Source organism: Palaemon carinicauda, chromosome 3, assembly GCF_036898095.1.
Source record: "Palaemon carinicauda isolate YSFRI2023 chromosome 3, ASM3689809v2, whole genome shotgun sequence".
In the NCBI taxonomy this organism is placed as follows: Eukaryota; Metazoa; Arthropoda; class Malacostraca; order Decapoda; family Palaemonidae; genus Palaemon; species Palaemon carinicauda.
This window is the reverse complement of record NC_090727.1, coordinates 114031063-114103151: the sequence shown is the minus strand read 5'-3', so window position 1 is coordinate 114103151 and position 72089 is coordinate 114031063. Positions and strand designations below refer to the sequence as shown.

General features: G+C 42.3%; 1 long non-coding RNA gene across 1 annotated transcript; it reads left to right on the top strand.

The window, feature by feature from the left end:
* The first annotated feature begins 31339 nt into the window (after positions 1-31339).
* LOC137637800 (uncharacterized) lies at positions 31340-58083 on the top strand. Its single transcript, XR_011043811.1, has 5 exons — positions 31340-31571; positions 37421-37645; positions 38504-38670; positions 50573-50651; positions 57767-58083. It is a non-coding gene; the product is annotated as an uncharacterized lncRNA (long non-coding RNA).
* Positions 58084-72089: the final 14006 nt, after the last annotated feature.

The following is a 72089-nucleotide window of genomic DNA, read 5'->3' as shown; positions in this document are numbered from 1 at the left end:
AGGAACCGTTGCAGCCTGAGTAAGACAACCCAGCGCACACATTACTCTTAAAGAAACAGCCGCCTTCAATCTTGAGAGAATCAGTTAGATATTAAAAAGATTCTCATAGTTAAGATTAGCAAATATCAGCCACAATGTTTATGTTTAAAAGAAAAGTTTTGTAGCCTCACTGCAGGTGTTTTAGGGAACTTAAATGTCTACTAAAATTCAAGTTCCGTCAATGTTAGTCCTGTAAGCAATAGCGAAGAATGTGCGGTACACTAGCACAAAGGTATCTTTATAACAAGAAAAGATGACAAAAAATTCAGTTATGGTAAGTATAGGTATCATAAGTACTGTAAAGAAACCACATACTTTATAAAATGAGATGAGAAGTAAAACAAGAAAACTGTACATTGATTTCTAGAATAACATTACAGTACTTTAACTTTTTTTTAAACGAAAATTACCAAACCATTACAATTATGGGAGGAAGTAGAGTTACTTGAGTATGCATGCTATAGTCACCACAGATTCCCAGCGAAATACGCCCCACCACCTGATGAAATCATAGCCAATCTTGTCGTCTCGCATTGACAGCAGTCACAACACATCCCCTTAGAGAGATTATAAGTTAATTTAGTTTGAAGTTTTTAAGGATATGTACTGTGACCGCTGCTAACTTTTTGGCTACGATGTCATCAGGGGGTGGAGCTTATTTCGTGAATCAGCGCGGTGACTTACCATCACCTATGCCTATTGACACAAAGGGCCTCGGTTAGGTTTCGCCAGTCTTCTCTATCTTGGGTTTTTAAAATGAAACTTCTCCATTCATCATCGACTTCATGCTTCATAATCCTCGGCCATGTAGGCCTGGGTCTCCCAACTATTCTAGCGCCTTGTGGAACTCCGTTGAAAGTTTGGTGAACTAGTCTCTCTTGAGGAGTGCGAAGAGATTGCCCATACCATCTACCCCTCACCATGATCTCATCCACAAATAGCACTCTAGTAATCTCTCTAATAGTTTCATTTCTAATCCTGTCCTGCCATCTAACTCCCAATATCCTGAGGGATTTGTTCTCAAATCTTCGAAATCTGTTGGGTATTGTTTCATTGTCATACCACAACTCTTGTCCCAATAACACCAATATCACTTAACATATATAGATTTTTATATGTAATTTCAGGCAGTTTGATTTCCAAATTTTACTCAACCTAGCCATTGATTTGCCTTTTGCAATCTTTCATTTAACTCCAATTCTAAAGAAAAACCTAATTCCCAAATATAACAGGAAAACGTAATGTACGTAGGAACCAAAAACTAAGCTGCCTCAATAAACTAATCGGTCAACTATATGCAATTTAACTAAGACTTTCTGATAAGAAAAATAACCAGTTCAACAACATTGCATGGAGAAAAAAAAGTTTAATCCTAACATCATCCTTCATTCATTATAACATATTCTTTTTCTAAAACTTTTTAGGTCTGAAAATTAAAAATAGCTTTAATTTGTACCTTTCCTAGCTGTGGCCTGATTGGTAACGTCTCTGCCTGATGTTTACCAGTCGTGGGTTCGAGTCCCGCTCAGACTCGTTAGTGCCATTAGTGTCTGCAACCTTACCATCCATGTGAGCTAAGGTTGCAGTGGTTGGGGGGAGCCTATAGGTCTATCTGCTGAGTCATCAGCAGCCACTGCTTGGCCATCCCTGGTCCTAGCTTGGGTGGAGAGGAGGCTTGGGCGCTGATCATATAATATATGGTCAGTCTCTAGGGCATTGTCCTGATTGCTAGGGCAATGTCACTGTCCCTTGCCTCTACCATTCATGAGCGACCTTTAAACCTTCAACACCCCCAAGTCATTCATATGGGTTTGTATGTATGGATCTGGAGAGACCTTATGATAGAGTTGATAGGGAAGGGATGTTGTATGTGACGATGTTATATGGAATAGGTGGAAGGTTATTGCAAGCAGTTCAAGTTTCTACATATGCAGTAAAGTGTGTTAGGATAGGAAATGAAGTAAGTGGTTTGCAGTGAGAGTGGGACTGAGGCAGGGATGTGTGATGTCACCATCGTTGTTCAATTCGTTTGTTGACGTCAAGGTGCTTGGTTGAGGATTGAAGTTGATAGATGAATCAGTTTGTCAATCTATCGTCTTCTCCTCCCCTGTTTAACAATCTCTAGGAACCCATTCTGTTATTCTTAACGTCCATCTATTATCTGTCATTCTCATTATATGCCCTGTCAATTTCCATTTCTTTTTCTTAAATGTTGCAAGAATATCCAGCACTCTAGTTTGCTTTCGTATCCATGTTATTCTTTTTCTGTCTCTTAGTGTTATTCCCAACATTATTCTTTCCATAGCTCTTTGAATTGTAGCTAGCTTATCAAAGTAATTGTTCAATTGAACTGCAACTACGAAGAAGGTTCGTATAAAATGCTATAAGGAATAACAATTATCTATACATTAATATTATTATTATTATTATTACTAGCTAAGCTACAACCCTAGTTGGAAAAGCAAGATGCTATAAGCCCAAGGACCCCAACAGGGAAAATAGCCCAGTGAGGAAAGGAAACAAGGGAAAATATATTTTATGAACAATGACATTTAAATAAATATTTCCTTCACAAACTATGAAAACTTTAACAAAACAAGAGGAAGAGAAATTAGAATAGCGTGCCCGAGTGTACCCTGAAGCAAGAGATCTCTAACCCAAGACAGTGGAAGACCATGGTACAGAGGTTATGGCACTACCCAAGACTAGAGAACAATGGTTTGATTTTGGATTGTCCTTCTAGAAGAGCTGCTTACCATAGCTAAAGAGTCTCTTCTACCCTTACCCATAGAAAAGTAGCCACTGGATAATTACAGTGCAGTATTTAACCCCTTGAGTGAGGAAGAATTGTTTGCTAATCTCAGTGTTGTCAGGTGAATGAGGACAGAGGAGAATCTGTAAATAGGTCAGACTATTCAGTGTATGTGTAGGCAAAGGGAAAGTGAACTGTAACTAGAGAGAAGGATCTAATGCAGTACTGTATGGTCAGTCAAAGGACCATAAAACTCTCTAGCAGTAATATCTCAACGGGTGTCTGGTGCCCTGGCCAACCTACTACCTTTGGCTAGTGTGAAATTCATCCAACATATAACTATAAATATAACATTGGCATGCATTCAAACTCCCTAATTTTAATTAATATATCAAAAGCTTGATTTTTTTCTTCGTTTTTTTATAGTATTAATAAACAGATGATATAAATTATATATTATTCCATGATTATTTTTTTGAATATTGCGCCAGCTATAGTGAAGCAGTAATGCCACAAGTTAGCGTAAATGTAATATGTTTTACATATTGGTTTTCTTTAATTAGTGGTTCATAATGATCAAATTATGTTTTTAAAATAATTAAATAATAATATTTTGATATAAAATAGAAAAAAAAACTTCTGACACAGATTATTTTTCAAAAATTGCGCCAGTTATAGTGAAGCAGGCATACCACAAGTTACCGTAAATATAACATGCTTTACATATTGGTTTTCTTTAATTAATGGTTCATAATGATCAAACTATGTTTGGAAATTAATTAAATAATAATATTTTGATATAAAATAATAAAACTCTTTCGACATATATCTTAAAAAAAAAATAATTTAGCAGAAATTTTAATGCTGCTCAATAAAATTGGTTGGTAACACTGATTAAGTAAAGCAGGGTTGCCAAGCGTACGATAATTATCGTACATGTACGATTATTTTGGGTCTGGTACGATGTACGATACATACCTTAGGTATAAACAATGTATATGTATGTGTTTAATTAAACAATTATACTAAAATATTTTGAAATAAGTCAATCATGTAACACCCTAATAATTATATTGAAACTGTGTACGATAATTTTGGTTGATAAAACGACAATTTTAAGGCTCATGTACGATAATTCAGTCGAAATCTGGTAACCCTGATGTAAACAAAGCAATATGGCCGAACATTGAACTGACGTCAAGCCTTATTTTGTGCTTCTGGATTCTTATTAATATATTAAATTGTGTCCAAACCTTTTAAATATGAAAACTGACGACAGTGATCCGTTTAGTGGCTGTGGTAAGTCTCAAATGTGTGCTGAAACTTTAAAAGAAACTTCGTGTCCAGGTTCAGACTTAGCGTGACCGCTTACGGGCTTAGACTTGGCCTGATTTACCGTATGTCAGTCTTATATTTAGCCTGTTAGCGTGGGTTAAGTCCAGACTTAGCCTAAATCAGTTTAATTTCAATGCAGGTTAGGGCCATACGTAATATAACTCCTCCCTGGGCCTGGTTAAGGCCAAATAAGAATAGCCAATATGGGGTCTTTGTAGAATGACGGACTGGACCTCTAAGGTGTTTAAAACCCCATTTAGTTCAATTTATAAGGTATTGGGATCTATGTATTTAAATGGTGCAGGCAATATCTTTCTTATTACTTGTCAAATTGATATTTTTTTTGGTTTAAAACATTATATGAGTCTCATTTAATTCAATTTATAAGGTATTGCGATCTATGTAGTTAAATGATGCAGGCAATATCTTTTTTAATACTTGTCAAATTGATATTATTTTGGTTTAAAACATTGTATGGGTCCAATATATCATATGAATTATATTTTAAATTTTTATGTGAATTATTTGTCGATGTCTCACAGGATTGTAGATACAGGAGGAATGTAGAGAGTAGAGGTCCCCTTTTTGTTTCATTTGTTGATGTTGGCTACCCCCCATAATTGGGGGAAGGCTGTATGTATGATGATGGCAGACAAAGAATAGGCCAGCATTAGGGGCGTCGCAGGGGACCGTTAGGCAAGTAGGTAAGGTCACGGCTTGTAGGGTAGGTTTCTGCGGAGAGTTTAGGTTAGTTGGTGTCCATTTTTATGCGCTCTGAAGGAGGAACTGGCCGTCGATATACAAAGGCTCCGGATTATATTTACAATTTACATATTGTAAGGACAGTGAGACGAGCCATCACCAACGACAACTGACAGTTTATTCAAACATTCGCGGGAATATAATACAGGGTGCGGACGGAAAAGTAGCATGCGCGCAGGCGCCAATTCGGCTTGAACTAACCGCCAAAATATGTGTTTTTTTCACACGTACAAATACTTGAATTACAAGTCAATAGAAATAGGTAATGACATAATAATTACATGAAATTGTAGCTCTGAGGGAGCGGAATAAATATATACAGTTAGCCACAGGCTGGCGAAAGGAGAATTTACAGTAAATAAAATAGAAATTCGGTGACATTGCTGGACGACGGAGGGAGTGATGTCCTTACAATATCATTAACCTTTACCACGCACCAGTCATGGGTAGCTCCTTAGTTTACAATATTCACGATAGTTAAAGCCTCTGTCGTCTTAGATTATGAAGCATTCGTTTTTACCATTTATGCTGTCCCATCCACATACATTCTTACCTGTCAGTTAAGTTTGTAGTTGGTGGGGACACATCCTGTAAATTTGCAATCAAGCCTAGAAAATGGTTCCAGCATTATACAAAGGCTCCAATCCAGCTATTTTTCTGTCTTTGCTTTGTTTTATTGTTGTGGTTTCAATAGCTATGTTTGAAAACGCACATTTTAACCCTTTTACCCCCAGGCTATTTGGAAATTTCCAACCCTCAACCCCCAGGGGGTTATTTTTTTCTCAGCACATTTAGCAGTATATTTTTTTAAAATTGCTCTAACAGCCTTAATTTTCGTCATAGAGAGGTCAGGTTGGTCTCATTCTCTTGGAAAATGCCTGAATTTTCTCAAATTATCAAAAAATAAAAAAAATATTGTAAATAGCAGTTTTTTCCAGGGACGTACCGGTACATCCATGGGGGTAAAGGGATGTGTTTTGTGAAACGTACCAGTACGTCCTTTGGGGGTAAAACAGTTAAAAGGGGAATAAACACAAGAACCCCAACTATCATAAGGCTCACCTAATTTAATCTAAGAGCTGTTTAAGAGCTGTTTACTCCACTTAGACTGCCATATTCCTAGCTTATCTAAGGCAAAGTCTCAACCCTGTATTTGCTTCCCAACTGGCTTAACTTCTTGTAAGGTAACGTTAATAAATGATTAAAACTATTTTCAAATTATTTTTGAGACCAAAGTTAACGATAACTTCCCCATAAATAAAATTGATTTGACAGGTCATAAGGAAGTTTACACCCGTCCCAACAAACGACATTCACCCTGACCTAGGAGGCTATATTGTCTTACCTTATTAGTCAGTCTGATGTTCTCGGGTGACGGGTAGAAACATCACCGGAACAACCTGCCGTTGGGGAAGACCCAAATCACACTTTACAAGTGTTTTAGTTTTAGTCTTACGAACTTTGGCGTGATGGTACAAGTGTTTTAGTTTTAGTCTTACGAACTTTGGCGTGATAGTACAAGTGTTTAAGTTTTAGTCTTACGAACTTTGGCGTGATAGTACAAGTGTTTTAGTTTTAGTCTTACGAACTTTGGCGTGATAGTACAAGTGTTTAAGTTTTAGTCTTACGAACTTTGGCGTGATAGTACAAGTGTTTTAGTTTTAGTCTTACGACCTTTGGCGTGATAGTGCTTGTTTTGTTGATCTGAAGGTAAACTATAAGGCTTAGCATATTTAGGACACTTAGTTTCTCTTGGAAGAACACCATTGTTACGTAAAAATTTTAATTTTTCAAGATTATTATGTAAAATAAGGCTTGGAGTGTTGAACAAGTCTCACAATTGTTGATCATAATTGAAATGAGGATTTTACATTCGAAGTGAATCGCCATAGTGCATTTTTTAACGTATTTCATGAAATCCCAATAAAAACTTTATTAGAATGTACAGTATATCAAATCTGATTGGGTAATTTAAGGTTAGGCTTAGTGATAAAGAAGTGAAGTGATAGGGTTAATTTGGCTAACCGCCATACCCGTAATTATAGATGGTGTTTATTGTACGACAGACCTAGATATAAATGATCCTTCGGTATTGGGAGTGTAAATTACCATTTTTTTGTGTGTGTGTTTTTAAAGGGCTGATCTTTTCTGCAATTTCTCCTATGGTTTTTCAAAAATTTATATATTTGGAGGAAATTAGTCGCACAAGGTAAGAGAGAGCGCGGCGAGATGTTGGTCACGTCGCGACCAGAAACTTACTGACGATTCGACCTGAGCTAGCACGCTGCCCGACCCCGGGGTCACCTCGGGGCATGTATCACACTGCTTGAGGTTGACCCCGTAGAAAATGGGAAGAGGGAGATAAACTATACAAAAAGCTGGTCGGTTAGGTAGAGTTACCAGTAACTCCTAAGAAGGTAGTTCTAGGTATGTTAGGAAAAATACAAATTACTTAAAAATTTGTGATATTTGGAGGAAATTAGTTGTTTAATTAGGGTAGTCGACCGAACTACTCCAAATACCTACCAAGTTTTAACAAATTTGTACAATATCTATGAAATAGCGTGTATTTTTCAATATTAAACTTACCCGATAATCATGTAGCTGTCAACTCTGTTGCCCGACAGAATTCTATGGAGGGATACGCCAGCTATCACAATACTAGAAGGGGGTGTTCTTACCAGCGCCACCTGTGGCCAGGTACTCAAGTACTTCTTGTTGACACCTCCTCAATTATTCCTCTGTCGTGCTTCTGACAAGACGTTCTGGGATACGCTTATGTTCTTGGAGTATTTTCACGACTTTGGTGAAGTATTTCTCTTTGATTTCGGCTGTCGCTTTACTGGAAACTTCTATTTTAGCTTAGTTAGCTTTTGGAATTAATTTGATTATTTTTGGTGACGAAGAGAGTATGAACTCTCGTTCACCTTTCAATGGCCGACCCTTCCCTTAGACGGAAGTGTTGGTGTCTAAGAGAGTATAGACTCTCTTTCTTAATTTTGCTTAACAAAAGTTATAGATTTATTTATATCTCTCCGCCTCTTATAGGCCTCTTCGATTAACTTCCTTTTATTATAAACTTATTAAAATTAATTTTTATTTTTGTTTATATTCGACCTTCCTAATAGTAGGCGGTCTTTTCTTGGTACCGAAGTTAATTATCGTGAGCCCGTCATTTCGGTTTTACCTGTTAACATATTATGCTATTTTAAGGTCTTTGAAAGAATTTCTTTGATAGTCTCGTACTTTTTCAAAGTTGAACTAACGTTTTGTTTGTCTCGGCAGTGGTTGACGTTCAGAACGTTTCAACTTGCACTCTATCGTTACGATAGAGAAAGAATGTTCACGGTTTCACATTGCAGTAAAGAGTAACCGTTTCTAGCGTTTTGTTCATTCTTTCTTAACTTAATGGTTTTGATCCTAATAAGGAACTTTTCTTTTTGGGAAATATTTCAGTTTTTTCCTTTAACAATAATATGTTTTAACGATATATATGATTGGGCTCTTCTCTCAGGTTCTAAGTCAAGAGAGAGAGAGAGAGAGAGAGAGAGAGAGAGATAGAGACGGAGGGAGAAAGAGGATAAACGTTTCCCTCAAGCCTGCCAGGCGTACGAGTAACGTCGTTATCGTTTTGCTCTTATCCCTAGTCTCTTTAGGGGAAGAAACTAAACGTTTCTAGAGTGATCTAGTGTTTAGTCTCTTTCCAGCCACTGAATTTTCTTTCATTAGATTTTTCTGTTACATTGTAATTCTGTTTTCGCAATTACTAACTTTTGAGAAGGATAGAATTGCGTGTTTCAGGTACAAACCACTTAAAGTTTCGAGTTCAGTGAAATAAGTGCAAACAGAAATCAAAGTGATAAGTGATTAGCGCAAAGTGTGTCAGTGTTATGCGTGAGGGTACTTTTGTGCGCGCCAGTCGTCCTCCCAGTCCGGGACCTCTTGCAAGCTCCCAAGCCCAGGGGAGAAGCAATGTCGAAGGGCATAAGGGTTCGGCAGGCCTTGATCGGCGCACAGAAGTATCCTCGGTGGTTGTGGGCGTGTCTTACCGAGACCGTCACTCCCACCCGCAGACGATTGAGCCCTTATTTTGCTCGTCTGCAGAAGAGATTTAGAGGAGGAAATAAAGGCAGAGTTACGCTGGTCTCAGGTCTCAAGACCTCTTAAACGTAAAGTCCAGACCTATGCCAGACGTACGAAGTAAAGTTCAACAACCCGGATGCAGTCATTGGGTTAGCTCTGTCTCTCCTCAGTCATCAGTTTGTCGGGCTGAGAGTGCGCCTACACTCCCCCCCCCTATGCTCGCTCCGCCTGATCGCAGTACCACCTGCCAGGCGTACGATGTTGTGGATTCTTCTACTGTCCATGCAAGCACAGCTTTCGGACCTGATGCGTGAGTGTCGTGCTGAGAGTGTTGCACCTCCTCCTCCTCCTGCACCGGTGGTGCACCAACCGCCTGCACCCGTTCAGCCTGTGCTGCACCCGCCTGCACCGGTGGTGCACCAACCGGCTGCACCCGTTCAGCCTGTGCTGCACCCGCCTGCACTCGCTGCACCCAGTCGCAGCACCATCTGCCAGGCGTACGATGTTGTAGACTCTACTACAGTCCATGCAAGCACAGCTTTCGGACCTGTTGTGTGAGTGTCGGGCTGAGAGTGTTGCACCTCCCCTGCACCCGTTCAGCCTGTGCTGCACCCGCCTGCACTCGCTGCACCCAGTCGCAGCACCATCTGCCAGGCGTACGATGTTGTAGACTCTACTACAGTCCATGCAAGCACAGCTTTCGGACCTGTTGTGTGAGTGTCGGGCTGAGAGTGTTGCACCTCCCCTGCACCCTTTCAGCCTGTGCTCAACCCGCCTGCACTCGCTGCACCCAGTCGCAGCACCATCTGCCAGGCGTACGATGTTGAACCTCTTTCTGTGTTCGCTGTTCCCAGTGTTGTTCAGCCTCAGCCTTCTTTAAGGCAACCTTCGGTTTGGGATCAGGAGGATTACCCCACTCTTCCTCCTCCTCCCCTGGCTGCTCCACCGGTGGTGCAACTCTCGGTGGAGGTACAACCTCTTCCACCTGTGAGTCAGTCTCCTCAGCTGCTGCACCGAGCTCAACCCGTGCACCCTGATCCTGCACCTCAGACACCTCTGCTTGCGGGAACTTTACCTTGTTCTGCGCAACCTCGGTCTCTTCACGCTCCACTCATACCACAGGAACAGGAACTTTCTGCACCTTCCACTGTTGTTGTTCCAGCTCGTTCTGACTCTGCTGTTCAGCATACCTTACCTCCATTTTCTAACCATGGCAAAAATATGAATCATGAGTTATGAATGTAAGGTAAACATTATGTTGATTTTTAAACCCCATGCAAGTATGCATAAAGCACTCTAGCACTGGTCATGGAATTTCTGAGAAATGTTAAACGCCATGCACACGCTCTGCTTTCCTTACAGCAGGCTCTGCTTACAGCAGGCTCTGCTTACTACATGCTCAGCATTCAGCATGCTCTGCATTCAGCATGCTCTGCATACAACATGCTCTGCATACAGCATGCTCTGCTTTCAGCATGCTATGCATACAACATGCTCTACATACAGCATGCTCTGCATACAACATGCTCTACATACAGCATGCTCTGCATACAGCATACTCTGCATTCATCATGCTCTGCATACCTTACCGCATGCTTCTCAACATATCTTGGGTTGTTGCCAACTCTCTAGACTGTCAAGCAGTTTCATAACGTTGCCTTCTAGTCTGCTGCTTTCTTTGCACCAGTGAACCCTCACTCAGAGAACTTAGCTTTTCTAGGATAAGGTCCCTGTAGATGAGAAAGTTCTTTTCTCCCTCCTTCTGATATTCCCTTGAGGACTCTGTCATTTGGAGGGAGCCTTTAGCTGCATAACCTCTTATGGACTTTATTTAAGCATAACATGCTTACAGGGAAGGTAATGGTTCCACTTCAGCCGCTAATCCCGTCTGTTACCACACCTGCTCCCATAGACCTTGAGCTGTGTTGCATGACATGCAGTCCAAGCTTAGTCCTTGTTAGAGGATTTTTGTTTACGGAGTCAATGTGTCACGGGGAAGACGTTCAACAACCAACAGAAGGGACTTGTTGTGACGCAGTGCGGCAACCTCAGCAACCCGTTAAGGAGCTGTCTGTACGACCCAGATAGTCTAGACAGATTCGGGTTGTCACTGTACTTCCTCGCTTGCCCATGATTGTCAGTTTACAGACTGTGCAGCAGTATCATGATCTTGTGTCCGGCTCCGTCAGACGACTGGCTTTTAAGAGCTCCCACAAGTCGTCGCTGTCTGGAGATTTTCAAATGGACTATGGATCTGACCAAGGAACTGGGCCTCCTGGTCAATTTTGAGGAGTCTCAGCTCGTTCCATCCCAGACCATTGTTTCCTTGGGTATGGATCTTCAGAGTCGAGCTTTTTGGACTTGTCCGTCGGCCCCAAGGATCTTCCAAGCCCTAGAATGCATCCAGAGCATGCTGAGAAGGAACCGATGCTTAGTCAGGCAGGGGATGAGTCTAACAGGGACACTTTCATCGCTGGCCCTGTTCATCGAGTTAGGGAGACTCCACCTCCGCCCCCTTCAGTATCATCTAGCTGCTCACTGGATAAAGGACATGACGCTAGAGACGGGCTCAGTTCCTGTTTCCGAAGAGATGAGGTCTACTCTAACGTGGTGGAAGAACAGCATTCTTCTCAAGGAAGGTCTACCTTTGGCTGTTCAGACCCCCGACCACCGTCTCTTCTCGGACGCATCGGACACGGGCTGGGGTGCGACACTGGACGGACAGGAATGCTCGGGAACATGGAATCAGGAGCAAAGGACACTTCACATCTATTGCAAGGAGTTGTTGGCAGTTCATCTGGCCTTGATAAACTTCAAGTCCCTCCAGCTTACAAGGTGGTGGAGGTGAACTCCGACTACACCACAGCCTTGGCTTACATCTCCAAGCAGAGAGGGACTCATTCGAGGAAGTTGTTCAAGATCGCAAGGGACCTCCTCATTTGGTCAAAGATCGAAAGCTCACGCTGGTAACGAGGCTCATTCAGGGCGATATGAATGTCATGGCAGATCGCCTCAGCCGTAAGGGTCAGGTCTTCCCCACAGAGTGGACCCTTCACAAGAATGTTTGCAGCAGACTTTGGGCCCTGTGGGGTCTGCCAACCATAGTTCTATTCGCTACCTCGATGACCAAGAAGCTCCTCTTGTATTGTTCTCCGATTCCAGACCCAACAGCAGTTCGCGTGGATGCCTTTCTGCTGGATTGGTCCCATCTCAACCTGTATGCATTCCCGCCGTTCAAGATTGTCAACAGGGTACTTCAGAAGTTCGCCTCTCACAAAGGGACACGGTTGACGTTGGTTGCTCCCCTCTGACCCGCGAGAGAAGGGTTCTCCGAGGTACTGCAATGGCTGGTCGACGTTTCCCAGGACTCTTCCTCCTAGAGTGGACCTTCTGCGTCAACCTCACGTAAAGAAGGTACACCCAAACCTCCACGCTCTTCGTCTGACTGCCTTCAGACTATCGAAAGTCTCTCAAGAATAGAGGCTTTTCGAAGGAGGCAGCCAGAACGATTGCCAGAGCAAGGACGACATCCACTCTCAGAGTCTATCAGTCTTAATGGGAAGTCTTCCGAAGCTGGTGCAAGGCCAATGCAGTTTTCCTCAACCAGTACCACTGTAACCCAGATTGCTGACTTCCTGTTACATCTAAGGAACGTAAAATCCCTATCAGCTCCTACGATCAAGGGTTACAGAAGTATGTTGGCAGCGGTTTTCCGCCACAGAGGCTTGGATCTTTCCTCCAACAAAGATCTACAGGACCTCCTTAGGTCTTTTGAGACCTCAAAGGAACGTCGGTTGTCCACTCCAGGCTGGAATCTAGACGTGGTCCTAAGGTTCCTAATGTCATCAGGATTTGAACCGTTCCAATCAGCCTCTTTTAAGGACCTCACATTAGAAACTCTTTTCCTCGTGTGCTTAGCAACAGGTAAAAGAGTAAGTGAGATCCACGCCTTCAGCAGGAACATAGGTTTCACATCTGAAACGGCTACATGTTCCTTGCGGCTCGGTTTTTTTGGCTAAAACGAGCTTCCTTCCCGTCCTTGCCCTAAGTCGTTCGAGATCCCAAGCCTGTCCAACATGGTGGGGAACGAACTAGAGAGAGTACTTTGCCCTGTTAGAGCTCTTAAGTACTATTTAAGAAGGTCAAAACCATTACGAGGACAATCAGAAGCCTTATGGTGTGCTATCAAGAAGCCTTCTCTACCAATGTCTAAGAACTCAGTTTCTTACTACATCAGGCTTCTGATTAGAGAAGCAAATTCTCATCTGAAGGAAGAAGACCTTGCTATGCTGAAGGTAAGGACACATGAAGTGAGAGCTGTGGCTACTTCAGTGGCCTTCAAACAGAACCGTTCTCTGCAGAGTGTTATGGATGCAACCTATTGGAGAAGCAAGTCAGTGTTCGCATCATTCTATCTCAAAGATGTCCAGTCTCTTTACGAGTACTGCTACACCCTGGGTCCATTCGTAGCAACGAATGCAGTAGTAGGCGAGGGCTCAGCCACTACATTCCCATAATTCCATAACTTTTTAACCTTTCTCTTGAATACTTTTTATGGGTTGTTCGGTCGGCTAAGAAGCCTTCCACATCCTTGTTGATTTGGCGGGTGGTCAATTCTTTCTTGAGAAGCGCCGAGGTTAAAGGTTGTGATGAGGTCCTTTAGTATGGGTTGCAGCCCTGTATACTTTAGCACCTTTGGGTTGATTCAGCCTCCAAGAGGAACGCTGCGCTCAGTAAGGAAGACGAACTTAAAAAAGAGACAGAGTAACGGTTCAATTCGACTTCCTTACCAGGTACTTATTATTTCATTGTTATTTGAGATAACTGTTATATGAAATATGGGATACTTAGCTATCCTTTAATCTTGTACACTGGTTTTCACCCACCCCCCTGGGTGTGAATCAGCTACATGATTATCGGGTAAGTTTAATATTGAAAAATGTTATTTTCATTAGTAAAATAAATTTTTGAATATACTTACCCGATAATCATGATTTAATTGACCCTCCCTTCCTCCCCATAGAGAACCAGTGGGACCGAGGAATAATTGAGGAGGTGTCAACAAGAAGTACTTGAGTACCTGGCCACAGGTGGCGCTGGTAAGAACACCCCCTTCTAGTATTGTGATAGCTGGCGTATCCCTCCATAGAATTCTGTCGGGCAACAGAGTTGACAGCTACATGATTATCGGGTAAGTATATTCAAAAATTTATTTTACTAATGAAAATAACATTTTAACCCTTTTACCCCCAAAGGACGTACTGGTACGTTTCACAAAAGCCATCCCTTTACCCCCATGGACGTACCGGTACGTCCTCGCAAAAAAATGCTATAAACATTTTTTTTTTCAATATTAAACTTACCCGATAATCATGTAGCTGTCAACTCCGTTGCCCGACAGAAATCTAAGGAGGGATACGCCAGCTATCACAATACTAGAAGGGGGTGTACTAACCAGCGCCACCTGTGGCCAGGTACTCAAGTACTTCTTGTTGACACCTCCTCAATTATTCCTCTGTCGTGCCTCCGGCTAGACGTTCTGGGATACGCTTATGGTCTTCGAGTTTATTCTCGCTTATTTGGTGATGTATTCTCTTTGATTTACGGCTGTCGCATTACTGGAAACCTTCTGATATTAGCTAGATAGCTTTTATTTAATTCAGTTTAACGGTTAACGAATTTTTGCTTGTTTTTTGGATCTCCCTTTGACTTCTCTTGAAAACAAAATGTCTGACATTTCGCAAGCCCCCTCCCATAGACGATGTAGGTCTTGCAATAGACGTATTCCGAAGGTCTCGGTAGATCCTCACACCGCTTGTTCTGACTGTAGGGACAGACCCTGTCAGTTAGAAAATCGATGTGAGGAATGCGCCGGACTTTCGGAATTGGATTTTGTCCGACTTTTAAAGTATTCTTCTAAGTTAGAGAGAATTAGAGCTAGGAGGAGTTCTTCTCACTCTTCTTTATTTTCCTCATCTCATGATCCCCAACCTGATCCTACCCCTGTAGTGGCTACCCCCGATCCTACTGTGTGCCCTCCGCCTGATATGTCAGTGGTTTTACGCGCTATTCAGGCTTTAGGCGATAAGGTAGAGTCAGTGGTAAGTGACCATAAGTCTCTGATGGCCGAAGTGAAAGAGTTGAAGGCCAAGAGTGCAGTGGGTGAAGTTAGTGCCAGTGCTGTGACGAGTGCTAGTGTCGGTGCAGTGCCTTGTACTAGTGTTAGTGCCAGTGTGGTGCGTGGGGATTTTTCTGTGCGAGCCAGTCGTTCTCCCAGTCCGGGACCTCTTGCAAGCTCCCAAGCCCAGGGGAGAAGCAATGTCGAAGGGCATAAGGGTTCGGCAGGCCTTGTTAGGCGCACAGAATTATCCTCAGTGGTTGCGGGCGTGTCTTCCACAGACCGTCACTCCCACTTGCAGACGATTGAGCCCGTCTTCCGCTCGTCCGCTGATCTTCTCTCGGGGAAGAAACGTTGGTCTCAGGTCTCTAGACCGCTTAAACGCAGAGTCCAGCCCTCGAGTGCTCAGCCAGGTTGCAGTCGTTGGCTCAGCTCTGACTCGCCTCAGTCATCTAGCGACTGTACTCCGCCCAAGAGGAGTAAGGTACAACAGAGCTGCACCGGTGGTGCAACCACTGTTATGGCTTTACCTCAGTCTGCTACTGTCTCTGCTGATCCCAAGTGGTCTATGCTTCAGTCCATGCAAGCTCAGCTTTCGGACCTGATGCGTGAGTGTCGTGCTGAGAGTGTTGCACCTCCTGCACCTGTGGTGCACCAACCTCCTGCACCCGTTCAGCCTGTGCTGCACCCGCCTGCACCGGTGGTGCACCAACCTCCTGCACCCGTTCAGCCTGTGCTGCACCCACCTGCACCGGTGGTGCACCAACCTCCTGCACCCGTTCAGCCTGTGCTGCACCCGCCTGCACTCGCTGCACCCAGTCGCAGCTCCATCTGCCAGGCGTACGATGTTGAACCACTTTCTGTGTTCACTGTTCCCAGTGTTGTTCAGCATCAGCCTTCTTTAAGGCAACCTTCGGTTTGGGATCAGGAGGATTACTCCACTCTTCCTCCTCCTCCCCTGGCTGCTCCACCGGCGGTGCAACTCTCGGTGGAGGTACAACAACCTCTTCCACCTGTGAGTCAGTCTCCTCAGCTGCTGCACCGAGCTCTACCCGTGCACCCTGATCCTGCTCCTCAGACATCTCTGCTTGCGGGAACTTTACCTTGTTCTGCACAGCCTCGGTCTCTTCACGCTCCACTCATACCACAGGAACAGGAACAGGAACTTGCTGCACCTCCTCCTTCCACCTCTGTTGTTGTTCCTGCTCGTTCTGACTCTGCGGTTCAGCATTCGTATCCGATCCCGTCGCCTCATTCTGGGGTTGAGGTTTCGGATGATGAGGAGGCACACCTTGATCCCTCTTCGGACGTGGACGAATCCAAGCTCTCTCCACAGTCTCTTGATTTTCGCAAGGTCTTGGCTCTTCTCAGGGAGGTTTATCCAGACCATTTTGTCTCAGCTATTCCCCGCTCTCCACCATCTGAGTTTTCGCTGGGAGTGCAACAAGCTCAGTCTTCCTATACCAAGCTTGTCCTAGCTAGATCCTCCAAGAGGGCTTTTAGGATCTTAGGGGAGTGGCTGCAGTCTAAGCAACTTCTTGGCAAGACTTCCTTCATGTTCCCTCCAACGAAGCTCACTTCGAAAGCGAGCGTTTGGTATGCCACAGGGGAAGCTCCAGGCTTGGGAGTACCTGCCTCTGCCCAGGCTGACTTCTCAAGTCTGGTAGACTCGCCTCGAAGATCTGCTATGAGACGCTCAAAAGTGTGTTGGACCTTCTCAGACCTGGATCACTTGCTTAAAGGGGTGTTTAGAGCTTTTGAAATGTTTAATTTTCTCGACTGGTGCCTGGGGGCCCTCAGCAAGAAAACCTCTCATACGGACAAAGATTCTGCCATGCTGTTTATGTCCTGTATGGATAAGGCCATCAGAGATGGATCGGGCGAGCTAGCGTCCTTGTTTGTATCAGGGGTGTTGAAGAAAAGAGAACAGCTGTGTTCTTTCCTTTCCGCCAGCATTACCCCTTGCCAACGGTCACAACTTCTGTTTGCTCCTCTTTCGAAGTTTATTTTTCCCGAAGAGCTCATTAAAGATTTGTCTGCTGCCTTGATACAGAAGGACACGCACGATCTTGTAGCTTCTTCGGCTCGTAAGTCTAAGGCTTCCACCTCAGTCCCTAAGACTTACCGCTCCCCAGTGGCTGATACCCCTGCGACTAGATTCATACCGCCCTTTCGTGGTAGAGCCCCCAGCCGAGGAAGCTCCCGTCCAGACTCTTACAGAGGCAAGTCCAGGAAAGGATCCAAGCCATCCAAAGGAAAACACTGACTCTCCGCTTCTCCAGACGACAGTAGGAGCCAGACTCAAGACCTTCTGGCGAGCTTGGGAGATGAGAGGTGCAGACGCACAGTCTGTCAGTTGGCTGAGGTTCGGTTACAGGATTCCATTCTACCTTCAACCACCTCTGACCACTTCGCCCATCAACCTCTCTCCCAACTACAAAGAGGAGGACAAGAGACTAGCTTTGCACCAGGAGGTGTCGCTTCTTGTGCAGAAGAAGGCTGTGGTTATAGTCCGGGACCATCAATCCCCGGGCTTCTACAACCGTCTCTTTCTTGTGGCCAAGAAGACAGGAGGTTGGAGACCTGTGCTGGACGTCAGCGCTCTCAACGAGTATGTCACCAAGCTGACGTTCACGATGGAGACGACCAAGTCGGTCTTAGCAGCGGTCAGACAGGAGGACTGGATGGTCTCATTGGACTTGAAAGATGCTTATTTTCACGTTCCGATTCATCCAGACTCCCAACCTTTCCTAAGATTCGTTTTCGGAAAGGTCGTCTACCAATTCCAAGCCCTGTGTTTTGGCCTAAGCACAGCTCCTATGGTCTTTACCCTTCTGATGAGGAATGTAGCCAAATTCCTTCACTTGTCAAACATCAGAGCCTCCCTCTACCTAGACGACTGGCTGTTGAGAGCCTCCTCGAGTCGTCGTTGTCTGGAGAATCTTCATTGGACTTTAGACCTTATCAGAGACCTGGGTCTATTAGTCAATTTGGAAAAATCTCAACTCATTCCCTCACAATCCATCGTGTATCTGGGAATGGAGATTCAGAGTCAGAGTTTTCGGGCTTTTCCATCGGCCCCCAGGATAAGCCAAGCCCTAGAGTGCATCATGAGCATGCTGAAGAGGAGCAGTTGCTCAGTGAGACAGTGGATGAGTCTCACAGGGACTCTCTCGTCCCTAGCCCTGTTTGTCGAGCTGGGCAGACTCCACCTCCGCCCTCTTCAATTCCACCTAGCAGCTCATTGGGACAAGAGTTCGACTCTAGAAGCAACTTCTATCCCTATCAACCAAGAGATGAAGACCACTCTCCTGTGGTGGAAGCACAACCTCCTTCTCAGAGAGGGTCTATCCTTGGCCATTCAGACCCCCAATCTTCATCTCTTCTCAGATGCATCGGACTCGGGCTGGGGTGCAACCTTGGACGGAAAGGAATGCTCCGGAATGTGGAACGAGGAACAACGATCTCTCCACATCAACTGCAAGGAACTGCTGGCAGTTCATCTAGCCCTGTTGAACTTCAAGTCCCTCCTGCTAGGCAAAGTGGTGGAGGTGAACTCGGACAACACCACAGCCTTGGCTTACATCTCCAAGCAAGGAGGGACCCATTCGAGGAGCCTTTACGAGATCGCAAGGGACCTCCTCATTTGGTCAAGAAGTCTAAACCTCTCTCTAGTCACGAGGTTCATCCAGGGCAATATGAACGTGTCAGCAGATCGTCTGAGCAGAAGGAATCAGGTCATTCCCACGGAATGGACCCTCCACAAGAGTGTGTGCAACAGACTTTGGACCTTGTGGGGTCAACCTACCATAGATCTGTTTGCCACCTCCATGACCAAGAGACTTCCTCTGTTTTGTTCTCCTGTTCCAGACCCTGCAGCAGTTCATGTGGATGCCTTTCTACTGAACTGGTCCCATCTCGACCTGTACGCATTCCCTCCGTTCAAGATAATCAACAAGGTTCTGCAGAAATTCGTCTCGCACGAAGGGACACGGCTGACGCTGGTTGCTCCCCTTTGGCCTGCAAGAGAATGGTTCACAGAGGTACTACAATGGCTAGTAGACTTCCCCAGGACTCTACCTCTAAGAGTGGACCTTCTACGTCAACCTCACGTAGACAGGTTACATCCAAACCTCCACGCTCTTCAACTGACTGCCTTCAGACTGTCGAAAGATTCGCTAGAGCTCGAGGCTTTTCGAAGGAGGCAGCCAGGGCTATTGCCAGAGCAAGAAGGGTTTCCACTCGTAGGGTCTACCAGTCTAAGTGGGAGGTCTTCCGAAGCTGGTGTAGAGCCAATTCGATATCCTCTACCAATACCTCTGTGACCCAAATAGCTGACTTCCTGCTTCATCTTAGGAATGAGAGATCCCTTTCAGCTCCTACGATTAAGGGATATAGGAGTATGTTGGCCTCAGTTCTCCGCCATAGAGGTTTGGACCTGTCTTCCAACAAGGACCTTCAAGACATTCTTAAGTCTTTTGAGACGTCTAAAGATCGTCGTCTTTCCACTCCAGGCTGGAATCTAGACGTAGTCTTAAGGTTCCTTATGACATCTAGGTTCGAACCTCTCCAGTCAGCTTCATTCAAGGACCTTACCCTCAAGACCCTTTTTCTCGTTTGCCTGGCAACAGCTAAGAGAGTCAGTGAGGTTCATGCCTTCAGCAAGAACATTGGTTTCACGACCGAGTCTGCTACATGTTCTTTCCAGCTTGGATTCCTAGCAAAGAACGAACTTCCTTCACGTCCTTGGCCTAGATCGTTCGAGATACCTAGCCTTTCCAACATGGTAGGTAACGAACTTGAGAGAGTTCTTTGCCCTGTCAGAGCTCTCAAATATTATCTCAAGAGGTCTAAACCTCTCCGAGGACAGTCAGAAGCCTTATGGTGTGCCATCAGGAAACCCTCGAGACCCATGTCCAAGAATGGGCTTTCGTATTATATAAGGCTTCTGATCAGAGAAGCACATTCTCACTTAAAGGAGGAAGACCTTGCATTGCTGAAGGTAAGGACCCACGAAGTAAGAGCCGTAGCTACTTCGATGGCCTTTAATAAAAACCGTTCTCTGCAGAGTGTGATGGATGCAACCTATTGGAGGAGCAAGTCAGTGTTTGCATCATTTTATCTGAAAGATGTCCAGTCTCTTTACGAGAACTGCTACACCCTGGGACCATTCGTAGCAGCGAGTGCAGTAGTAGGTGAGGGCTCAGCCACTACATTCCCTTAATCCCATAACCTTTTTAACTTTTCTCTTGAATTCTTTTATTGTTGTTTTTATGGTTGTTACGGTAGGCTAAGAAGCCTTCCGCATCCTTTTGATTTGGCGGGTGGTCAATTCATTCTTGAGAAGCGCCTAGGTTAAAGGTTGTGTAGAGGTCCTTTAGTAGGGGTTGCAACCCTATATACTTTAGCACCTTGGGTTGATTCAGCCTCCAAGAGGAACGCTGCGCTCAGTAAGGAAGACGAACTTAAAAAAGAGGCAGAGTAACGGTTCAATTCGACTTCCTTACCAGGTACTTATTATTTCATTTGTTATTGGAGATAACTGTTATATGAAATTTGGGGATACTTGGCTATCCTTTAATCTTGTACACTGGTTTTCACCCACCCCCCTGGGTGTGAATCAGCTACATGATTATCGGGTAAGTTTAATATTGAAAAATGTTATTTTTATTAGTAAAATAAATTTTTGAATATACTTACCCGATAATCATGATTTAATTGACCCTCCCTTCCTCCCCATAGAGAACCAGTGGGACCGAGGAATAATTGAGGAGGTGTCAACAAGAAGTACTTGAGTACCTGGCCACAGGTGGCGCTGGTTAGTACACCCCCTTCTAGTATTGTGATAGCTGGCGTATCCCTCCTTAGATTTCTGTCGGGCAACGGAGTTGACAGCTACATGATTATCGGGTAAGTATATTCAAAAATTTATTTTACTAATAAAAATAAAATTTTTTCATATTTTTGATAATTTTTTGAGAAAATTCAGGCATCTTCCAAGAGAATGAGACCAACCTGACCTCTCTATGACAAAAATTAAGGCTGTTAGAGCAATTTAAAAAAAATATACTGCAAAATGTGCTGGGAAAAAAATAACCCCCGGGGGGTTAAGGGTTGGAAATTTCCAAAGAGCCTGGGGGTAAAAGGGTTATGGTGTTTTAAACATTATTGATGGCGATAACTATCATGAATCCATACAATAATTTATTAGTTATGGTAATCAATCCCTTCTTACTAAAAAACTAATGATTTCTGCCAGTTATCTTCATTCAAAGCACCATAACATAAACTTTTTACCAGTAAGGATTATTGCATTAATTCAAAATTTTACCAGAGTAGATAAGACTAATACCACTTCTTAGTTTGGACTAGAGTTTTTGGAGCTTTTGTAGGAGGTCAAGTAAAAACTTTCTTTACCTTACCTTACCTAAACTACTAGAAAAAAGTTTTATGTCTGTGCCCACATAATATATATTACTAACTTTTTTTTAATAGGAGGCTTTGATATGAAATATGAATCTGGTTAGGTTTTCCAAATTATGTATACGAAGGTAAGCTGAAGACGCCTTCTGACTCATTAGATCTTAAGTTTCTAAGGGATACCGGGTCAGCTAGGTCCTTAGTTTTAGCTAAGTCATTAATGAACATGTGCTCTCTTTCAGGTGAATATGTAGTCCTGGGTGGATTCCCAGACAATTTAGTATCGGCGCCTTTAATTTGGGTAGAGGTGTCTTTCCCTGAGTATAGTGGCTGTATTGAGCTGGCTGTGGTAGACAGGTTGCCAGTCCCAGGGATCGACGGCATTTTGGGAAATGATGTGGGAACCGACACTCAAGGACATGAGGTGTTTCCCATTGTATCTATTACTCCTTAGCCAGTGACGGTAACTACTCTTGCTGCGGCTAAAAAAGCCGCTGAAGTTGAAATAGACTCTGATATTAATTGTAGTAGTTTAGAAGTAGACATAGATGGGCCCGGGTCAGTAGCATGTAGAAACAGTTGAGAGTTTTTTAAGATGTTGAAACCCGATTGTGATCGAAAATCCTTTATTCAAGCTCAGAAGGATGAATTTAATTTTGAGCTTGGAGGAACGGAGGACTTATCCAAGCCTAGATTCGTGGTGTACGAGGGGCTGTTGTATCGTCTGGGCCGTCCGTTGACTAGGCCGGCGCTCTCGGCCTCTGGTAACGAACAGATGGTTGTTTGTTTTGAGTTTGGCTCACGAAGATCCTTTTGCTGGCCACATTGGCATAGGTAAAATTTTTCAGAAGGTGGCCAAGAGATTTTGGTGGCCGGGGATGAAGTCTTCGGTAAAGAAATACGTTGCCATTTGTGAAACGTGTCAGGTGATGGGGAAACCTAATCAAGGGGTTCCTAGGGCTCCCTTACATCCAATTCCTTCGTTAGGTGAACCCTTTTCTGAATTAGTAGTTGATGTAGTTGGTCCATTGCCCCGTACTAAAACAGGTTTTGTGTATGTGTTGACAATTATGGATAGGGCTTCCAGATATCCGGAAGCAATCCCTATGAGGAAGATAACATCTAGGGCAATATTTGACAAGTTAACCCTTTTACCCCCAGGCTCTTTGGAAATTTCCAACCCTTAACCCCCAAGGGGTTATTTTTTCCCCAGTACATTTTGCAGTATATTTTTTTTAAATTGCTCTAACAGCCTTAATTTTTTGTCATAGAGAGGTCAGGTTGGTCTCATTTTCTTGGAAAATGCCTGAATTTTTTCAAAAAAAATATCAAAAATATGAAAAAAAAATTTTTTTATAGCATTTTTATGCAAGGACGTACCGGTACATCCATGGGGGTAAAGGGATGGGTTTTGTGAAACGTACCAGTACGTCCTTTGGGGGTAAAAGGGTTAGTAGATTTCTTTTCCAGGTTTGGTCTTCCTTGTAGGATTCAGTCTGACTGTGGCTCGAATTTCACAAGTAAGATCTTTAGGAGTAAGTGTGGTGAATTGGCCATTCAGCACCTTACCAGTGTACCATACCACTAGGAAAGTCAGGGGGTGGTGGAAAGATTTCACCAGAAGCTTAAGTCTATGTTAAAAAAAATATTGTTTTGAGCAAGGACAGGAGTGGGATAAGGGGCTTCCCTATGCTCTCTTTGCCATACGTAATCTTCCTAATTCCTCCACAGGTGTCGCTCCGTTTGATTTGGTCTTTGGACACAAGATTCGTGGTCCATTAGAGATTTTTCATGAGTTCTTGGAGTCCAGGGAAGTGATTGATCAGAGCGTAAATGAAGTATTAGATAACCTAAAAAGTAAGTTATCTGTGGCTTGGCAATTTGCCAAGGAGAATTTAGCCTCTGCCCAGGGTAAAATGAAGGCCAAGTATGATAGGAAATGTAAGGTACGTTCTTTCGAACCAGGTGATTTAGTCTTGGTTTTAGGTACAGGTCTTGGTGACTTTCTCGAGCCCAAATTTGAGGGGCCTTGGAGGGTATTGAGGAAGTTATCCGAGGTCAACTATGAAATTGAAGTAGCTGGTACTCGGAGGAAATGCCGTGTATTTCATATTAACCGTCTAAAATCTTATTCCTGTGTTAGGATAGAACCCAAGAGGGTACCTTTGGAGTCGGTAGCTACTATTTTGGACTCTGTTGATTGTTTTGAAGAGGATGAATCATGTCAGGTGTCTGCAGATGCTCTTAACCCTTTTACCCCCAGACTATTTGGAAATTTCCAACCCTTAACCCCCAGGGGGTTATTTTTTTCCCAGCACATTTTGCAGTATATTTATTTCAAATTGCTCTAACAGCCTTAATTTTTGTCATAGAGAGGTCAGGTTGGTCTCATTCTCTTGGAAAATGCCTGAATTTTCTCAAAAAAATTTAAAAAATATGAAAAAAAAAATTTTATAGGATTGTTTGCAAGGACGTACCGGTACGTCCATGTGGGTAAAGGGATGGCTTTTGTGAAACCTACCAGTACGTCCTTTTGGGGGTAAAAGGGTTAATACTAACTTTCAAAGTTTAGAGTTATTAGAGTCAGGGTTGAAGCATCTGGAGGCACCTCAAAGAGAAAATATATTAAATTTAATAATGTCTTTCCCTAATTTATGGCAGGATTCTCTGGGGCTGACTGGTCTTCTCCAACATGATGTAGATATTGGCAATGCTTTGCCAGTAAAGCAGAGTCCGTATCGACTGAACCCAGAGAAATGAGCCTTCGTCGAGAAGGAAATAAAATGCATGTTGGAGCATGACCTCATCCAGCCCTCCATGAGTCCTTGGAGTTCTCCTGTGGTGTTAGTAAAGAAACCCGATGGCGAGTTTAGAATGTGCGTCGACTATAGAAAGGTCAACGTACATACTAAAAGTGATTCTTTTCCTCTTCCCAGAATTGACGACTGTCTCGATCAGATAGGACCCTCTCATTACTAAATTAGATTTGTTGAAGGGGTACTGGCAGGTTCCTTTATCTGATCGAGCCAGAGAAATTTCAGCTGTTGCCACTCCCTTTGGGTTGTATGAGTGTAAAGTCATGCCTTTTGGATTGAAGAACGCCGCTTGTACCTTCCAAAGGCTGATGAATAGAATTATTTGTGGTTTAGATGGTGTTGAAATTTATATTGATGACTTGGTGGTCCACAGCGATGATTGGGAGAGCCTTGTGCGTCGTTTGAAGCGGGTATTTGAGGTCTTAGTTGAGGCTGGTTTAGTAGTAAATTTGAAGAAATGTGACTTTGGGAAGGCCAAGGTTAGCTATTTAGGACATGAGGTAGGTCTTGGGCTGGTCACTCCTAAACGAGCTAACCTGGATGCCATAGTAGGTTTGAAGAGACCGTGTAACGTCAGAGAAGTGCTTCGGGTTTTAGGAATGCTGGGGGTATTATAGGCGGTTTGTGCGAAACTTCTCTGACCTTGCTCAGCCTCTGACGGACTTGGTAAAAAAGGGTAAAATATGTATGTGGTCAGCGGATTGTGAGAAGGCTTTTCTCAAAATGAAAACTTTGTTGGTTTCCAATCCCATATTAACCTCCCCTAATTTTCAGGAGCCATTTATAATAGCTGTGGATGCTAGTGACGTGGGGATGGGCGGAGTTCTCTTCCGACGAGGTAAAGATGGTAGAGTACGCCCCGTTTCTTACTACAGTACAGTCGTAAGCTGCTGGCGGCGGAAAGAAAGTACTCTACCATCGAGAAAGAAGCTCTATAGCCCTGGTCCGCACCTTGGTAGTAGGTTGGCCAAGGCACCAGCCGCCCGTTGAAATACTACCGCCAGAGAGTTATGGGGTCCTTTGACTGGCCAGACAGTACTACGTTGGATCCTTCTCTTTGGTTACGGTTCTTTCTCTTTGCCTACACATACGCCGAATAGTCTGGCCTATTCTTAACAGATTCTCCTCTGTCCTCACACACCTGACAACACTGAGGTTACTAAACAATTCTTCTTCGCTCAAGGGGTTAACTACTGCACTGTATTTGTTCTGTGGCTACTTTCCTCTTAGTAAGGGTAGAAGAGACTCTTTAGCTATGGTAAGCAGCTCTTCTAGGAGAAGGACACTCCAAAATCAAACCATTGTTCTCTAGTCTTGGGTAGTGCCATAGCCTCTGTACCATGGTCTTCCACTGTCTTGGGTTAGAGTTCTCTTGCTTGAGGGTACAATCAGGCACACTATTCTATTTAATTTCTCTTCCTCTTGTTTTGTTAAAGTTTTCATAGTTTATATAGGAAATATTTATTTTAATGTTACTCTTCTTAAAATATTTTATTTTTCCTTCTTTCCTTTCCTTACTGGGCTATTTTCCCTGTTGGGGCCCCTGGGCTTATAGCATTTTGCTTTTCCAGCTAGGGTTGTAGCTTAGCAAATAATAATAATAATAATAATACGTCACCAATTTCTCCTTTCCAGTAGAAATTTGGACGGACCACAACCCGTAGGTATTCATCTAGTGTATGAAGGGCGCTAATCAGAGGATTCTAATGTGGGCTCTTGAGTTGCAAGAATTTCCTCTGGTTATTAAGCATGTTAGGGGAGTGGACAATTGCATCCCAGACACACTATCTCGGATGTGTTCCTACTAGCTTTGGCTTCGGCTGAGCGTGTAAGTGAACTTTATGGTTTCTCGTATGACATCGCCCATTCAAGGGGATGGGGGGAGGTAACGTTCAGATTCGTCCCTGAGTTTATTGCTAAGACTCAGAATCCGGGAGTAGCGAATCCTCGGTTCAACCCCTTCCAGATTTCGAGTCTCCGTTCTGTAACAGATGACCCAGACCATCTCCTACTATGCCCAGTAAGGAGTTTGAGGCTATATCTCGAAAGAACGGCTGCAGTCTGTCCTCAGGTGCCAGCGTTATTTGTGAGCACAGGGAGGACTAAGAGGAGGGTCACCAAGAACACCATCTCGGCATGGATTCGCAGGGTGATTCATCTGTCCCTGAATCCAGACCCTCCTCAGTCACGTCGCCCTAGAGCACATGATATCAGGAGCGTAGCTACGTCTCTGGCCTTCAAAAAAAATTTCTCAATGACGCAGGTTCTTCAAGCTGGGGTCTGGAAGCATCAGACGACCTTAACAGCCCACTACCTGCAAGACGTGACCCACAGGAGGCTCGATACGTTCTCTATCGGCCCTGTGGTGGCTGCACAACAGCTGGTTTAAAACCTCAAGCTCCTTAGTGGACAAGTAGTAGAAGGTTGAGGGCATTGTTACCCGGTTTCAGTCTGCATGAATGAAAAGGTTTGTCTGGCCCTTATTCTTGTCTTCATCATCCCCTCTCTTGGGGAAAGCAGCATCCTGCGTTCTCTGCATAGCTGACCTCAAACCACTGCAGGTAAACCATGTTTCCTTGTGTTCCTAGTATTAAGCTAATACTGTCACGTCCCCATACCCTGACGAGGTGGTATTGGGAGAGTCCTAGCCTAAAGTTTCCATCTAAAGAACTTCAGGTCAACTTCCTAGGACGAGTCACACTTCATTATACCTTCACACGCAGCTTGCGTAAAGCCGCAGTCCTTGCGTAGCAAGGTTCTAGCGAGGTGCAGGGACTCCTTATTTTTGGGTGCTGACACACTCAAATAACGAGCCCCCAGGGCAAAGCCAAAAAGCCAGTACTGGCTGGGACGTCCACCCTTCCTAATGGGTGAGTCACCCCTATTAAATAGCGTGGTTTGTATGTCAGTTACGGAACAAATGACAAATTCGTAGATAATTTGTATTTTTCCTAACTATACAAACCTTGGCTATTTAATCAAACTTGCCCGCCAGCCCTATCCCCCTTGAAGTCCTACCTCCAAGCAAAGTGAGCTCATGCACAGGTGTGTGTTTGGGGGGTGTGTAGCAAGCTACCCTCCCCTACCCCCGCTAACTAGCGATGGGTTAGTAAACCCTCGTTAAAATTCTAATGGCTCATCATTTCAGCTACGCCGAAAGTAATACCCCAATTAAATAGCTATGGTTTGTATAGTTAGGAAAAATACAAATTATCTACGAATTTGTCATATTACCGGCTGATCCATGGAGATTTAGAGTGGTGGTGGGTGGCAGGAACTCGACCTCGATGAATTTTAATTCCTGCATCAGGTCGTTTTTAATGGTTGGAGGATGGGCAGGAGCATTGTCGATAAGCAACAAGGCTTAGAGTGGGATATTCTTGCTCATTAGTAGTGTGGAGGTATTTCTTCCTTTAGAGAAAAGTAAGAGAGGTTATTTTTTTTATAAACATGGCGAACGTCACCCACTGAACTTCACTCCATTCCGCACATTCGGGACACGTGTCCAACGAAGAACAGGCTTTGCCCCTGCACGAGGTACACAACGTATGCGGGTCTACCTCAGGCTTGGACAGGAAAGCCCCACATGCCTTACCGGCTCTAGGCCCAGGACAACGGCGAATAGGCTCCATAGCACAACACAAAGAATCGCAATACACAAGAACGCGAAAAAGGGAAAGCACTGAAACACTAGTAAAGCACAAGGGGTTGAGAGCTAAAGCGCGTAGTAAAGGCACTGAACACTTGCTAAAGAATCAAGACCATGTGGGAAGTACGTGGTAATCGAACAAAGGGGGTCGCACAGAGAACTGAGGAGCGGTGTGTGAACACAACGTGACCAGAAAACATACTGCCTAGAGTGAGAGCGTAGCCTCATGGCCGACCTCGGTCATTGCCCCAGGTCACTTTCTCTTCCGCTACCAGGTCACTTAGAGAATGGTAGTAGGGTAAACTACGCAAAACTCTGGTCGTTAGAGAAGAGCCGCCAGTGACTCCTAAGAAAGTGTTTCGAGGTAAGTATGTTAGGAAAAATACAAATTACTTAAAATTTGTGCTATTAAGACAAACGTCAACAGACAGCTGCGTACGGAAGCAGAAAGGCATGATGAAACAGTTCTGCTTTGACTAACTGGCTAATAGTTTCCTATACATGCATGGTACTGTACTGCATAGGATAGATAAATGTACTTGACCTGTAAATGAAGGATTTTAACTTAGTCTACCAAGGACAGTTTAGGGATATTAATTTTACTTTTTTTTTTTTTTTAAGTTTTGCGATTTCTCATGCCAGATTTCTACAAAGTTCATGTACTGTAATACAAACGGGAGCAAGTTGTGTTGTCTTAGATTAAACTTGGTCTGTATTCCTATTTGATTAACCCTTTTACCCCCGGGGTATTTGGAAATTTTCAACCCTTAACCCCCAAGGGGTTATTTTTTTCCCAGCACATTTTGCAGTATATTTTTTTTTAAATTGCTCTAACAGCCTTAATTTTTGTCATAGAGAGGTCAGGTTGGTTTCATTCTCTTGGAAAATGCCTGAATTTTCTCAAAAAATTATCAAATATATGAAAAAAGAAATTTTTATAGCATTTTTTTGCAAGGACGTACCGGTACGTCCATGGGGGTAAAGGGATGGCTTTTGTGAAACGTATCAGTACGTCTTTTGGGGGTAAAAGGGTTAATTCACCTGGGTGAATGATAGTGTCTCTTCTGTTTTCCAAAAGCAGCCCTCATTTTTCCCGCTAGATAACTTTCCCTCTCGCTGTCGTCCCAAGTTGTGGCTCAACTTGTCACCTGCCATTTACTAAGAGACAAGAGAAGACAAGATTTCCTGCCATAAACCAATAATTGATTGTTATTATCATTCGCTAAGCTACAACCCTAGTTTGAAAAGCAGGATGCTATAAGACCAAGGGCTCCAAGGAAAAGTAGCCCAGTGAGGAAATAAGGAAATAAATTAGCTACAAGAGAAGTAGTGAACAAATTAATATACAGTATTCCAAAAACAGTAACAACATTGAAATAAGTCTTTCATATATATATATATATATATAAACTATAAATACTTAAAAATAAAGAAAAGGAAGAGAAATAAGATAGAATAATATGATTTACTTCTCTGCTCCTCACTTTGGTTAAGGGGACATGTTAGGTTAGTGGTAACAACTTCATAAATGTGAATAGTTGTTCGGTTTTGCCATAACTTTATAAATCTAAATTATTGTTCGTTGTGTTTGGCAGGGAACTTCCGTCTTTACGTACCTTTTGGTACATGGCATTATTATTATTATCACAGTATTATTATTATTGCATGCTAAGCTACAACCCTAGTTGGAAAAGAATGCTATAAGCCAGGGGCCTCTCAAGCAAGAGAACTCAAACCCAAGACAGTGGAAGACCATGGTACAGAGGCTATGGCACCAGCCTAGACTAGAGAACAATGGTTTGATTTTGGAGTGTCCTAGAAGAGCTGCTTACCATAGCAAAAGTGGATACTTACAAGACAGTTAACCGGTTTATAAAGAGGCAGGTTGAAGTGTCCCGTTCTTTAGGTCCAGTCTAAGACAGAGATGAAGCCATATGAAAGCAAATTCAGTGTATCTAATACAGTGTAATCCGTTATAAATGAGAACATGTTATTTTTACCTGCATTAGGGTCTGATCTAAGCAAGTACATACATACATATACCAAGGCTCTTCCCCCAATTACATACATATACCAAGGCACTTCCCCCATTTTTGGGGGGTAGCCGACATCAACAAAAGAAACAAAACAAAAAAGGGGACCTCTACTCTCTATGTTCCTCCAAGCAAGTACTCCAGACTTATGTGTTTCTGCTTCCGAGTGCAGATAAATATTTTATGTTTTATCTGAGTGTATATAGTATTAATTATTTTATCTTGCATGAGTAGTATTTTCTATGCCCCAATTTGAAGGCTAGAAAAACTAACGGTATTTACGGAAAGTCGTCAACTTTCAAACATTAAGTTCAAAGAAGCTATTTGCTAATTGAATTTTGTTAAGTTTTGGCCTGTTGGAGCCCCTGGGCTTATAGCATCTTGCTTTTCAAACTAGGGTTGTAGCTTAGCAATTAATAATAATAGTAACAATAGTGTAGTCTTCACCTGACTCACATGCCTATATTTTCAGCTGCAAAGTCAACAAATAAACATGTTTCTTATTACAAATGTCAGCTTCCTTAATGCATTGCTTTATCTATCATTATTTTACAGTATTTTAACCCTTTTACCCCAGGCTATTTGGAACTTTCCAACCCTTAACTCCCAGGGGTTATTTTTTTTCAAGCACATTTTGCAGTAATTTTTTCTTAAATTGCTCTTAACAGCTTTATTTTCCATCATAGAGAGGTCAGGTTGGTCTCATTCTCTTGGAAAAATGCCTGAAGTTTCTCAAAAAATTATCAAAAATATGCAAAAGAAAATTTAAAGAGCAGTTTTTTGCAAGGACGTACCGGTACGTCCATGAGGGTAAAGGGATGAGTTTTGTGAAACGTACCAGTACGTCCTTTGTTATTATTATTATTATTATTATTACTATCCAAGCTACAACCCTAGTTGGAAAAGCAAGATGCTATAAGCCCAGGGGCTCCAACAGGGAAAAATAGCCCAGTGAGGAAAGGAAATAAATAAATGAAGAGAACAAATTAACAATAAATCCTTCTAAAATAAGTAACAACGTCAAAACAGACATGTCATATATAAACTATTAACAACGTCAAAAACAGATGTCATAAATAAACTATAAAAAGACTCATGTCCGCCTGGTCAACAAAAAAGCATTTGCTCCAACTTTGAACTTTTGATACATTATTTGAGGTTTACGATTTCAGGTGGGTTTGAGTTTGTACAGTATCTCCGAATGTTTGCAAGTCGACGACCTCCCAGTAATTATTTTAAGAATTCTGTAGCTGTTCGGAATATCACTTACGGAAAACTAAACGATCAGTTATCATTTAAGTATGTCGCTGATCAAAATTTTCTTCCAGATTCTGACGAAGAGGACAAGGTCAAAAAAGTTACCATAAGATTCGAGAAGCCAGAGACGGAACGAAGCTGCAAGGCCAAGGAAAAGAGCTACGGGTTTTTACGGAACGAAGCCGCAAGGCCAAGGAAAAGAGCTACGGGTTTTTACGGAACGAAGCCGCAAGGCCAAGGAAAAGAGCTACGGGTTTTTGCTGCGGCAGATTAAAGAGGAGCCGTGGATAGAGGTGAATTATAACAAGTGAGTATCAGAATTGCATTTTTACTCAAATTTGTTGTTACAGTATTCTAATGTTTTTCTTATGCTAATGCCAGGTAAACCATGTTCCCTTGTGTTCCTAGTATTAAGTTATTACCACTACCTGCAAGACGCGACCCACAGGAGGCTCGATACGTTTTCTATCGGCCCTGTGGTGGCTGCACAACAGCTGGTTTAAACCTCAGCTCCTTCATGGACAAGTAGCAGAGGGTTAAGGGCATTGTTACCCGGTTTTAGTCTGCATGAATGAAAAGGTATGCCTGGCACTTATTCTTTTCTTCATCCTCCCCTCTCTTGGGGAAAGCAGCATTGGATTTAGTCTTAAAAGAGTTAATAAACTGTCTCGTGAGTGAGGGAATTTATAAACTGTCCTGAGAGTGAATTAGAAAAGTATTAGATTTAGGAAAAGTGTTGATAAACTGTCTTGAAGGGAATTATAAACTGTTCTGATTGTTAATTCATAAACTGACCAGTAAGAAAATTCCCAAATTATCCTGTGAGTACATACATACATTTACCAAGGCACTTGCCCCAATTTTGGGGGTTAGCCGACATCAACAAATGAAACAAAAACCAAAAAGGGGACCTCTACTCTCTACGTTCCTCCCGGCCCCCTGTGGCCACGGGGGCATAAAAACAATTAGAATAGCGCCAACGTTATCCCTGCGTGTCGTAAGAGGCGACTGAAAGGGACGGGACGAGGGGGCTGGGAACCCCCTCTCCTGTATCTACATCCTGTGAGACATCCTGTGAGCGAAATCATAAATTGCACAGTGAATGAATTCATAACGCCAGTAAGAAAATTCACAAAATATCCACTTGAAGAACGAAAGGTTTTATAAAGGCAGGGAAAAAAGTTGAAAGCGAATTCCATTTCTTAGTGAGGAAGGACAAGGCTGTCTGTTAACCCTCTTACCCCTGGGCTCTTTGGAAATTTCCAACCCTTAACCCCCAAGGGGTTATTTTTTCCCCAGCACATTTTGCAGTATATTTTTTTTAAATTGCTCTAACAGCCTTAATTTTCATCATAGAGAGGTCAGGTTGGTCTCATTCTCTTGGAAAATGCCTGAATTTTCTCAAAAAAATATCAAAAATATGAAAAACAAAAAAAATTTATAGCAATTTTTTGCAAGGACGTACCGGTACGTCCATGGGGGTAAAGGGATGGCTTTTGTGAAACGTACCAGTACGTCCTTTGGGGGTAAAAGGGTTAATTATTCATGCTGTTTCAAGTAGCACGCACACTTTAGCACCAGTCCTGGGGCTAAATTGGCTCCTACCTTCTTAAGATTCCTTTTCAATGACTTGGGTATGGTCCCTAGTGTTCCTGTGATTATTAGCACCCCTTCTACCTGTATATTTCATAGCCTTCTCAATTCAATTTGCAAATCCTGATACTTTTTTTTTTTTATTTTCTCTCCCCCCGTTATCTTCCACGCCGGAGTCCCACGGTAATGCGACATCTACGAGTGATACTTTTTCGACCGGTGACGTTCCAAAACCCTCTTTTCTATGACTCGAGCTCTTCTTTCCCACTGCAGATTATACATCTTTTGTTTCTTAAATTCATTCAAGTTATACATACATATACCAAGGCACCTCCTCCAATTTTGGGGGGGTAGCCGACATCAACAAATGAAACAAAAACAAAAAGGGGACCTCTCCTCTCTACGTTCCTCCAGCCTAACAAGGAACTCAACCAAGTTCAGCTGGTACTGCTAGGGTGCCACAGCCCATCCTCCCACATTATCCACCACAGATGAAGCTTCATAATGCTGAATCCTCTACTGCTGCTACCTCCGCGGTCATCTAAGGCATCGGAGGCAGCAGCAGGGGCTACCGGAACTGCGTTACAATCGCTCGCTATTCATTCCTATTTCTAGCACGCTCTCTTGCCTCTCTCCCATCTATCCTCCTATCACCCAGAGCTTCCTTCACTCCATTAGAGCTTCCTTCACTCATTCAAGTTATAATTCAACGTATTTTTCTCAGTAAACTTTATAATATTCCAATTTTCATTGCAGAATTTCACCAGTTATTGCATAACTCAAAGTATACCTTTCATTATCAACATTTAGAAAAGTACTCACCACTCCTGTGATGTCTGGTCGATATGCTTTTTTTATCACTCCCATCTGTCCTTATACTGTAGTCCCAGAGTAGTTAAGCCTGATCATTTTCTACCACATCTTGAGGTTGATGTTCGTACCATTTTTTGCTGCTTTGCATTTCATATTTTCTTCGTACTCCAATGGAGAGCTTTGGTCACTGTACCATGTTTCTTGTATTGATGCTAAGCAAGTGCTGGACAGTCGCTAGCAAAGTGGTTAGTGGTTTCTCTTTTGGCCATACATTTCCTGCGTTTTCATGTGATGTTATATCCGTATATAGCTCATTGAGTATATCTTATTCTTGTGGCTTGATCTTATACTGCCATTACTTTACTTTAAGGGCTGCTCTTTTGATCCTCTACAGCAGGGGATCCCTACTCTCTACAGGATCTCCTCATTTTATGATGTTCCGTCGGGAGCATTTAACGTTTCACAATGCGCATTGTTCGCTTACTGTTTGATCATCGCTGTCAAAACACTCGCAGAATAAGAAAGTCTGGTTTCCTCTTGAAAGCCTTAATAATTATTATCCCTTCAGTTTCCTTTCTTAAGTTCTTCTCTCTATAGCCACTGCCATGTTTCTTTATTGGCCAATTCTTCAGCTTTTCTCAGGAGTGATCCATTCAATGGGTTATTTTTCCATTCTTCTAGTCTTTATTTCAAGTTCTCTCCTTATGTACTTCTGGGTCTTTAGCCTCCTTTATCAAGATTTCTTTTCATCGACTCTTTAGCCATTAATCTTCACTGGTCTTAACCCTTTTACTCCCAGGCTATTTGGAAATTTCCAACCCTTAACCCCCAGGGGGTTAATTTTTTCCCAGCACATTTCGCAGTATATTTTTTTTAGTATATTTTTTTTTTAATTGCTCTAACAGCCTTAATTTTTGTCATAGAGAGGTCAGGTTGGTCTCATTCTCTTTGAAAATGCCTGAATTTTCTCAAAAAATTATAAAAAATATGAAAAAAAAAAAAAAATTTAGCATTTTTTTGCAAGGACGTACCGGTACGTCCATGGGGGTAAAGGGATGGGTTTTGTGAAACGTACCAGTACGTCCTTTGGGGGTAAAAGGGTTAAGGAGGAGAGAGAGGAGACATCCGCTCTCTACAAGGCAAAGAGAAAAAGTGACTAGTTCACTCTGTGAGTATATATACAGGTGACTGGTACCCCTAGCCACCCTCTACCCAGTCTGTGGGTAGGGTTGCTACCTCGCAACAATAGTCTAATTGGCTACCAGCTTTGCTAAAAGAATATCCATGATAAATAACTCCAGTTTTGTATTAGTTACAAATTATAAATGAATTTGTCATTTTTACATATTTTTGCAACTAAAGTTTGTAGAGGACAAAAATATTCACGTTTTGTGAAGAAAAGTTTGTCAAGCAATTTATCTGATTTTGAGAGTTTCTCTGTTTTCAAGATTTTAAAATGTATAAGAAGCATAGGTTTTATAGATAAGACTTAATTTCTGTTTATCACAGATTCATATCTTATAATTTCTTTTTTTTATTTATTAGGTTTTAGAAGAGGTAGGGGTTGTATGAATCAGATTTTTACAGTTAGGCAGATATGCGAGAAATATTTAGCAAAAGGTAAGGAGGTGTATGTTGCGTTTATGGATCTGGAGAAAGCATATGATAGAGTTGATAGGGAAGCAATGTGGAATGTGATGAGGTTATATGGAGTTGGTGGAAGGTTGTTGCAAGCAGTGAAAAGTTTCTACAAAGGTAGTAAAGCATGTGTTAGAATAGGAAATGAGGTGAGCGATTGGTTTCAGGTGAGAGTGGGGCTGAGACAGGGATGTGTGATGTCGCCGTGGTTGTTTAACTTGTATGTTGATGGAGTGGTGAGAGAGGTGAATGCTAGAGTGTTTGGACGAGGATTAAAACTGGTAGGCGAGAATGATCATGAATGGGAGGTAAATCAGTTGTTGTTTGCGGATGATACTGTACTGGTAGCAGACACAGAAGAGGAGCTTGACCGACTAGTGACAGAATTTGGAAGGGTGTGTTAGAGAAGGAAGTTGAGAGTTAATGTGGGTAAGAGTAAGGTTATGAGATGTACGAGAAGGGAAGGTGGTGCAAGGTTGAATGTCATGTTGAATGGAGAGTTACTTGAGGAGGTGGATCAGTTTAAGTACTTGGGGTCTGTTATTGCAGCAAATGGTGGAGTGGAAGCAGATGTACGTCAGAGAGTGAATGAAGGTTGCAAAGTGTTGGGGGCAGTTAAGGGAGTAGTAAAAAATAGAGGATTGGGCATGAATGTAAAGAGAGTTCTATATGAGAAAGTGATTGTACCAACTGTGATGTATGGATCGGAGTTGTGGGGAATGAAAGTGATGGAGAGACAGAAATTGAATGTGTTTGAGATGAAGTGTCTGAGGAGTATGGCTGGTGTATCTCGAGTAGATAGGGTTAGGAACGAAGTGGTGAGGGTGAGAACGGGTGTAAGAAATGAGTTAGCGGCTAGAGTGGATATGAATGTGTTGAGGTGGTTTGGCCATGTTGAGAGAATGGAAAATGGCTGTCTGCTAAAGAAGGTGATGAATGCAAGAGTTGATGGGAGAAGTACAAGAGGAAGGCCAAGGTTTGGGTGGATGGATGGTGTGAAGAAAGCTCTGGGTGATAGGAGGATAGATGTGAGAGAGGCAAGAGAGCGTGCTAGAAATAGGAATGAATGGAGAGCGATTGTGACGCAGTTCCGGTAGGCCCTGCTGCTTCCTCCGGTGCCTTAGATGACCGCGGAGGTAGCAGCAGTAGGGGACTCAGCAGTATGAAGCTTCATCTGTGGTGGAAATGTGGGAGGTTGGGCTGTGGCACCCTAGCAGTACCAGCTGAACTCGGCTGAGTCCCTGGTTAGGCTGGAGGAACGTAGAGAGTAGAGGTCCCCTTTTTGTTTTGTTTCTTGTTGTTGTCGGCTACCCCCCAAAATTGGGGGAAGTGCCTTTGGTATATGGATGGATTTATTAGATCCAATATATTTATATATAATTCAGGCCATTTATATAAGAGTAAAGTTCAACTCATTGGACTGATATATCTCCACATTTTTACTAATAATAATACAGACACAGAACTCTTATAGTATTCTGTATTATCTCCTAGCAGGCTTGTTAATCCTGCAAATTCATTCGTAGAATACATAAAAGTGGGACATGTTCATGCGATTATTACTCTTCTCTCTGCCAGACAAAAACTAGTGTGTGTGTGGACATTTGGAAATTATGATTGTGGTCTGTATGCGAAAGAGAAATTGTATTGATAAACCTTTAGGCGCTCATTTGATTTTTAGCGTCTAGACTCTAATTTGACTATTAGCTTCTAGGCACTCATTTGACAGTTTTGTCTGTTGAAAATTGCAAATTTTAAATGACCTTGTATTTTCATTCACCGTAATGTACTTTTTCTTATCCTTATCCACTCTACAACTTTTAATTACAATGTCTGATTTCTCCATCGTATTGATAAACCTCTAGATACTCATTTGATTTTTAGCGTCTAGACACTAATTTGAATATTAGCTTCTAGGCACTCTTTCGACAATTTTGTTTTTTAAAAAATGCAAATTTTAAATCACCTTGTATTTTCATTTACCTTACTGTACTTTTTCTTATCTTTATCCACTCTACAACTTCTAATTACAACGTCTGATTTCTCCATCGTGCAATCCTTAATTAGCTATGTTCTCTGAAGGAAATTTTCATTGAATATTCTACTTTCCAGGTACGGCAGTGACAAGAGCGAGTTCGAGTCTCGCAAACTGTACTGCATGTACGGAGACGAACTGGTGGACCAGTCCAGCCTGTCGTCGAAGGACTATCTCAACCAGTTAGTGCCGCCAACGGAAGAGGTGAAGATGCTTACTCCTGGACTCCCAACTCGTCTGATGTCAAAGTCCGGGTTGATATCCCTTGATCTTCACAACCATGTGAAGACTTATGATCAATGGTAATATATGTATAAAAAGTTTATTTTTCTGATAAAGACCATCTTCTTTATTGTGTATCACATTTGTTGTTTCCATGTTCGGCAAATGACGATTCGGTAAGTGCTGGGAGGTGGGAGGTAAAGCTTGAATTTAAAAAAAACTGGTTGAGGGTACACTCGAGCACACTTCTAGTTTAGTCTCGAGGGAAATATTCTTCACATATTTAGCAATGGTATGATTGTTAATCTTGTGCAAGTAGTATTGTCAATATTTTTTAGCTCATAGTGTACCAAGGTAGTACAATTTCAAACAGTTTAGTTAAGAATGAAGGCCTATAGAAGGTTAGGATAGAGTTACCTGTAACTCCTAAGAAGGTAGTTCTAGGTAAGTATGTTAGGAAAAATACAAATTACTTAAAAATTTGTGATTTTCTATGTAAACTCTAAAAATTTAACAAAACAAGAAGAGAAATTAGATAGAACAGTGTGCCCGAGTGTAGCCTCAAGCAAGAGAACTCTAACCCAAGACAGTGGAAGATCATGATACAGAGGCTATGGCACTACCCTGGACTTGAGAACAATGATTTGATTTTGTAGTGTCCTTCTCCTAGAAGAGCTGCTTACCATAGCTGAAGAGTCTCTTCTACCCCTTACCAAGAGGAAAGTAGCCACTGAACAATTACAGTGCAGTAACCCCTTGGGTGAAGAATTGTTTGGTAATCTCAGTGTTGTCAGGTGTATGAGGACAGAGAGGAATATGTAAAGGACAGAAGAGATTGGAATATAAATACGTAATAAGTTACGTAGGGTTTAGTATTTCATAGTTTAGATATTTTTCATGTTTGATATATTGTAATAAATATTGACTTTTCTTTACAGTTATACTTGTTCACGAAGAATACGGTCTTGCGGCGATCCGAAGTGACTGAGACAATAAGACTACCTGGTAACGACATTAAGGAAATTCTGTGGGGCGTTTCGGCATATTGTCCAGCAATGTCTATCTGGGAATTCTTGCTCCCAACTGACACAGCTTTTGTTAAGAAGTAAGTGTTTGTGATTTGTTAAGAAGTAAGTGTTTGTGATGTGTTTCATAGTTTATCTGTTATTTATTTTACTTTCTTAGTTAGGGAAGAAAGTAAAATAAGGTAATTAGGGGTACCACAGGAGTTGGAGAACTATCAGATAAGATCCAAGGAAGTAGACTGAGGTGGTATGGTCATGTCATGAGAAGAGATGAACAGTATATTGGGAGGAGAGTGATGGAAATGGAGGTACAGGGAACGAGAAGGGGAGGGAGACCAAAGCGAAGGTGGGTGGACTGTATCAAGGATGACCTTCGATCAAAGGGATTAACCGGTGATGAAGTGTGGGACAGAGGTAGATGGAGAATGCTGGCCAACATCGACCCCACTGGAAAAGATGCAGACAAAGAAGAAGAAGATTTTACTTTCTTAATTAGCTTATCTTTGTCTAGGCTGTGGCCACCCTAGCAGTACCAGCCAAAGTCGGCTGAATCCCTCGTCAGGCTGGGAGGAGCGTAGAGAGGAAAGGTCCCCTTCTGTTCATTTGTTTGATGTCGGCTACCCCCCAAAATTGGGGGAAGTAAGTGCCTTGGTAAATGGATAGAATAGATTTATGTTTTATAGTTTATGAAGTTTACAAGATTTCCCGGCCACAGGCCCAGGGCAACGACGAGGCTGCTCCATAACACAACACTAAGTCACCAAGAGACACAGGGATACAAAGGCAAGGGTAAGGAAATGAAGTGGGTAGCACGTGGTAGACACAAAGGGTCGGGGGACACAGGGGGTCGCACAGGGTAAGAGAGAGCGCGGCGAGATGATGATCACGTCGCGACCAGAAACTTACTGAAGAGACGACCTGAGCTTGCACGCTCTCCGACCCCGGGTCGCCTCGGGGCGCGTTTCACTCCGCCTGAGGTTAGCCCCATAGAAAACGGGAATAGGGTAAACTACGCAAAAGCTGGTCGGTTAGGATAGAGTTACCAGTAACTCCTAAGAAGGTAGTTCTAGGTAAGTATGTTAGGAAAAATACAAATTACTTAAAAATTTGAGATTTCCTATGTAAACTGTAAAATTTTAAATATTTAACTTAGCCGGTGAATATATAGCTGCAACTCTGTTGCTCGACAGACAAAAAACTGTACAAAAAAACTCGCCAGCGATCGCTATACAGGTTGCGGGTGTGCCCATCAGCGCCAACTGTCGGCCAGATACCAAACTCCATGTAAACAAAGACTCAATTTTCTCTCTGTCGACGTGTCGACAAGACGTACTTTACTCGCTGTTGAAACCTGGAGTTTTTCCCATCATCTTTGGTGAAGTACTATATTCTGGTTTTGAGCTTTCGCTGTGCAGGGTTTTTTTTCAAATAAATCCTTGAACTCTTTTTTGTATCAGATTCATTGTTGATGACTTAGATCGTTTTTTGGAATTTTCCCTTGACCAATTCAAAATGGCTGACCTTTCACAAGTTCCCAAGTTTAGAAAATGCAATGCTAGGGACTGTTCTAGGCGTCTTCCGAAGGCTTCTCTCGACCCTCACACTTTGTTCCAATTGTCGGGGTAAAACCTGTCAATTGGAAGATCGGTGTGAGGAATGCGTGGGCCTTTCAGAATTCGATTTTATCGAATTTGAAAAGTACACACGCAGGCTAGAGAGAGATAGAATTAGGAGAAGTTCTTCTAGGTCGATTGATGTTTCCTCTCCTCATGCCCCACAACCTATTCCTTCCCCTGTAGTGGTTGTTCCTAACCCCCCTCCTAGCACTCAGGAACCATCGATGGCTGACATGATGCGTGCTATCCATGCCCTGGGGGAGAGAGTTGAGTCCCTTGCAAGTGACCGCAATCAACTCATGGCGGATGTTAAGGAGCTAAAGTGCCAAAGTGCCGCGGGAAGTGATAAAGTGCCAAGTGAAAGTGTTGTGAACAGTGTTGCGCTTGAGGGTTCGTCTGTTCGTGCCTGTCGTCGTCCTAGTCCGGGACCTCTTGCAAGCTCCCAAGCCCAGGGGAGAAGCAATGTCGTACGACGCATGGGTTCGAGAGGCCTTGATCAGTGAACAGACGTTCCCTTCATGGTATCAGGCGTATCTCCCCAAGATCGCCCCTACCTACGTAAGACGAGAGAGCCCGTTTTTACCTCGTCGTCTGAAGGTGTTTCTCGTAAGAAACTTTGGACCAAGGTCTCACGACCTTTAAAGCGTAAGTCGGTCCCTTCAGGACAAGTCCAACGTCCCGGCTGTAGCCACTGGGTCAGTTCGGACTCGTTGCCGTCATCTGATGACTGCTCACTGCCTAAGAGAGGCAAAGCGGTACCGCTTCAGTCGCTAACCCCGTCTGTTGCCGCACCTGCTCCCGTAGACCCTAAATGGGCTTTGCTGCAAGACATGCAGTCCAAGCTTACGTCCTTGATGCAGGACTTTCATGCGGAGAAGGTTGCTACTGAACCTTCTGGCCAACAACCTTCCAAGCGAACGGTTGTGCGTCCTGTTGACGCTGAGGTAACCTTCTCGCGTCTACCAGTTGAGGTGGTTCCTCCACCGATGCGACCCAGTGTGGGTTGCCAGCCGCACGTTGACGTTAAGCGACGCTCGGAGGTGGTTGTTGACGTTCAGGACGTTCAACAACCATCAGAGGTGACTTGTTTTGACGCGGTGCGTCAACCTCCGCAACCCGGTGTGGTTTCGACTGCACAACCCAGACGGTCTAGACAGTCTCGGGTGGACGCTGTGCGTCCTCGCGCTGCCATGGTTGTTGACAGTTCACAGACTGTGCAGCAGTACCATGACGTTGCGTCCGGCTCCGTCACGCATGCACCAGTGCGACCGGACTCAGCGAACCAGACGTTGCCCACTCCGTTGCCGTTTCCTCATCAGTTTTCGGATGAGGAACTATCTGATGAGGATGTTGCTGAACAACAAGACGATCAACAGTCAGAACTGGACGAGCCCAAGGCAACTCCTCCGTCATTGGACTTTAGAAAAGTCATGGCTGTATTCAAAGAGTTGTTTCCTGACCAATTTATTTCTGTGGCTCCTCGTTCTCCGCCGTCAGAGTTTGTATTAGGCATGACTTCTACCGCACCTGCCTTTACTAAACTCGTCCTCTCACGCTCATCCAAGAGAGCTTTGCGGCTGTTAGGAGACTGGCTAGAGTCCAAGAAGAGTTTAGGGAAGACAGCATTTGCCTTTCCCCCATCTAAACTCTCTTCTAGATCGAGCGTCTGGTATGCCACGGGAGAAGTTCTCGGCTTGGGAGTTCCTGCCTCTGCCCAGGGCGACTTCTCAAGTCTTGTAGACTCTCCCCGCCGCCTTGCCATGAGACGCTCGAAGATTTGTTGGTCACCATCGGACCTGGACCACCTTCTTAAAGGGATCTTTAGGGCTTTTGAAGTCTTTAACTTTTTAGACTGGTGCTTAGGAGCCCTGAGCAGGAAAATCTCTTCGACAGATAAGGATATTTCTTTGCTCATTATGTCCTGCATGGACAAGGCCGTCCGTGATGGGTCCAATGAGCTTGCTGCCTCATTCACGTCCGGAGTCCTGAAAAAGCGAGTCTCTCTCTGTTCGTTCCTGTCTGCTGGAGTTACACCATGCCAGAGATCTGAACTTCTCTTTGCTCCCCTTTCCAAGTGCCTGTTTCCTGAAGGCTTGGTAAAGGAAATTGCCGCTTCGTTAGTTCAGAAGGACACCCACGATCTTGTTGCGTCCTCAGCTCGCAAAGCTCCCCCTTTGCCTTCATTATCCGCTAGACCGAGGATAGACACTCCAGCGTCTCGCTTTATTCCGCCCTTTCGTGGCAGAGCCTCCAGCAGAGGAGGTACTCGTGCCGAAGGGAAACGAGGGAAGAGGAAAGGACCCAAGTCCTCCAAGGGCAGAGTCTGACTGCCCGCAACTTCAGACAGCAGTGGGAGCCAGACTCAAGAACTTCTGGCAAGCCTGGGAGAGGAGAGGCGCAGATTCACAATCTGTCAAGTTACTCAGAGAGGGGTACAAAATCCCTTTTGTACGCAAACCCCCTCTAGCAACGTCTCCCATCGATCTCTCTCCCAGGTACAGAGAGGAAGAAAAGAGACAAGCCCTGAAACTGGAAGTGTCTCTTTTGCTAGAGAAGGGAGCGGTGGTCAAAGTCTCGGACCTTCGATCACCGGGATTTTACAACCGTCTCTTCCTAGTTGCAAAGAAGACAGGAGGGTGGAGACCGGTGCTAGACGTCAGTGCTCTGAATGTCTTTGTCACAAAGACGAAGTTCTCCATGGAGACCACAAAGTCAGTCTTAGCAGCGGTCAGAAGGGAAGACTGGATGGTCTCGCTAGACCTAAGGGACGCCTACTTCCACGTCCCCATTCACTCAGACTCCCAACCTTTTCTGAGATTCGTCTTCGAAAATGTGGTCTACCAGTTTCGGGCCCTGTGCTTTGGCCTAAGCACAGCTCCTCTCGTGTTTACGAGGCTGATGAGGAATGTGGCCAAATTCCTCCACTTATCGGACATCCGAGCCTCCCTTTATTTGGACGACTGGCTTCTCAGAGCCTCTTCCAGTCGTCGCTGTCTGAAGGATCTCAAGTGGACTCTAGATCTGACCAAGGAATTGGGACTCCTAGTCAATTTGGAAAAGTCGCAGCTGGTCCCATCCCAAACTATTGTGTATTTAGGGATGGAGATTCACAGTCTAGCTTTTCGGGCTTTTCCGTCGGCCCCCAGAATAGATCAAGCCCTGTTATTCATCCAGAAGATGCTGAAGAAGGAACGCTGCTCAGTCAGGCTGTGGATGAGTCTGGTAGGGACGCTGTTATCCCTGGAACAATTTGTGTCACTAGGAAGACTACACCTCCGTCCTCTTCAATACCATCTAGCTTTTCACTGGAAAAAGGACAAGACGCTAGAAGCGGTCTCGATCCCGATTTCCGAAAAGATAAAGTCATGTCTGACTTGGTGGAAGGACAATATCAACCTAAGAGAGGGTCTTCCCCTGGCTGTTCAGACTCCCAACCACGTTCTCTTCTCGGACGCATCGGACTTGGGCTGGGGCGCGACACTGGACGGTCGGGAATGCTCAGGTCTGTGGAACTCGAGTCAAAGGAGCATGCATATCAACTGCAAGGAGCTGTTGGCAGTACATCTGGCCTTGAAAAGCTTCGAGTATCTCCTTCGAGGCAAAGTGGTGGAAGTAAACTCAGACAACACCACGGCCTTGGCGTACATCTCCAAACAAGGAGGTACCCACTCACTGACGTTGTACGAGATCGCAAGGGACCTGCTCATCTGGTCAAAAGGTCAAGACATCTCCCTAGTAACGAGGTTCATCCAAGGCAACTTGAATGTCATAGCAGATTGTCTCAGTCGGAAAGGGCAAGTAATTCCAACAGAATGGACCCTCCACAAGGATGTGTGCAAGAGACTTTGGGCCACTTGGGGCCAACCAACCATAGATCTCTTTGCAACCTCGCTGACCAAGAGGCTTCCAATCTATTGCTCCCCAGTCCCGGACCCAGCAGCAATACATATAGATGCCTTCCTCCTAGATTGGTCACATCTGGATCTCTATGCATTCCCACCGTTCAAGATTGTCAACAAGGTACTGCAGAAGTTCGCCTCTCACGAAGGGACAAGGTTGACGTTAGTTGCTCCCCTCTGGCCCGCGAGAGAATGGTTCACCGAGGTACTTCGATGGCTAGTAGACGTTCCCAGAAGTCTTCCTCTAAGGGTAGACCTTCTACGTCGGCCACACGTAAAGAAGGTACACCAAAGCCTCCACGCTCTTCATCTGACTGCCTTCAGACTATCGAAAGACTCTCGAGAGCTAGAGGCTTTTCGAAGGAGGCAGCCAGTGCGATTGCTAGAGCAAGGAGAGCGTCTACCATTAGAGTCTACCAATCGAAGTGGGAAGTCTTCCGAGACTGGCGCAAGTCAGTTTCTGTATCCTCGACCAGTACCTCTGTAGCTCAAATAGCTGATTTTCTCTTATACCTGAGAAAAGGACGATCCCTTTCAGCTCCCACTATCAAGGGCTACAGAAGCATGTTGGCATCGGTCTTCCGGCATAGAGGCTTAGATCTTTCCAACAATAAAGATCTGCAAGACCTCCTTAAGTCTTTTGAGACCACCAAGGAGCGTCGTTTGGCTACCCCTGGATGGAATTTAGACGTGGTACTAAGATTCCTCATGTCAGACAGGTTTGAGCCGTTACAATCAGCCTCCCTGAAAGATCTCACTCTTAAGACTCTTTTCCTGGTATGCTTAGCCTCGGCTAAAAGAGTCAGTGAGATTCATGCCTTCAGCAAGAACATCGGATTTTCGTCGGAAAAAGCCACTTGTTCGCTGCAACTTGGTTTTCTAGCCAAAAATGAGCTGCCTTCTCGGCATTGGCCTAAATCTTTCGATATTCCCAGCTTATCGGAGATCGTAGGCAATGAACTAGAAAGAGTCTTATGCCCGGTTAGAGCTCTTAAGTTCTATTTAAAGCGTACCAAACCTTTACGAGGCCAATCTGAAGCTTTATGGTGTTCAGTTAAGAAACCATCCTTGCCTATGTCAAAGAATGCTTTGTCATACTTTATCAGATTGTTAATACGAGAAGCTCATTCACATCTGAGTGAGGAAGACCGAACTTTGCTTAAGGTGAAGACGCACGAAGTTAGGGCTGTAGCAACTTCCGTGGCCTTTAAGCAAAATAGATCTCTGCGAAGTATAATGGACGCAACCTATTGGAGAAGCAAGTCAGTGTTCGCGTCTTTTTACTTGAAAGATGTCCAGTCTCTTTACGAGAACTGCTACACACTGGGACCATTCGTAGCAGCGAGTGCAGTAGTGGGTGAGGGCTCAACCACTACAATTCCCTAATTCCATATCCTTTTAATCTGTCTCTTGAAATGTTTTTAATGTTGTTTTTTTATGGGTTGTCCGGAAGGCTAAGAAGCCTTTCGCATCCTGGTTGATTTGGCGGGTGGTCAAAGTCATTTCTTGAGAGCGCCCAGATTAGGGGTTTGATGAGGTCCTGTTGTATGGGTTGCAGCCCTTGATACTCCAGCTCCTAGGGGTCTGTCAGCATCCTAAGAGGATCGCGAGGCTCCGTAAGGAAGACGTACTTATAAGGCAGAGTAATCGTCTAAGTCGACTTCCTTACCAGGTACCTATTTATTTTGTTTTTGTTATTTTGATAACTTCTAAAATGAAATAAAAACTCTTAGCTCATAAGATGTAAACATATTTAACTGGTCTCTACCCACCACCCTGGGTGTGAATCAGCTATATATTCACCGGCTAAGTTAAATATTTAAAAATGATATTTTAATTATAAAATAAATTTTTGAATATACTTACCCGGTGAATATATAAATTAAATGACCCTCCCTTCCTCCCCAATAGAGACGCAATGGGACGAGAAGAAAATTGAGTCTTTGTTTACATGGAGTTTGGTATCTGGCCGACAGTTGGCGCTGATGGGCACACCCGCAACCTGTATAGCGATCGCTGGCGAGTTTTTTTGTACAGTTTTTTGTCTGTCGAGCAACAGAGTTGCAGCTATATATTCATCGGGTAAGTATATTCAAAAATTTATTCTATAATTAAAATATCATATTTAACAAAACAAGAAGAGAAATTAGATAGAACAGTGTGCCCGAGTGTACCCTCAAGCAAGAGAACTCTAACCCAAGACAGTGGAAGATCATGATACAGAGGCTATGGCACTACCCTGGACTTGTGAACAATGGTTTGATTTTGTAGTATCCTTCTCCTAGAAGAGCTGCTTACCATAGCTGAAAAGTCTCTTCTACCCTTACCAAGAGGAAAGTAGCCACTGAACAATTACAGTGCAGTAACCCCTTGGGTGAAGAATTGTTTGGTAATCTCAGTGTTGTCAGGTGTATGAGGACAGAGCAGGAATGTGTAAAGGACGGAAGAGATTGGAATATAAATACGTAATAAGTTACAAAGGGTTTAGTATTTCATAGTTTAGATATTTTTCATGTTTGATATATTGTAATAAATATTGACTTTTCTTTACAGTTATACATGTTCACGAAGAATACGGTCTTGCGGCGATCCGAAGTGACTGAGACAATATGACTACCTGGTAACGACATTAAGGAAATTCTGTGGGGCGTTTCGGCATATTGTCCAGCAATGTCTGTCTGGGAATTCTTGCTCTCAAGTGACACAGCTTCTGTTAAGAAGTAAGTGTTTGTGATGTGTTTCATAGTTTATCAGTTATTTATTTTACTTTTTTAGTTAGGGAAGAAAGTAAAATAAATAAGAAATGGAATAAGGTAATTTAAGGTAATTAGGGAGACAACTGGCGAAACCTAACCGAGTCCCATTGCGTCAATAGTCGTAGGATGTGATGATGATGATGATGATGATGATGATGATGATGATGACTGGGCCTTGATACTAATGGTGGCGAAGACCTGGATATATTTTCCCTTCTGTCTTTTTATAAAGACAACCGAGTTCTTAGCTCCTAAGTTGTCTTGATTTTTAAGTTGCGCACTTCGAAGTTATTTTGCACATGTTGGAAAATTATTAATGTTATTCCATTAGGTAAATGTATTTGTGGTAGCTCTAGCTCTGCTAATTACTGCCTAATTTCAATAGCTCCCATATTGTCTAAAGTTTATGAAAGTCTTTTGACAAAATGTTTAAATAGGTTTGCGGATGGCAATCATCTGTTCCATAGTTTGATTTTCACGAAAGCCTTGGAGAATGTGATGCCCCTCTTACAATTTCCAATGCTGTGCAGAAATCCCTTCATTTTAGTTGGTTAGTTTGTATTATTGGCTTTTATTTAAATGCTTCCTTTAACCTTGTTAATCATGAGGCCCTGGTTTTCAAACCCAAACAGCTTGGAGTAGGTGGGTCTTTTGGTGTTAATCATGAGGCCCTGGTTTTCAAACCCAAACCGTTGGTAGTGGGTGTGTCTTTTCTTGGCATCATTATTGATTTTCAAAAATAGATGGCAGAGTATTTTTTAAGGTTACCATACTAATTATTAGAATTTGATATATGATGTTCCTCAGGGTTGCGTTCTAAGCTCGTTACTTTTCATTCCATACACACAATATGTTGACTGGCCTAGAAAACAAGATTGTTACATATTCATATGCAGCTAATACTACTTTGCATCAATTCCATTTGAATATGGTTGCTGAATCACTTAAAGAGATATAACTGAAATCACTTCATAGTGCAAATCATGGGGGATGAAGCTGAACCTTAAGTACACATACATATACCAAGGCACTTCCCCCAATTTTGGGGGGTAGCAGACATCAACAAATGAAACAAAAACAAAAAGGGGACCTCTACTCTCTACGTTCCTCCCAACCTTAACTAAACTCAAGGAATAATTTTAAGGAGAGGACAGTGGCTCCTCAACAATGAGATCTTTACATTGACAATGTCTCTTTAACTATACACCATTCATTCAAGATTCTATGTGTGAGTCTTGATAGCAAATTTACTCTGGAGAAACATCTAGTTTGTTCCTTTTTCAATTTCACAAACTGAAAGCTCTGGGTGATAGGAGGATAGATGTGAGAGAGGCAAGAGAGCATGCTAGAAATAGGAATGAATGGCGAGCGATTGTGACGCAGTTCCAGTAGGCCCTGCTGCTTCCTCTGATCCCTTAGATGATCGCGGAGGTAGCAGCAGTAGGGGATTCAGCATTATGAAGCTTCATCTGTGGTGGATAACGGGGGGAGGGTGGGCTGTGGCACCCTAGCAGTACCAGCTGAACTCGGTTGAGTCCCTTGTTAGGCTGGGAGAAACGTAGAGTAGAGGTCCCCTTTTTTTGTTTTTGTTTCATTTGTTGATGTCGGCTACCCCCAAAATTGGGGGAAGTGCCTTGGTATATGTATGTATGTACAAACAATTGGCTTATTGAGAAAAAGTTTTTTTTTGGTGATCAATCTATTATAAATAAATGTTCTGCCTTGCGTATCCTTCTTCTATCTGGTCTCCAGCTGCCGAGTACGATCTCAATTTCTTGCATAGAAAATTATGTCTAATAAATTCTGTATTCTTCATTTGGATATTAACCCTTTTACCCCCAGGCTATTTGGAACTTTCCAACCCTTAACCCCCAGGGGTTATTTTCTTTCAAGCACATTTTGCAGTATATTTTTTTTTTCAAATTGCTCTAACAGCCTTAATTTTTGTCATAGAGAGGTCAGGTTGGTCTCATTCTCTTGGAAAATGCCTGAAGTTTCTCAAAAAATTATCAAAAATATGCAAAAAAAATAGAATTAGCAGTTTTTTGCAAGAACGTACCGGTACATCCATGGGGGTAAAGGGATGAGTTTTGTGAAACGTACCAGTAAGTCCTTTGGGGGTAAAAGGGTTAATCTCTGACACCATCATTCAGTTATTTCTATATGGATATTGCACAAATGTTTTCCCAATTCGTAATATTAGGTATGAAGTCAATTCCAATAGTCTTCTCTTCTACATCATGAGGCTCAATACTACACCTCATACTAGAGGTTTTTATTCCACCTGTGACGAGATTGTGAAATGATAGGAACTTCTGAAGTTCAAACTACTGTAGTTTCAAAGGTTTTTCTGTTGAACTGGTTGACATAAGTCTTATTTCATAGTTTATATATGACATTATTTTAATGTTCTTACTGATCTGTATGTATTGTATATTTTTTGTTATGTGTGTATAGTTTATTAGGTATTTCTCTATGTCCTTTCCTCACTAGACTAGTTTTTCTTCTGGAGCACTTAGCCTGGTAGCATCCTGCGTTTCCAACAAGGGTTGTAGCTTGGTGCGTAGTAATGAACATAGATTATAGTTCAGTCCTTCGTCTCTCCTCTGATTTGCCGTTCTAAGAGATGGAGACCTCATCTGCCTTTAATATTTATTAAACATCCTTTGTGACGCAGTTCCGTTAGGCCCTGCTGCTGCCTCCAATGCCTTAGAGGTAGCAGCAGTAGGGGATTCAGCATTATGAAGCTTCATCTGTGGTGGATAATGTGGGAGGGTGGGCTGTGGCACCCTAGCAGTACCAGCTGAACTCGGTTGAGTCTCTTGTTAGGCTGGAAGGAACGTAGAGAGTAGAGGTCCCCCCCCTTTTTTTCTTTTTTGTTTCATTTGTTGATGTCGGCTACCCCCCAAAATTGGGGGAAGTGCCTTGGTATATGTGTATGTATGTATGTATTTATTAAACATCCTTTTCTAGTTTGCACCAAAAATCTATTGCTTAAATAATATTAGGGAGTTTTGTAATTAATTTTCATAGAGGTAGCCTTTTCTATTCACATTTTATTATAAAAAATTACAGTACACAATCTCAAAACAAGACTGAGTGAGTGCCGTACTCCACTCATCGAAGAAATGCTATTATGTCGTAGTTAATATTTCACGCGGTTTCATAAATGCAGGGTGAAGTATAAGGAAATTACTGCTTTTGTATCTTAAAAACTTTATTTGATGGAGTAAATTTCTATTATATTTTTATAAAGTAAAGGAATTAATAACATTCTAATTATTTACATATAGAAAAGTAAAAAGAATTTGTTTTAGTTCTTTATATGAGTAATGCTTAACAAATAAAATTATGGTAATTTACATATTGGAAATGATAAAAAAGTTTTTGTTCTTTATATGCTAAACATATTTTGAAAAATTTTATTTGATTTTTGATCAACAAAATTATATGTTAAAATTATATGTCGTTAGTGTTGGATATTAGATTATTCAAGTATAAAAATATTTGCATAATTTATCAGAATATATTTGTTGCACAGTGATTATTCATCTTCAACAATGTTCTTCATCATGATATTCATCTTCAACAATGTTCTTCAGTATATTTAGAAATTTTTAAATTCCATCCAGCCAGACAATGTTCTTCATTACGATTTTGGCAGTCTTTAAATTCCAGGCAGTCTTGACAACATAACGTCCTTAATTCCAGATATCCCGACGTGTTCCAACGGCAGCAGATGATCTGGCAGTCGAGAAGTGAACAGCTCGCCCACGTCTTTCCTGAAAAGGTGAACGACTTTTTATTAAAAAAATAGTTATATTGATAGTGTTGTTTATTTAAATCATACAATTTAGTTCTTCATAGTTGCATCTTTATCTCAGATATGGATAAGTGAAAGGTCTTCATTTGTTTCTTAATCAACTCCCTACAATACTTATAGAGAAAGTCATAAACTTATAAACCTAGTAGGTTCCAGCTACTAAAGTAAAAAAAAATAGTCCTGTTTTATATGAAATAAATATCAGATTGATTGCAAATGTCATTTTGATAATTGTATAAAATTCATATATTGTTATATTTAAGTATTTAAGTATTTCTTTATCTTATTACAGTCTATAAACTATCGATGCAATATCTATATTTTACGATTTCTGTCTGATTTGTTTGTATCTCCGATTGAGGATCTTATACAGTTTAGTTTTTCATAGTTGCATCTTTATATCAAATATGGATAATGTGAAAGCTGTTCATTTGTTCCTTAACAAACCCACCAAAATACTTATATATAGCCCACGTTCGTTCTGCATAAATTCCAAAGACTATTACAAATCAAAAGAAACATCGTGTGCGGGCTGTGCCACATCTTCGTCTCTAGGATCTAGCGGGCGACCGCCAAGGTACCCTGTACTTCCTTTAGTAAGGGGAAGTAATTGCAATTTATCCGATGTATTAGTAATATATCTTAGTAAAAGGCTAGCCAAGAGCCTTTTAGTGTCTTGACATGTTGGTAACAAGATTCCACTTTCTAAACATTTGGTTTTGTGCACGGTTTCACTAGGAATGATTTAAATGGCCCTTTTCCTTCATTACTTCTTTAACCTTAAAAAGAATTTTGATGGCAAATCATATTGATTTTTTTCATCATACGCGAGGTTTTGCCAGTAGTTCCCAGATTGGATGACTGGTCGCAATTGTGAGAGACCAATACCCTTCTTTTGTATGCACGAACTAACAAACTGCCTTGAACTTTCAAGGATCCAATTTAAGACCACAGGAGGCTTGATGTTAGACGTAGCAGCAGTCCCAATGGAAAGTGACTCCGCCTCTAACTTTCCTTTATCAGGATAAGATTTTATCGAGAGTAAGGAAACATACAGTATGCACACTTCTGCGGGGAAGATGAAAAGTACTGGCAAGATGAGATTGTGTTGTGCCATCTCTCATAGCTCCGTGCTAAGTGTTCTCTTGCTGAAGAGGTTTGTTAAAGAAGGCTAAAAGAAGACTTTAGCCTACATTAAGTATTACAATTGCAGTCAATGGACCTTAGGACCTTGTTTCCATTGATCACATGGAGTACAAGAAAATTTGCCTGGGTTCTACAAACTTCTTTACGGTACAGAAGGAAGCCAGTCATCAGCCTCAGCATGCTGTAAGTTTTGGCAGAAAATTCCATACAAGATAAAATCAGTGACTAAGTTTGTCATCAAATCAGATTAGGTAGTTTACCATAATCTCCACACTTGTAAAATCAGGAAAGGAAGTTTCTTGTTATCTTTGCACTTTTAAAACCAGATTAGGTAGTCTCCCGTTATCTCTATGCTTGTAAAATCAGGAAAGGAAGTTTTCCGTTATCTCTGCACTTGTAAAACCAGATTAGGTAGTCTCCCGTTATCTCTATGCTTGTAAAATCAGGAAAGGAAGTTTTCCGTTATCTCTGCACTTGTAAAACCAGATTAGGTAGTTTCCCGTTATCTCTATGCTTGTAAAATCAAGAATGGAAGTTACCCATTTTCTCCGCACTTGTAAAACCAGATTAGGTAGTTTCCCGTTATCTCTATGCTTGTAAAATCAAGAATGGAAGTTACCCATTTTCTCCGCACTTGTAAAACCAGATTAGGTAGTTTCCCGTTATCTCTATGCTTGTAAAATCAAGAATGGAAGTTACCCATTTTCTCCGCACTTGTAAAACCAGATTAGGTAGTTTCCCGTTATCTCTATGCTTGTAAAATCAAGAATGGAAGTTACCCATTTTCTCCGCACTTGTAAAACCAGATTAGGTAGTTTCCCGTTATCTCTATGCTTGTAAAATCAAGAATGGAAGTTACCCATTTTCTCCGCACTTGTAAAACCAGATTAGGTAGTTTCCCGTTATCTCTATGCTTGTAAAATCAAGAATGGAAGTTACCCATTTTCTCCGCACTTGTAAAACCAGATTAGGTAGTTTCCCGTTATCTCTATGCTTGTAAAATCAAGAATGGAAGTTACCCATTTTCTCCGCACTTGTAAAACCAGATTAGGTAGTCTCCCGTTATCTCTATGCTTGTAAAATCAGGAAAGGAAGTTTCCCGTTACCTCTGCACTTGTAAAACCAGATTAGGTAGTCTCCCGTTATCTCTATGCTTGTAAAATCAGGAAAGGAAGTTTCCCGTTATTTCTGCACCTGTAAAACCAGGTTAGGTAGTTTCCCATTATCTCTATGCTTGTAAAATCAGGAAAGGAAGTTTCCCGTTATCTCTGCACTTGTAAAACCAGATTAGGTAGTCTCCCGTTATCTGTGCTTGTAAAATCAGGAAAGGAAGTTTCCCGTTATCTTTGCACTTTTAAAACCAGATTAGGTAGTTTCCCATTATCTCCAAACTTGCAAAACCAGGAAAGGAAGTTTCTCGGTATCTCTGCACTACAAAGATACACATTTCCACTCCTCTGTTCATTTGCCTGTAAGGAAATGCTTTCACTATTTATATATTTGTTTTGAAATATTTATTTAGGAAATTAGCAATTTTAGTGTTGCAGATCCAGCACTGTTATTTAGTAGTGAATATTATTGTGGCTAGAAATAGATGATATCAAGATAGTAACAAGGTTTGTTTTAGGAAGAGTTGACAGAGTAGCATGACGTATGTGAGAAGGAAGGCCTTGCAACAGATTAATGATGTATGCGTCTGCAAGATATTTAAAAGTCATTGGAGTATGTTTTTGGTTAAACTGCTTGCTATGACTTTCAGTTTATCATTCTGTTCAAGTAGACCAAACAGCCTGGAAGGAACGCACCATAGTCCATTTCTTTTAGCGATACATATTTGCGCTGACTCGCAGCGGTGCCCTTTTAGCTCGGAAAAGTTTCCGGATCGCTGATTGGGTGGACAAGATAATTCTAACCAATCAGCGATCAGGAAACTTTTCTGAGCTAAAAGGGCACCGACGCAAGTCGGTGCAAATATGCATCGCTAAAAGAAATGGACCATAGTTTATCCCTAGGATCACAGTCGTGCTGAAGTCTCTCATTCTTTCAGACTACTGGAAGATTCCAGACAGGCTTTTGAAATTCTAGGCACTGGATCAATTTGGTTTTCCTGCTTACTTGTTTTGCTTTTCGGAGGGTTCTTCAAAGACCAAACTACTTTCGAGATATTGACGTTTCACTATGACCAGTATTCATGTCTTGGGTCTTGGTTACAACACACCTGTTGCTTTATTCAGCAGCTGTGTTCCAAATTGCCTTCAGTGCAGCAGTAGCAGTTAGCAACACTGTGCCAGACGGAGCTATCTGGCGATAGATTTAAGGGCAGTCCTCCAGAACTTCCTCTTCAAGAGAATCGACTATCAAGTAAAAGTTACTGTCGTGGGACTTGTTATAGAAACTATGCACTAGACTTCCGCAAGCACAAACTTGTGAAGAGATCAATAGAGCAGCTAGACCTATGCCTTTAGATCACAAACTGCAGTTGGAGACGGTACCAGAGAGGACCAGAGACATGCTGAGGAACCAACTCATGTCTGCCTCATGCTCTTTGACCTTAGCTTAGAGCAGACTCCTACAGTTGCCGATAATAGCGACGGCAAGACAGGATTATGGGGTAAGCCCACAGCATAAGCGACAGTACTGAAAGGAATATCTATAAGAAAAGTTAGCTCTTATACCAAGGTTAAAGATCACAGTACTATACTCCAGCACAACAATGAACTCTTTTATCGGTGATCAAGATGGTGGTGGATATACTGTGCTATTGCAGAGATCCGCTGTGTAATACAGTACACCTTTAAAACTTTTATCAAGGATCAAGCCATAAGCAGATGTAATGTGTATTACATTGTCTTTGCTATAAGAGCAACAGTGCATCCACCCGTACGAACCTTGAGCGAAGTCCTTTCTTACTATATTTATTACTATCGAATGCTTGCCAAGAAGTTTACATCTGTCTCCTAACCTTGCAGATTAATGTGCTTATGACAGAAGATTTAAATTGAGCTTTATTATTATTATTATTATTATTATTACTATTGGCTGCATCGGCAGAATTCAATTTCTTGTCCAATTTCTCGATTCTACGGACAGTTCTCTTTTCAGGGTTGCTACGTTCAGCTAGCAAGGTGGCGAAGGTCATCAGGTGGGTGAAGGATACAATTCAGGTTAAGGCTTGATGTAATTAATACAAGTACAAGTGATACTCGAAAATTACAACAGGTAAAGTCAGGAGTGGATTGCGACGCGTTTCGGATTGGCTGAGACGCGTGCCGAGATGGGATCAAAGTCAGGCATCCCATTCCTACGCCTACGCTCAGCAGACTGGAATTCCGGACCATGTTCGCCGCCAAAATCTGCATTCGGCCAGACGATTTCTCCATTTGTGGGGGTGTCAGGATCGGGGTTGTCATCATTCTTGGTTCCTAGCGTTGGTACGTCGACAGGATGGTAGGAGGAACATCTCTTGGGTCATATTCAACGCTGGTTTCTCGTTCTGGATTAACAGAGCTTCCAATATTCGTAGGCGCCTGCTGTCAGGGGCGCTGTCGATAATTTTGGTATTGGCGACGATGTCTGCCCGGTTAATTTGGGTGTTATGTCGCTGTAGAGCATGATTTCTTATAGCACCTTGCTGGACGTGGCACGAAATCCTCTTCGAAAGTTTCATAGTAGTCATACTTATGTATTTGGCGGGGCATCCTCAGACTGGGCATTGGTAAGAGTAGACTACATTTGTCTTCTTCAGAGGATCGTTCTCAGGGGGCGCTGGATTGTTTCTCATGATCAAGCTGCGGGTTTTTTCAGCCTGGTAATAGATGATGAGTTTCACTTTCGTGGTCTCATCAGTGGGTGACACGTTGTTAGTGATGATGTCTTTAATGGCCTTCTCATCCCGCTGATATTCTGCGTGCATGAGGCCTTTGTAGTAAAGCTTGATGTCTCTAGATCCGTTGGTGGGGTTGTCGGACCTATCTCTAGTGCTGTCGGACCCCACCAACGGATCTAGAGACATCAAGCTTTACTACAAAGGCCTCATGCACGCAGAATATCAGCGGGATGAGAAGGCCATTAAAGACATCATCATTAACAACGTTTCACCCACTGATGAGACCACAAAAGTGAAACTCATCATCTATTACCAGACTGAAAAAACCCGCAGCTTGATTATGAGAAACAGTCCATCACCCCCTGAGAATGATCCTCTGAAGATGACAAATGTAGTCTACTCTTACCAATGCCCCGGCCAATACATAGGTATGACTACTATGAAACTTTCGAAGAGGATTTCGTGCCACTTCCAGCAAGGTGCTATAAGAAATCATGCTCTACAGCGACATAACACCCAAATTAACCGGGCAGACATCGTCGCCAATACCAAAATTATCGGCAGCGCCCCGGACAGCAGGCGCCTACGAATATTGGAAGCTCTGTTAATCCAGAACAAGAAACCAGCGTTGAATACGACCCAAGAGATGTTCCTCCTACCATCCTGTCGACGTACCAACGCTAGGAACCAAGACCAAGACCCCCAGAATGATGACAACCCCGATCCTGACACCCCCTCAAATGGAGAAATTGTCTGGCCGAATGCTGATTTTGGCGGCGAACGTGGTCCGGAATTCCAGTCTGCTGAGCGTAGGCGTAGGAATGGGCTGCCTGACTTTGATCCCATCTCGGCGCACGTCTCAGCCAATCAGGGAGCTCGGATACCTCTCTCAGCCCAGTCCACTAAGTGAGAGGGGAGACTGCCTGACTTTACGGCTGGCTCGGCACGCGTCTTGACCAATCAGGATTCAGAATTCCTAACTAACCTCTCAGCCTAGGAGGCAGAGCCAAGCTCGTCGTACATCTGCCACCCGAGCCCACAACCTCCGATCGACCAATCAAAATTCGAGGCCCCTCTCTACGAACCAGAGCCGGGATATATAAGGACCCAGATCCAGCCAGAGCCTCACTTCTCGAACGCGTCGCAATCCACTCCTGACTTTACCTGTTGTAATTTTCGAGTATTACTTGTACTTGTATTAATTACATCCAGACTTAACCTGAATTGTATCCTTCACCCATCTGATGACCTTCGCCACCTTGCTAGCTGAATGTAGCAACCCTGAAAAGAGAATTGTCTGTAGAATTGAGAAATTGGATAAGAAATTGAATTCTGCCGATGCAGCCATAGTATTCAACTCCACCTGTTTGAAGGAGGGTCTCCTATCAAAATAATAATTGTAGTTAATGCATCAATGAGAAGTACTGCACAAAAAGACAATTTGATGTGTGAAATAGAAGTTTGTATGTTTGCAAGCATAAAAACTTATAAGTCTTGGCATTTCAAGTAATCATCAGTATAATATTGAATGCAAAACCATATGTACTATGCAATATGTGTTTATGAAATCTTGTTTCATAGTTTTATGTATATTTTTGACATAACTTTAGTTTTGCTGTATTCAATTATTAACGGACAACTTATTTTTTATTTACAATGAACACTAATGTAATAAAAGAGGGATTTGTTCATTATTGAAATTTTATAGATTTAAAACCTTTAACCCCCAGGCATTTTTTTTTTCAAGCATATTTTGCAATATATTTGTTTTAAATTGCTCTAACAGCCTTAATTTTTGTCATAGAGAGGTCAGGTTGGTCTCATTATTTTGGAAAATGCCTGAAGTTTTTCATAAAGTTATTAAAAATATGCAAAAAAAATGTAAAACCCAGTTTTTTGCAAGGACGTACCGGTACGTCCATGGGGGTAAAGGGATGAGTTTTGTGAAACGTACCAGTACGTCCATTTGGGGTAAAAGGGTTAAAGATTATACAGTAAATTATTAATGGACACTGTAATAAAAGATAGAGATTTGGTGTTCATTGTAGTAATTTAAATTTATTGAAAAAATGTAGTTCTTATATTATAATAATTACTGTAATCATTTCAGAAAATCAAACAAGAAGATTCGAAACCTGGGCCATCACGCAAATCGCAACTGTTGCATACTAGAACAAGTTCCACCGGAGATCAGTCTTCTAATTCGAAGCAGCGGAAGTTTAGTTCCGATTTCAGCTGAGGGCAACTTTAAATAGGATTTCCATTTTAATGGAAATGTACTGTGATCTGCGATTTAATTTTATATTCATTTATTTTTCTCGTAATCGTTGTACAGTATAGCTAACTCAACTCATTTCTCAAATTTTTATGTATTTTAAAATTTTTACTATTTTCTTACAGTGAAATTTTCAACGGACAAATATATTTATTGTTTTAAGTGTAAATTAAACCCTTTACAAATACACCTAGTCCTGGGTATACGATTGTTTAATTTTATAAGTTAGGTTCATGCTAAATCAGATTAATTAAAGTACATATAACCATTTTATTTATCATAAATTTACATTGTCCAATAACAGTTTAAGGTACACACTCGGTAGTGTTATTTGGTATAGAAAGGATAATGGAAAATGAACAGGTCATTACACAAAAGTGATATGCTGTGGTCAAAAATCTATTTTTATATTTGTTCAAATATGAATACAAACCATTATTTTTAAATGGGTGTATGACTTTAGAAAAGTTGGAACTACTGTACAGTTAAACTTTAGTAGTAATACAAGCACTTTTTACTTCAGCTGTGAGCAGTACACACATGCTGTTGCTGCCTCTCAATTTTAAATACTGTATTCTAATTTTTTTTTCCCTTCTCTCCAGAATAAACAGATCGAATGTAAACATGTTATGTGTCTGGTAAACCTAGATAATTTAAATGAAAGGTACAAGGATATGCAATATCATCATCATCGTCTCCTATGCCTATTGACGCAAGGGTTCTCCCACCAAGATCTGCACCAGCGGCGACTCCAGGCCGGCTCACGCCGAGTCCCTTCGACGCTCACTGATGCGACCCTCCTACTCACCTGGGCTTCCATAGCGCCTCTCTCAGAGCCCAAGACATGTGACCTGCGTTGATCTCCAACAAGGCTATGCAGTTGTTTCAAATTAAAGTCACAGGAAGTGAGTCGCATTAATGTGGAAACCTGCCATTAACACTAATCACCCTTGTGACTTACAAAAGCATGAGTATTCGCGCTCGTTACGTATGGCTATATGACGACAACCTGAACCTTAGGAAGCCGAGACTATCCCTTGGGTGCCTTGCCGAGTCCTGCTATGGCTATGGAAGCGTTGAAGGGTGTGGTCTTTGCCAATTCTTCCATGGGAGCATTGACTGTTTTTCTACAATTTTGACTCCAGAGAAGGCTGACAAGATTTTGAGTTCTCCTCCTCTTCAAGTTTTCTTCCTCCTTTACCCCAGATTCTTAAAACGCTGCTATTTCTAAGAAGAAAGCATCGAAGAACTCCAAGAACACAGATCAATAGGAGTCGCGAGAGACACCAACTAATCTTTTTCCCGTTTACGTGCTAGACATGCAAGCGGTAATAAGAACCAACCCAGATAGGAAAAGTACTTTGTATCAATAAATGGTAGACGCCTACACTCCTGCTCAAACTCCCATCCAAACAAGCACACACCGTCTGTCAGAATGAAAGACAATGCCCTTTTCTGGAGCCAATGATAGTGTCTCCTCGCTTTTACAGAGCGACGAGACGTTCCCTTACATCGAGAGATGAGTTCCGTGATTATCACCTTGTGAACATTCCTCTTGTACCTCCCGGGTTGCTGGATACAATTCCAGGTGCTCCCACTGTAGGGAAAGAAATCACCTGTCATCTATTCCTTCCTCACATGCCCAGTTCATTCACTAGGAAACTCTTATGCATACCAGGGAACAAGAGTTCCACCGGGTACAGGAAATTGGCAACAAGGTCCATTACCTCCTGGTGACTAGTAAGTACACTATGTGACTGCTTCCTGCCTGATATCCTGCTCACCTACACGCACCACAGGGACCAAAGTATTTGGAACTATATCAGTCTCGGGGCATGACTGCCAAGAGCAAGTCTGTTTCCAAAGGGGAAACAGATCATCAATCTAGCCCTATTTAACTTCTTTGTAGATTTATATGCAAGAGCATGTAAAGTAGTAGTGAAAGGGTCAGGCAAAAAAAGAAAATAAACATGCTTGTTCTTTGAGGAAAGATCTATCAACCAAAATGATTATCAAGACTTTCCCCCCAGTAAGGGGAGGAGGAGCCTCTGGTTTTTAACACCTCAATGTCCTTGCACTTTAGTCTGACACCAGCAGATGCGGAGAGCTCCAAGATAGTATTTGTTTGTCAAGGTTCCTACACTCTCTTAAATCCAATAAACTTGGAGAGGTTACCGTGGTAACTATGACAGTGTAGTCTTAGCACCCTTCATTGATAAAAGACCTCACGAGAAGTGGCATGGTTGGAACTGCTCACATGGCGGGGAGTAAATTTACAAACCCCTAGGCCTGATTGACTAAGATCCTGCCTTCTGCACTCCCTCGAGAAAGAAGATTCTATGTTGGTAAATGGTGCAGAAGGGATGAACTTCTTAGCACACCAGTCGGGTAACTAATGGGCCAACTGGTGCATGAAGACGAGGGATGCTGTTGGTTACCGATTCTCCAGAAAAGTCGGACAGGGGAACGTACTTTTCCTGAAAGACGTAGAAACAACAGTGAGAAATGGAGGAAGGCTAGCCATGCCTCCCTCATCCACAATTATAGTCAAGGATCCAGGCCCTTCGAAGGCAGCCCCAGCTAGGTATTTGGAGTGCTATACCATCAGAATCTACATTAAAGAAAGGTCCTGCAGCCTCCAAAGCCTTATATGGACACTAGTTGCTTCTTCCTCTTCCTCTAAGAAAGGTGCAGAAAGTGCTCCACCTAATTGTGTCTAACCTGGCCACAATGTAGGAGGCAAGAAGGGAGGACAGGAACGCCAAACTTCATTGTATGACGTGGCAGACACATGAAGCAGAGCAGTGGATTACACGAGGCCTTCGGGACGGATACCCCTTTACCGTTTGAGGACCTTTGACCTCCCCCTACTTGCCCTTTGATGGCCTTGCAACGTCAACCCCCAAAATCGCTGGAAGCTCTGTCCTTGACGGTAGAAGTTGAAGCAAAAGACTGGAAGAATGTGCTTGGAGTCATTCAATAGGTCTTCGGAGTTCTAAAGTAGGCTCTTCCTGGTGCAGAAATCAATCGAGGGCTGGAGACTAGTAATCAACGACACATCACGAAACAAGTTTGTTCATCGATGTGTGTTTTCCACTGAGAGGATACCAAGTACTGTACAGCCTGTCATTAGAGAGGAAGCTCTTGGTGGATCTGAAGGAAACGTACTGTATTCCCAAATATCGTGCCCATCGTTATGTCCTACAGTAAATACCTCTGTGCTTTGGACTGTTCACATCTCTCAAAGTATTCACCCGATTGTTCACTCTCTTATCAGCTTAGGCCAACTCTACTGGGATACAGTACTTACCTTCTAAAGATCCCATTAGTAGGCTCAGCAAGGCAGCGCAACCTTTCTTGTTCAAGCGAGAACTCCCAGCTTGGCTGCGTAATGTCTTTGAGGACACCATTCCTAGGAGAGATTCGTTCGACACTGGAGTCTCAACCAGCGATCCCTTCAATGGTGTCCGAAGCATTACCAGTCGGCAGCCAGCAATCTCCTGTCTCATCTGGTTCCAGTGGAGCTTGAAAGTTGGGACTATATTACCTATTAGCTGAACAACAAAAACCTAACCTAGGGACTAAAAATAACCTCCTCACCTCCAGAAATGCTTCAAGTCTCAAATGCATACAAGGAGGGATGGGGAGCACACCTAACAGACCAAATCACTTCAGGGGTGTAGTACCCAGAGAAAAGCTCCTACGTATCGACCTGTTTGAAGTGCAAGAAGTTTGATAGACATTTAGTAGTATTCACGAGCGACAACAAAACCGTCGTACCTTACATCGACAAGCAAGAAGGGGCTGTCTCGTACAGTCTTTGCTGACTGACAAAGCAGGTGCACATTAGGTCAGTGTATAATAATGTATAGCTTTCAGCAAGATTCATTCCAGGCACAGGAATGTACTAGCTGACACAATTAGACGCCAGACAGGTTGTACGTTCTGAGTGGTCTTTTCATCCTCGCTTCTTGCTCTCTGGCAACTGACCTGTTCGTCACATTGCTAAACTAGGCAACTCCTAGATTGAAGTGTCCAAGGATGTTGTCCTACACATTGCCTTCCTTTCAGGCTGAATTGCTGGCTGGTCAATGGAGTGTTGATCACAGTAGGTCCCAGGTGAGTGGGATCCTGATCTATTACCATATTTAATTGCGCTCCAAGAGAACTATCTCCATGGAACACTTTTCTGTCAGACACACCTCGAGAGCTACAACAACCAATGCGTGAATTCGCCTGCACTTCACAGCTGAAGACTATACAGCATGTCCTTTGAGCAAGAGGCTTTTTGCGAGGGACTGCTCAAAGTATGTCTTGGTACCTACAACGGTTTTCTACACTGCTCTAAAGGGGAAATTAAACCATTTATTACCATTGGCCAGACCACTTAGCACAGATAACGGACTTCCTCATCCCTCTCTCTACCAAGAGAAGCACCTTAATCGCAGTTGGTTAATGTTACCTCCCAGCCTTGAGCACAATCCTTTGAGTAACATAGTCCTTCTGCACTTTGTGGGAGCTGTCTTCATCCATGAGAAGCCTTGAGTAGTTTTGCCCATCCCAAGAACTCAGGCCCTGGAGTGGGATGTGACAGAGTTCTCAAGTCTATTACAAGTCCTCCATACTAGCCTTTGAGAAGATCATCAAAACAGATCCAACTTTCTAGACAGTCTTTAGGCTAGCATTAGCTTCGACGAATTGCGTTGGTGAGCTTTTGGTATGTCACCAGTCATTCCTAAGAATGGAAGTTCACCTTTAGCTTAGCTGGTTTTGAGTGCATGGCCAAGACCCAAGCTCCAGCTGTCCACAATACCAGGTTCAAGTCCTCCATCTCCTCCCTGTCCTGCAGGCCCCGTGGTGCTATCTTAAAACCGAGCTCGAAGGTCTTTTCTTATCCCTTTTGTGCATATCTCTCAACCAGCAAGGGGGTTGGAAGTCCAATTGTGCCAAGGACTCACAAGTTAGATATATCAGATCTTCCTTAGCACTCGGGAAGAACCTGTCAGTGGCTAAAAAAAAACTCATACATCTCAGTATGCTTATAAATACGTAAATATTGACTGTCCTAGTGTTCTTAGAATAGAAGAAAAAAAAAAAAAAAGTTATTACATATATTAAAAGTTTTCCGGTTTGGTCTTTTTATGTATAGCTATGATAGCAAATATTCTTAGTTCGTTAATCCATCGTCTTCTCTTCCTTCCCCTGCTTCTTTTGCAGTCTCTAGAGATCCATTCTGTTACTCTTTAAGTCCAATCACTGCAGAACAAAGAACCCAGACATGGCCTTCCACTTGCCTCTGTTTATGGTCTTTTTATGTCTATCTGTAATACCAAATATTCTTAGTTCGTTAATTCATCGTCTTCTCTTCCCTAACCTTGCTTCTTTTAGCTACTATCTTCAGATAGGATTCTGTTTACACCGGGCAACTTTACCTCCCACTACCAGAGGGACTATACCCCAAAGTCCTTGGGTGGCTGATCAACAGCTTAGGTAGCCAGCCTAACTCTCACAAGAAAAATGCATCTCATCTAAGGAAGTGGTTTCAACATGACCTTAGAAGGAAAGGTAGAATGATTGCTTTCTACTCTTAATTTCTTTTCCCTTTTGAGGATGCAGCAGTCTTGGCCGTTATGAGCTGGACTGGACGTCAAATGCAGCCAAGCTTCATGATCAGGTAACCTTTTTTTACAGCAGGATCTGTTCTCATGAGGAGAAGGAACCATGATAATACATTCAATCTCATTTCTTTTAATCATCATCATCTCCTACGCCTATTACGCAAAGGGCATCGATTTCGCAGGTCGTCTCTACCTTGAGCTTTTAATTCAATACTTCTTCATTCATCATCTACTTCGCACTTCATAGTCCTCAGCCATGCAGGTCTGGGTCTTCCAACTCTTCTAGCGCCTTGTGGAGCCCAGCTGAACTTTTGGTGAACTAATCTCTCTTGGGGAGTGTAAAGAACAGGCCCAAACCATCTCCATCTATCCCTCATTTTTTTAACCAGGTTATTTGGAATTTTCCATCTCTTAACCCCCACTGGTTATTTTTTATTCAAGCACATTTTGCAGTTTATATTTTTCAAATTGCTCTAACAGCCTTAATTATTTTCATAGAGGTGTCAGGTTGGTTTCATTCTCTTGGAAAATGCCTGAAATTTCTCAAAAAATTATCAAAAAAAAAAAAAATTTAAATAGCAGTTTTTTGCAAGGACGTATCGGTACGTCCATGGGGGTAAAGGGATGTGTTTTGTGAAACGTACCAGTACGTCCTTTGGGGGTAAAAGGGTTAATAGCAAAAGAAATTGTTTTGAAGATGTATGACTCCAAAATGCATAGGAAACATGTCCAACCTTGCATCATTAGCCACTTAAGCTGTGCCGGATCCGTCGTACATCATGGCTTCTCTAAGATCTCCAGGTCTTCATCCATTACCAGTGGGTAATGTCTGAGTTTCCCGAAGACACTGGATGCCTCATTACAAACAACCCAGGTTTGCTGAGCAGGCTTCTTCCCTTCCGCACGGAATGCTGAAACGACATCGCATCCACTGAAATCAAGGAAAAATATCATCCCTTTGCTCTTTTCTGCAAGGGACAAGTCATGTACAGGACTTCAGATTCTTTTTCTGCAAGAGACAAGTCCTGTACAGGACTTCAGATTCTTTTTCTGCAAGGGACAAGTCCTGTACAGGACTTCAGATTCTTTTTCTGCAAGGGACAAGTCCTGTACAGGACTGCAGATTCTTTTTCTGCAAGGGACAAGTCCTGAACAGGACTTCAGATTCTTTTTCTGCAAGGGACAAGTCCTGTACAGGACTTCAGATTCTGTCCTTGGTGTCAAATCATACAATTTTCACTATGTACATTAGAAATTACAGACCATGGACTGCCTTACTGGTTTCCTTGTACCAACAGAATGTCAACACACAACCAGTGGATTCTGGGTGGCACTGCTGCTGTTAAACTCGGCTGAATAATTATTTAGTGTACCTAAATAATTAGTTTAGTGTCTCGAATGCTGTCCAAAAACTGCCACATCAATTATCTACTGTATATTACATGTAGTGTTTAACATAAATGTTTAATTAGACAGCTGCGCTTGAAGGGACGGTTTGCCTGTGCGGGAAAGCTGTTCCAAGGGTAACTGGGCTTTACATTGCTTTGTATTTAGTTACCTGGATGGTGTACATATCGTAATAGACTTGAATGATACTGGATGAATAATTGGGCAAGGTGTAGGTCATACATTTTTATTCCTCAACCTAGTTATTTCACATAGCTTACTGTGCATGATTGTAGTTAAGGTGGTAAAAGGATGAACCCTCGTCCATGATTGCGATGGAAAAGATTAAAGAGTTAGTGGCGTGTCTGAACATCAGTCAGGATCGAGTCATTGTTGCTGACCTGCCTATATATGCATTAGCCAAGCAGGTCCTAATATCTACAGGAGGAAAAGTTCCTCATAATGTCTGAAGGCTTGAATATTGAGATTGTAGGCGCCTCTCTTTCTCTAGCGACTAATGGTGGAGTAATTGATACTGCAGTGTTCAAATCACTATTTACAGAATTTGTTGTGATCAAACCTGATAACATGAACAATATATGCAAGTTAATATCGTTATAAACTTGAAATGTTATTGATCTTAAATACATGTACCAGACAATGAATTACACAATTTATTACTGTTTTTAGACTCTTAGATTACAGTTATTTCATAACTGTGCAAAACATTATACACTGAAATCCATCGGCACTCTGTTCCAGGACAGTGGTTGGACAGAAGCCCTCATGGAATCAGGTATAGCATCCATGGGACAGTAGATTAATCTCTGACAATTTTGAGCATCGATTTGACACAACATATGCACCAGATAATAGCATGCAGTTTGTCCAAGCTAGACTCCAACATCATCATCATTTATGAACAGTTTACCCCCACGGAATTCAAAGACATTTGTAGAGTACGCAATACTCGATGTCCTTCCTACAATACTAGCACCAACATTATGTTTAATGTCTACTGATAATCTAGTTTGAAAGCTGAAACTAGATTAATACGAGGACACGGGGCAATGTGACAAGAAAGACGAAATTCCCTTAAACTGGGAAACTTCCGTAGAGAAAATGATAAAAGGCGAGCTGTTAAAATTTCTGGCTGATAATATTACCAATATGGCCATGGTGACCAGGGAAGGAGATGCTGTTAGAAACTGTACTATCAGTCTGGCTGAGGTGCATCATGCAGTCATGAAGCTGATATATGGATCTGTGTGCATGCCGGGCATGCAACATAAGCAGGTTGAAAAATTCATCTTGGTCAAAGCCTGCGACACAGATGCTGTCGTCATTGCAGCCAGGATTCTGTAAGAACTTCAGGAACTTGTTTTGTGCGCTTGTACTTGGTGAAATATGCTAGTATTGTAGGAAGGACATCGAGCATTGCGTACTCTTCAAACGTCTTTGTACTCTGTGGGGGCAGACTGTTCATTAATGATGATGGGGTTGGAGTCTAGCTTGGACAAACTGCTTGCTATTATCGGGTGTGTATGGTGCGTCAAATCGATGCTCAACATTGTTAAAAATTAATCAACAGTCCCATATATGCTCTATATCTGATTCCATGAGGGCTTCTGTCCAACCACTCTCCTGGAATAGTGCTAATGGATTTCAGTGTATAATGTTGTGCATAGTTATGTAATAACAATGCTAATCTAGAGACTAAAAATACTAATAAATCATTGTGTTATTGTCTGGTACATGTATTTAAGATCAATAACATGTCAAGTTTGTAATGATACTAACTCGCATACTGTTCATGTCACCAGGTTTGATCACAACAAATAAATAGTGAATTGAACACTGCGGTATCAATTACTCCACCATTAGTCGCTAGAGAAAGAGAGGCGAATATAATCTCAATATGCAAGCCTCCAAACACTATGACGAACTTTTCCTTCTGCAGATTTTAGGACCTGCTTGGCTACTGCATATATCGGCAGGTCAGTAGCAATGACTAGCTCCTGATTGAGGTTCAGAAACACCACTACCTTTCAGATCCTTTCCACCGCAATAATGGACGAGGGTTCATCCTTTATACTTTGACTACAATCATGCACAATAAGGTATGTGATACAACTAGGTTCATGAATAATAATGTATGAAGTATACCTTGCCCGATCATTCATCCAGTATCATTCAAGACTATAGCGATATGGACATCATTCAGGTAACTAAATACAAAGCAATGTAAAGCCCAGTTACCCTTGGTATAGCTTTTCCAGCACAGGCAAACCGTCAATTCGGGTGCAGCCGTCTAACTAAACATTTATGTTAAACTACATTTAATATACAGTAGCTAATATATGTGGAAATTATTATTCAGCATTTTGGACACTAAACGAATTATTTAGGTACACTATAGACTCAAAAAACAACGATCATCCGAAGAACAAGTGTATATTCTGAATGCTGTGTTTCCCGATCGTGTGGTTCCCAGCCACTTGGTTCCAAATAGCATGATTCCTAATTGTGGCTACCAGTCATATATAGTAGTTACACAACGATGATCATGGAGAGCAAGAGTGCGGAGACCTTTCCTGTGAAGACAAAACAAGAAAGGAAAGAGACAAGGAAATCTCAGCGCTAATGGAGGATAGATCTCGTAGCTCATACAAGCGATGAAAACAATCACTGATTCTCTTCCACCGGTATCATGCAAGGAAAGCTAATGTCAGAAGTTCTGTGCCCCAAAAGTTACTGGAGACTAAAAAGCCTCCAATCAAGCGTGGGTGAACAGCGTACCAGTGTATTCCCAGGGAACAGATTGTTCCAGATACGTAAACTCTTAAGAGGCAAGACGTCCTTCCAAGTAGATATGTTTCCAGTACGTACCATTCCTCCTACACGTACGCTGAGAGAGATCGGTCTGGTGTGTATTACTCGGCTGCCTTACCTTGCCTTATTGCCTTATTTTTTGTTTGGGTTCCCCCAGGTCCCTCAGTGTGAGGCACCTCGTATATCCACCAGAGAGTTGCTAATGCATCTTCCAGTCTTGGATGGTCTGGGATGCATCTTAGGTATTTATCGAGCTTATTCTTAAACACATCTACGCTCACTCCTGATATGTTTCTTAGATGAGCTGGCAGCACATTAAATAGTCGCTGCATTATCTGGGAGAGAGAGGAAGACTTAATCATGTAGCGACTGGTCACACCAAGACTGCTCAAGCAGTGACTTTGCATTTAGATACTGGAATGCAGCAGAAGGACCCTTTGAGTGTGGCGATCGTGCTCGTAAAATTCATTTGCACGATGATCGTCCACGTGGCTCTCAGCTGTTCCAGCTTCACTGAAAAGGTTTGTAATACGAGTAGGAACAAACAACGGTTTATACTTTTAACTCAATTCTGCTATCATTTCCACGCATACTACACTAGTTAACCCTTTTACCCCCAGGCTATTTGGAAATTTCCAATCCTTAACCCCCAGGGGGTTATTTTTTTCCCAACACATTTTGCAGTATATTTTTTTTAAATTGCTCTAACAGACTTATTTTTTTTCATAGAGAGGTCAGGTTGGTCTCATTCTCTTGGAAAATGCCTGAATTTTCTCAAAAAAAAAAAAAAAAAAATATGAAGAAAAAAATTTATAGCATTTTTTTGCAAGGACGTACCAGTACGTCCATGGTGGCAAAGGGATGGCTTTTGTGAAACGTACCAGTACGTCCTTTGGGGGTAAACGGGTTAAACAAAATAGTAAGGTCGCAACATTGCCAATAGGTAGAACGATTATATAAAATGTTAATCATAAAAACCTTGATGATAAGAGACAGGAAGCTTGAACATTGCAGCGCGTAGATCCTGATTAGCAGACCGATACTTCACCTCTGGTCTCGAGTTATCTCTTGACGGGCTACGGGGGTCTCCCTTCTCTTGGCTTCCAACCAAACCTGTAAAGAAAGTATCTTTAAATTTGGGTAAAAATTATTGTTGAATATGATTTTAACCCTTTTACCCCCAAAGGACGTACTGGTACGTTTCACAAAACTCATCCCTTCACCCCCATGGACGTACCGGTACGTCCTTGCAAAAAAATGCTATAAAAAATTTTTTTTTTTTCATATTTTTGATAATTTTTTGGGAAAATTCAGGCATTTTCCAAGAGAATGAGACCAACCTGACCTCTCTATGACAAAAATTAAGGCTGTTAGAGCAATTTAAAAAATATATACTGCAAAATGTGCTGGGGAAAAAATAACCCCTTGGGGGTTAAGGGTTGGAAATTTCCAAAGAGCCTGGGGGTAAAAGGGTTAAAATATCATAAAGGTAACTTTCTTTTACAATATTTAAAAACCTTAAAATATATTTAGGAAAAAAATCTTTTCGATATCAACTGTTGGTCCTAGATAGTGTAAAAAAAAATAGTCTTTGTTACAAGAATCTTGTATTTTACTTTATCAATTCAGTAATATAAAAAACAGGTAATTCATAGCAATACTAAACAAAAGTTCAAGTATTTTGTATTTTTCATAACTACAAGATACAAATTTGAGACTTGAAGGAGTATGACTTCAGCAAAGTAGAACTTTTAACAAGGGAAACAATGATTGCCTCCTGGGTGGGAGGTAGACCTTGCTAAACCCAGCAGGTATAGCGAACTTTGACCTTTAACTTAGGACTTGCAGGGTGGGCGAGGGGGAAAGTGTAACTTTAAAATATCTCCTATTATTATTATTATAAGTTACAACCCTAGTTGGAAAAGAAGGATGCTAAGTTACAACCCTATAGTCCATTTCTTTTAGCGAGTCATATTTGCACCGACTCGCAGCGGTGCCCTTTTAGCTCGGAAAAGTTTCCTGATTGCTGATTGGTTGGACAAGATAATTCTAACCAATCAGCGACCAGGAAACGTTTTCCGAGCTAAAAGAGCACCGTTGCAAGTCGGTGCAAATATGACTCGCTAAAAGAAATGGACTATAGTTGGAAAAGAAGGATGCTGTAAGCACAGGGGCTCCAATAGAGAAAATAGCTCAGTGAGGAAAGGAAATAAGAAAATATAGCTTAGATAAATACAAATTACCATGAAAATTTTGTGATTTGTTCCTGAACGTAATAAAAACCATCGATCTGCAATAATAGACTCGTCCTAAGGAAGGGGGAATTCCCCTATAACAACTCTGGCTGGTTAGCTAAGCTGAAAGTCAATTTCTGTCAACCTCTTTTAATATCTGACCACGAAGATATTGCAGGTGTTAAGTTAGGTCACTACCAGAAACCGGTAGGCCATCACTGAAGAATTTATATCCCTCACGATATGAGCCCTGCTGCTTCCTCCGATGCCTTAGAAGACCGGAGAGGTAGCAGCAGTAGGGGATTCAGCATTATGAAGCTTCATCTGTGGTGGATAACGGGGGAGGGTGGGCTGTGGCACCCTAGCAGTACCAGCTGAACTCGGTTGAGTCCCTTGTTAGGCTGGGAGGAACGTAGAGAGTAGAGGTCCCCTATTTTGTTTTTGTTTCATTTGTTGATGTCGGCTACCCCCGAAAATTGGGGGAAGTGCCTTAGTATATGTATGTATGTATGTATGATATGAGCAGAGAAATAGGAGCATATACAATCCATCTGTCCTCCCCCTTGCATAGGAGGATGAAGGGGGGCGAGATACGTCTATACAAATAAAATTGTAATGAAAAGTTACTTGGTTACGTAGCTTGTTGCATTTAGTGTCCAGTCCCGCAACATAACGCCACAACTTTTACTTCCCCAGGAAAGAAAAGAAAGGGAAAATGGCCAGAGATTTTTACCTTCATTTCTAGACTTACGTTTGGATCGCTATCACAGATGAGATGTTTCTTGTCTTGTGTGGTAGCAAGGCTCACTATGCAAGTTGCTGAGGACCTACCACAAATCCCTGGGTAAAAGTTGTGGAAATTTTCCTGAATGTTGTCTGGCACTTACAGACTCGTTTTCAGCACTTGTACCACATCATCATCATCATCAAGTACGGGGTGTTCGATGTCGAACGGCCGTGGCCCTCTGCACAAAACATCTCCATTCATTCTAGTCTTGAGCCTTCCTTTCCAACTCCACCATCGTTAGCCCGCAAATCTCCTTGATATTGTCACTCAATCTAGTTTTAGGCCTTCCTCTCGTTCTTGTACCATAGACTGATCCAATTAGTAGCGTCCTTTCCAGAGTATTGTATTTCCGAACCTGGTGTCCAATAAAAGTTAGTTTTCTTTCATCCAAAATGTCAAGTAATCTTTTTTCAATATTGATCTTTTGTAGAACTTCCACGTTAGTCTTTTTCTCAATCCAGCTTATCCTCACGACTCTTCTGTAACACCATAGTTCAAAACTTTCTAATCTTTTCCGATCTGTAGCTTTTAAAACCCAACATTCTGAGCCGTATGATGCGATGGGGAAAACAAGTGATTTGAGAAGCCGCTTCTTTGTGTTTAGAGTGATATGTCTGTCTTTCCACACATTGCTTAGTGCGATGGTTGCATTCTTTGCAATACCAATTCTTCTTTTGATCTCTTGGGAGTCGTCTCCATTATTGGTGAAAGTTGCTCCGTGGTAAGTAAATTCAGTGACATTATCTAGGGCAACTCCGTCTAGTAGGATTTCTTGATCAGACGGGGCTTTTTGACACTTCATGACCTTTGTTTTCTTAGCATTTAGGTACAGTCCCACTTTTTCACTCTCAGCTTTTACTTTTGATACTAATGTTTGGAGGTCCTCCATACTTCCAGCGATTAAAACCACATCGTCGGCGTATCTGAGATTAGTGATCTTTTGTCCTCCAACAGTTATGCCTCCTTCGTAGTCTTCAAGCGCATTTCTCATTATGGTTTCCGAGTAGATGTTAAAGAGGTGGGGAGAAACAATGCATCCTTGTCTGACACCTTGTCCGATGTTAAACCAATCCGTTAGGCCATAAGATGTTCGCACTGCTGCTTTCTGTTGATTGTACAGTGCTTTCAGAAGTGAGATGACATGAGGTGGAAAACCCATAGAGTACATGTCGTTCCATAAGATGTCCTGTGCAACTGTATCAAAGGCTTTAGTGTAGTCAATAAAACAAAGGAATATGTCGATTCCTCGTTCTCTGTTTTTTTCAAGGATCATCTGGTGCCTTTCCCAGGACGGAATCCTG